Below are 72,089 nucleotides of genomic sequence, written 5' to 3' on the forward strand. Positions count from 1 at the left end.
CCTTCTTCTACGCTTCTCTTTCTGTTACTCTGTGAAGACAATGGGCCACACACATTTGCATGGGCTGTTAATAGTTTCAGCCGATCGAAGACAAAATGTGCGCTAAAGTCTAACGGTAAAGTCTAAAGGTTATGTGAAATAAGCACAGTTGGTATTTGATTAGCAATTTTATCGTAGGTTTGCATTACCACTAATTACCATTAATTGTATTACCACTAATTACCATTAATTGCGTTACCACTACATACCACTAATTACCACTAATTACCATCAAAAACATCACCTAAATTTTTTTGTTTACCAGATATCTCTTGCTGCTTAGACTTTAGAGCACGGAGATGCATTACAAAGGACAAGACGTGGGCTTAAATTCCTTTAACGGTCTCTGGTTGACATGCTCCTTTTCCCCTGTTCCCCCCTCCCTCCCTCTCTCGGCACCGCTCGCTCTACCCGCCGGGCGCGCAGACCGCGCCGGACCGGGTCGTCCCGCTCTGCACCTCTGCCCGCCTGGGGCGCCGCGCAGGGTCGCCAGTCGGTGGCCGGCCCAGTCGGCGGCTCTGCGCCCACCAGCCGGACTCAGAGGCTGCCCGCCGGGAGCGCTCGTCTGTCCGCAGATTCGCCTCCGGGGAGGGCCGCTCGTGACTGAGGAGAGTGGCAGGGCAGAGAGCCGCTTGTATACTCGTACCGCCCTGCGGACAGCGGGGGAGAGCGGGCAGGGAGGACGAGCCGTCAGTGACCTGAGTGGCCTGGTGACATCGCAGGAGGGTTGAATGGTGATTGGATGCGACCTGATGAGGGGTCAGTTGACCTGGTGTGACCGAATGTGACCCGAGGTTACCTGGCAAGCCCGTCGTGGCTGTCTAGCGGTGACAGTGGGTTTTCGGCCGTTTTGGAAATCCGCCGAAGCCGAGTGCCGAAAGTGTTTACGACGAACAAGCGGTGTTGGCTTTTTGCCGCACAATTAGTGAGACCGGCTCTCCGCCCGATGGGGCAGTGCTGATCTGAATGGTGGGCTGCCGCGCTGAGCCGTACTGAGCCGCTCTGAGCCGTGCTGAGCCGCGCTGAGCTGAGCCAGGCGGCTCTCGAGGGTCGGTTTCCGGGCGGTGATTTGCTGCGCTCCGTGTCAGCGGCTCCGGCGGCGGTCCGGGCGGCCGAGCTGCCGACAGCGCAGAGCGTCCCTCTCTCGGACTGCCGCGATGCCGCCGGCGCTGGCTCTAGTGCTCCTCTGCATACTGGGAACAAAAGGTGAGTGTGGGCCGGGCGCCGGGGGCCGGCCGTGGCTGACACGGTGCTGGGTCAGCCGGCGCCGGCCGAGGGTCCTCCAGAGCCGCCGCTCCGCTCGGCAGTACCCCTGCGGCCCCGCTCTCAGCCGCGCCTATCGGAACCGGAATCAGGGCCTACCGAGACGTCCGGCTGCCGTACGTCGAATCCATCACAGCGCTCTGAAACATGGCCGCATCAATCACCCTCCGTCGTTCAATTTCGCCCGGGCATAAGACCGACACTGGAAATTCAATTGGCCTGCGGGCGATGTTGTTTGCTCAGCTCAGGGGAGGTGGTCAGAACAAGTAGATTAAATTCACAGCCCTCTGGGAGAGAATTCCAATGTTGGTATAGGAGTGCAAATCGGATTAGCTGACAAGCTAACTGGCACGTGAGCGAAACATGTGCCCGAGCACGCATTGATACGTCAATTTAGCGGGCCCTTTGAGGGCTGACCTTATGTGTGTGCCAGTTTCTGCGGCAGAAGTCCTTTCAAGATAATCATTGAAATTTCAAATATTGGTCAAGCGTTTTATATTAAAATGCGTGAATCTTGACCTAACATTAGCTGATCTTGAAGAGGCATGCAATCGAGTTATCGTTTTGCCATAATCGAATTGATATTCAATATCAATGGTAATGATATTAAATTCACTTTGAATTTCATCAATGACCCACAACCACCTGATATGGCATTATGCTAAGGACACTCAGTGTCAAAGATCTTTTCCTTGGCTGATTCCAATTAAATGTAACGAAATAATCCTAATATGTACTTCAATGAAACTCGATATATGTAGTTACAGTTTCAGTTTTTGAAGTAGGTACCTAACTACCTAGCCATTTTACATGTAGATCTATTTGTATGAATCCGTCATAACTAAAAAACCTCAACAAACTCAAACAAAACTTCATCAGACGATACAAAATTAGCGTAGAAGAAACTACAGCTATTCTATTTACCACCATTCGCATCCGTTCCTTAAAGTCTCAACTGTGCCAGACAAACAGTATGTATTGAACGAGCGTTGGAGGCATATTTGATGATAATTTTTATTTGTAGGTACTGATTATAATTAGTTATATACATGAGTTATATGCATTATGCATGCATAGGTACTTCAGCATTATAATTGTATTGACTTTGATAACACTTCTGACTTGCCCATAATCTTCAGGGGCTACAACTATTCTCACATGAAGACAAAATATGCCGCGGTGTTTTCACTTTCCCATTTCAGGACGTATGTTCAAACTTCAATGCAAAATACTTTTTTTCTTTTAAGCAATACTTAGATGATCGTGCATAGCCGTCTTGGTAGACTGTCTCTCGGATATCGGTTATAAGCATCAAATTATCTTAGAGGAAGCGTCTTTTACCAATTACAGTTGGACAGATGTCTTGAGGTATTCAATGCTCATACAGCCAACTTTCACCGGATGCATTTCTCGTTTGAAGTTCGAATACTTGGGACTTGTTTTTATCGACAAGACGTTTAACATTCGTATGGAGGCTTGGTCTCCAGAGTTGACAGGAATCGCGGAGCACTTAGGGCCTTCAACGGCCATAAAGCAGCACGGAGAAAATTTAAAACACTGCTAACGGTGTAAGTGGTTAAACTGCATACCCACGGGTGTTTTTGAAAGGTGTCAGATAACACTTATATGAGCGTCAAGATACACCATTGTACTATCCCTAAGGGTGTCCAGTTTCTGTACTGTGGTGTCATACACCCCAGACAAGGGTGCGTTTCGACTCCCCTCAGACACCCTATTTACACTTATAATGGTGTCACCAAGATAACACCCGTAGGGATACTGGGGGGAATAATCGCTTGGGTGTGTGTTAAACTGCATACCCACGGGTGTAATTTAAAGGTGTCACAACACAACGCTTATAACGGTGTCACCAAGTTGACACCCATAGGGATACTGGGGGAATAATCGCCTGGGTGTGTGTTAAACTGCATACCCACGGGTGTAATTAAAAGGTGTCACAGCGCTGCTTACACTTATAACGGTGTCACCAAGTTGACACCCACAGGGAGCCCACAGGCTCCATATACTCCATGACACCCTGTAGGTGTCATGGAGTATATGGGCGGCTCCAGTGGCGCAGTTGGTACACGGAGAAAATTTAAAACAACGCAAATTCAAATTCAAAATTTAAAACAAGTCGCATGGAAACATGGTTTCATTAGGTTGCATGTGGTGGGATTCAATCGGATCTCAGATCCTGATTTTGGTTTGTTATAAGATGCAATGAGATCATAGATTCAGAGATTCAGGATACATTTTCTACGTGGGATACAATGGGATTATAGATCCAAGCTTGTCGTTTGCTTTAAGATCCACTGAGATCATGGATCAATCACTCGGATCCATGCACATGTCTACTACATATCAGCCCCCCTCCTCCCTCTTAAGTCCGTATCAGTTCAGTGTTCACCGAGGTCGCTGTAGGACGCTAGCTCTCTCTAGCCCTATTCACACACTTCGCAGTTCATAATCGCCTGTCGTGCCTACCCCCCCCCCCCTCCCTCGCCACACACACCATTTACAGCTCTGTTCACTTCAGCGCGGCCCGAAGCTTGATCTCTGAGCCCTTCTATCTCTTTGCCCTTTGCTTCAGCTCTTTGAAAACGGAGCGCACTTGAGTGGGTACATGGCAACTGAGCTCCACTTCGAAGACCGTTTGCTCCATGAAAATGTTTATGTTCTTGGCTTTTCAGAGTCAGAGTCAGAGTCATTTATTAGAATTCTCCACATGGTGGGTATTACGAATTCAGTCATTGTACACTGGTAAAAGCATGGTTAAAAATGAGACACATTGCAAGACCTAAAACATTTTGTTTAAAACACAGCGCTGGTGATTCACTTGGGCCTCTCCGGTGCTATCCAGTCTAACTGCGTGTTAATTGGGCGTTCCAGGCGGATGCAGCCCTATAAGTGAAGCTCCGCTGGGTTCTCACTAGGCGGCATCTGGGAAGATCCAGGGAGGCATATTCTGGAGAAACACGAAAGGACGACACTTTGAAATAGAAACACGTACAGACTACAGAAACAAGTATAGGATGACTCCGCGGCGGGCTTGAGGTGTTTGAACATGAACACCACTCCCCCTCCTGCGGTATTTCGCAGATCTTAAAAAAACGGCGGCGCCCTGCCCACTTTTGTCCAAGATTTTTGCACATGTTAAAATTCATACCCAGGTCGCTCAAGGTCAGGTCACCAGGCCACATCAAGTGACCTCATCCCAGAAAATTAAGAGTTTGTTCGCCAATGCTACACTATCTGAGTGATCACTTTCAAATTTTAGGCGATTGATAAGATTAACAGCATGAATAAATACGTATCTCTGAAGCTTGATATCTGTAACCTGTAAGGTCAAGAATGCAAACATTATGCATAAGTCAACGGGAACAAATTGAAATGTGTTCTTTTGGACGAAAGTCATGCTTAACGCCCCCAAACATTGAATAACAGAGAAACATTACACACTGAATGGGAAAATTGCACCCGTGTCTCTATTTATACCCAAGACGTGCTATCAGGTCATGACATGTATCCACTATCCACTATTCAGTTTTTTTACAGTAACTTTTTATAGAGCTAGAGCGATGAAAACACATAAGATGTGTTCAGCTCGACAATACTAATCGACTAATTTGTAACATGACCTTTCTGGTCGGGTCATCACCATAACCCTTGGTCAGATTTTCAAAATCACATTTGACGGTCATATTATTTTTTAATTAGACGCGTCTCAAATCGAGGAACACGATGCCGGAACATTAAATGTCGTGTCGGTTTTGAATCAAATGAATTGCTGCAGAAAACAATTTCTGTAAAACCGTTTATTTCATGGGTTTTCTCCTCTGTAGGGCAATTAGTTGATCTTAGATCAAATCTTAGGACGCATTTCACACCCACAAAAAACGTTGAAAGAGCTACTGGGTGTACTTTTCGGCGGCGCTGTAGCTCTATTCGTTCACAAGTTATTCGCCGATTCGTCAACAAGTGGCGTAAGAGGCAAAATTTGTCCTTCGATGAACTTTGGTGACCTGACCTTTGACCTAATCTAAGGCTCCCTTAATATCAGCTTCGGGTTACGTTGTTTTTAACGCCCTTTGGAATTTAAGCTCATCCTTCAGGCGTCCATTAAGGGTGTACTTCAACACTGTTAAGACACCCTAGTAACACTCGTAACGGTGTAAAATTGATAACAAACACTGACATTGCAGGGAATGATGCTCACATGTGTGATAAACTGAACACCCACTTTCATCATTGGTGTTATTCAACCTTGTTATTACCAACAATTCATTTAAACTACCAGTGATACATTTGTACCTGACACCCTGTACCCAATGGGGGAATCAATAAGTTGTATGCATACCTATATGATACAGCGTTATGAAATTACACACAGAATGTAGGTTGCAGGGAACAAATGCCACCACATTGCATCGCAAATCAGTCTAGCAGCACGGATACGCGGAGCATAATAGAAATAAGCAGAATCCAACCCCCTCCCCCTCTCCAGTGGGGTTACGAATTCGGATAAATACCCAAGCAGGGTGCGTGTTAAATTGCACACCAACACAAGAGAAAAAAATCTGAGGATATATTTTTCGGATATTAAAGAACCATTATCAGGAGTATGCCGCCATCCCCCCCCCCCCAGCGGCCAGTACCATGTCTTTCGGAATCCGCAGCATTGCCATTGCTAGCCAAGAATAGCTCACCTTTGCTAAAACTGGAGCTCTTCGAGTACCAAGACACCACTCACGATCACTTCTAACTCACTTGCACACACTTATACTCCCAACACACCGTAATCCCACCAGCGCCTCCGCCCGCAGTCGCGCACGTTTCAAACTAGTATGGCGGCCGGCCGCATGGAAGCCAACGGTTGAACATGGGCTACTAGGGCTGCATTATGTTCCCAATATTTTCCTGACGCGTTTTCTTTGAAGTATTGTATATGAATTTATTTATTTATTATCGTGGATTTGTTTATTTGATGTACTTGAAGCAAATCCATTAGAATATAAATGCAAACTCTGTACACCATACAGCACAGCAGCGCCATTTACCCAACTGCACCCATAGGGAATTTCAAGGGTGTCTGACACTGCAAAGACAGGCTGACGAAGAAAGACGAACGTCTTTCGAAAGCTCCCGTAACTAATAAACGAAGCTGGTAATTTGAATATTTTTATGCTAGAATGTCTCTGTCCCAGCTAAACAATAACATTTATAACTACATGAAGTACCAAGAGAATACGAACGGTGTTAGTCATCCCCTGGCTCAGACCCCCTTACGGCTCAGACCCCTTCGATAATACTAGCTAACACTTACATTTCATAACACTTCAATACCTACATTGTGATGTGATGTGATATGATACCTATCATTGTGTTCTTTCAAGTGTCACTGACACCTTCAACGGTGTTTAAGTGATGACATGACACTTTCAATACCTACACCCAGAGGGTGTTTTGTTTTCTCTTTGACACCTGCAAAAGGAGTGTTGAATGGATCGACACTTCGATTGGGTACATCCCAAGTGTGCTTTTCAAGTGTCGTGTGACACCTTAAACGGTGTTTAAGGGATGACATGGCACACTCAGTACACCTAACGGGTGTTATGTTTTCTCTGTAACACCAAAAAAAGGTGTTGGATGGGAGTTGAGACACCTCGATTACACCCCAAGTGTGTTATTTCAAGTGTCATGTGACACCTTAAACGGTGTTCAAGCAATGTCATTACACCAATAACGGTGTTCAACGGGGTAATGACACTGCTATGAGTGTTGAATGGGAGTTACGACACCTCGATTACATCCCAGGTGTGCTCTTTCAAGTGTCGTGTGACACCTTAAACGGTGTTTAAGTGATGACATGACACTTTCAATACACCCAGAGGGTGTTTTGTTTTCTCTTTGACACCAAAAGGAGTGTTGAATGGGAGCTACGACACTTCGAGTACATCCCAAGTGTGCTTTTCAAGTGTCGTGTGACACCTTAAACGGTGTTTAAGGGATGACATGGCACCCTCAGTACACCTAACGGGTGTTATGTTTTCTCTGTAACACCAAAAAAGGTGTTAGATGGGAGTTGAGACACCTCGATTACACCCCAAGTGTGTTATTTCAAGTGTCATGTGACACCTTAAACCGTGTTCAAGCAATGCCATTACACCAATAACGGTGTTGAACGGGGTAATGACACTGCTATTAGTGTCATGATACACCATTAATGGTGTTTAACACCCATAATACACTGATAAAACACCCGACCAGTGTTTTATATTTTTTCAGTGAGGCGATAACTCCCCAACTTAGTGGAGCGAAACGATGTTCCGGGTGGCTTCAGTACAATTTCAGTGTTTGAGCAGCGTAACCCACGTCCAAAGTTAGGAGAACAGATTGGAATATGCTGCGTCCTAGAAGCTGAACAACGTTCAGACTCCTAAGAGAACAGTTGTTCTGTCGGGATATGGTTATATTTTATCATGTAGGATGATTCGTGAAGCGCACCTGAGGCAACATTTTGAATGGGGGACGGGACGGCGTAATGTCGCTGTCCCTCGGGGGACGGCGTAATGTAACACATGACATAAGATCGTAATTTGGTCCAGGACAATTGTCATTGCGTTCCGGACTGTTTCATGACACCCATGGCCACCCATCGCTACCAGGCATTGGCACTCGGTTTCCGTGGGAACGTAAGTGGAATTGGTTATTCTGCTTGATATGTTTCAAAGGAAAGTGAACGTTCATGCCTAAGGAGAAGTGTCGGCCAGCGGCGTACCGTGGCACGAAGCCCTATACCATAGCTTGCATCAGCTTCGAGGGACATCAGCATAATGCTCTAAATTGCCGTTGCGGAAAGTGTATACTGTATAACATCTAAATTTTCTATTTCTAATTATATGTTATTATTAAATCTTTCACACTTCTTACGAACACTTGCAGAAGTTCTGCTTTGTAAATGCTTTATTTTATGCTTTATTATTTGAAACATACGAGTTATCAATCGTCATCTTCCGTCTCGCTGTCGTTTTTCCCATCTATCCTCATGCTCAAATTTGATTTCCATCATACTTTTCCCTCTCTCCTTCTTTCTTTCTCTTTCTGTCTTTCTGTCTTTCTCTCTCTCTCTCTCTCTCTCTCTCTCTCTCTCTCTCTCTCTCTCTCTCTCTCTCTCTCTCTCTCCCTCCGCTCTCTGTCCCTGGAACCCTCCCATCACCTCTTGGTCGCCTCTCGGCACTTTGGCCGCCGCAGTCGTTTCCGTGTTATGACCGGCTAAAGCTGTCACTGACCTGATGAAGTGTCCTTCACGAGGCTGCTGCCACCGGTTACGTGTCGCCGTCATGGACCTTACCGACACCGTCACCAACGCCAGAGAAGGCTCTTACCGACAGTATCACCACCTTCACCATAGCCCACCACCACCACCACCACCACCATTTCCATCACCGGTTGTCGCCATCGCCCTTACCACCAATACCCCCGCCTCCAATACCAGTACCACCATCTCCTGGCGATGGCGACGTGGAATTAAAATTCCCGATGCCGTGCGACGCACACATCACTATGCAGTATGCACGGCGCAGGGTCAGGGGCACGCCGGCCGTGCTGCCGTCACCAACGGCGCCTCTCGCGCGGGGTCGACCGCGCTCTCCGGGGCGGAAATTTGGCGGGAACCGGTGGACAGGGGTGGTGGGGAGATTATTGTTGAGATTTTGGTGTGTGGGAAGGGTGAGGACAATATGTTTCTAATTGTGTTGGCGAGGGAGAAAAGCATTTTATGTAGCCGTGTTGGGTGAAATGTAAAGTGTGATTGTGTTGTCGAAAGGGTACCTGATGACACAAAATGCTAAGCTGGAACAGTTTTTTGCAATTCATGCATTTGATGCGTTTTCTGATCACTATTATTTTATTTTTGTTTTGTATTTAATTTTGTTTTTGTTTTATGATTGGTTCCACTTGTATTGCTTATTCATTCCTTGATTAGGAATTGAAATGAGTTTTCCCAGATATTTGAATGGCGAGACATAATTGGGCCAGAAACCATTTACAATCTAAGCCAATAGTGACACTAATCGCAAATTAGCGAACATCTAGGCAACACCAACGAAATTTAATAATCTTCGCACTTGTTTTGGATTGAGGGATGTTGCAAAACTCACCCAAGCCGCCTCATATGAGCGTCATTGTCAAGTGCCAGTAGTCTGAGCTGCAAAATATATTGATTGTCCGCAACAATTGAATTACAATGCATTGATAGGCTCCTGTACTGAGGGCCATTAAATTACCTTTAATATTCCATTCAGCTTTGTGCTGGTGTCGCAGCTTACAAAGCCATTAGGGTTTCACAGTTAAACCTCAAATCCTGCAGATACATATGATATGGCATCAGCACATTTGCAGGAATGGGATGTCCATTGTCCACCCAAGATATGTATAACATACTAATTCCATGGGTAAACATTTTATAACAGACCGCACTCGATGCGACGTAACGATTAATGACTGCATTCTAAGCTTGGTAACATTTCTCATGACCGGCGGGTGCTAATATTCCAGCATTTTTCCTGAAGAGAAGAGGATCAAATACCCCGCAGGAGAAGAAGGGGAGGGGTCCCTAGATGCGATACTTTCGCGAGGTCAGCCCCCTGTTCGGGCTACAAAAGTTACAGCTTCAAGGCTGAATAACGTCATCGTGACAAAATCCAACATTTCCCTTTGAAAGACGCTGGTTTTCAGTTGAACTGCTCTGACTTGGAAACACTTGAAGAGCTAGAAACTATTCGCAAAATTGATGCCCACTCTATGATTAATTTACAGATTTCCATTTCCTAAATGCTGATTAATCGTTAGTTCCCAATGACACTATCCCAGGCCAATGACATTGCAATGCCGGTGCGAAAGACCAAGTCCCTACTCCACTTATGTCTTGCTGCTCCCACAGCACAGGATGCCGCTGGTAGCACAGTCGCCCCCCCCCCCCGCCCCCGAGATGACGCTCCAGAGCGGGTGTTCGGTCCAGCGACCCCACTGTACCAACACCGAGTCATCTGACCGCAAACAAAGCGCGCCGGCCGGCGAACAGGGCCGCTCGGCTGTCGGTCCGCCGGTGATGTATTACACCTCAGTCCGGCCGGGTGCCGCTCCGTGTTGGGACACTAATCACTCACATTTATCACACGTAGGGTGGGCGATGCAGCGACCGACTCCGAGCTGCTGAACTTTGCCGGCCGACACATGATGGCCTCTGGCTGCGATTGATAACGATGGGTCTTAACAGCTGGGGATGATTGAAAAGTTTCTCGCTGATAGGTAGGTATCTATCAGTCTACCGACACTGCTTTTTGGCCTAGCCTTGCGCGTCTTGCTATGAAATTGCTTATGGTTCTGTTGCAAAGTGTATCAATGCAAGCCGACTCCAACAAGGCAACTCCTTGCAGTTTACTACCACTTTTGCGGAAAACGCAGAATCTTTCGGTCGAACTCTTTCAAATGGCATCGTCCTTGAGATAGGACTATTCTATCAGTCAATCCAAACGCTTGATATAAAGCTCATCACTATCAACTCAAAGCAACTCATTTAGCCTTTGCAACACACTATCAACTCGATCGCTCTGAACCGGTGAAGCTGAAAATAATTCAGTTCCCTCAGGGATGTCCTCAATTTAGAGCGGTACACAGCTATATCGGACAGCCTGAGTGTAGAGGCTTGGGACTGAAAAACATAACATTGAAGGTGATTCCAGCAAACAAATCCACCCATTTCAGTTCTGAAGCAAATGTGCTGGGTATTAAGAAGCGCGCTGCGTCATTGGTTCTGGCTCATTTCATTTGCCGTTTCCATCCGTCATAGTTCCTAGGATGAAAGTGATTTTCCCATTCGATAAAGCACTGGCCAGTGCCATCTGTCCAGCTGGCTGATTTTTTAGCTGGACTTGCTCAAATGCGCGGCGCAGGTGGATATAATTAAAAGCACATTTACGAATACCTTGAAATGTGAATTTTATTAAAACCACATATACGAATACTCTGAAAACCCACAAACCGTAAGCCTTAGACATTATTTCATTTATAGTGGACGACCCGAGGCAGTAAAAGATAAGGCAGTAAAACATTATTTATCAGCATCGCCGTTGCGGTGCGAACATCTGCAGTGAAATAGACTCTTCGGCTGTATATTTTTCGGGTGCTGGGCAACTCGGAATGGCCCGGACGTTTATAGAATGCTTGAATATCTTCAGTTTAGAGCCCGTAAAACTTCGGAGCGCACTCGGGCCGGCATTTAATCTGATAGTGCTGCATTTCTACAGACGCACTGGCCTCTAGCAGAGTCGGTAAAACTGCTTTGTTGGGCAGTCTTCTCTCGCTTCAGATACATGCCAGATTGCGTGACCGTGCGCATTTTACGCTTTGGTCAAACAAACTGTAGCGTGGATGGAGTTCAGGCTAGGTGATTTACGACTCTCCCGAGAGTATAGTAACCCCGTGGCTCGAGCTCTTCCCAGCCTGGAGATGGATATTTGAGGCATAAAGGTGTACATTGGTTGTGTCGGACGTGATTGAGACTTAGCGATAGTTCTGAATGTATCAAAACTATCGGTATCTTAGCATCAAAATAAAGTTATGAAAGTTATCGCGCTTCATTTAAAGTGAAAATGTTCTTCAATGCGTTAGTTAATCATTGACGCGGGACCACGAAGTAAATAAGAAGGGGCTCATGTAAAGATAAAACTAATAGAAGCATTTGACCTTGTAAATTCACCAAACGATGCAACGGTTCTCAAACACATATTACGCGGGTCAATTAACGCACCGCTCATAACAATTTTTTAAGGAAAAACAATTCAATTCATCCTCAGGATCACTTTAATCATGCTCTGCCTCTCTCGAATTCACTCAGACCTCGGCACCAGTGCCAGAACTCCGGTCTACAAGTTTGGGAGCTCCGACGTGCGCCCACTACGGACGCTGTTTGTTGTTTGTTCGCCGACGACGCCGCAGGGTGCACGTCCACTTTGCGTGTTTGCTGGTAGTTTAGGACCTTGTATGCGAAATACCCAGCCGCTTAGTGATGGAACGGTATGAGTTCAAGGGCGATGGTGTCCATCGGTGTAGACGTTACTGTTTCATTATTTTAGAGGAGTGTTACTTGCTATGTGGATGGAATAATATGACGGATTGACATGCAGCTCATTCACTGCGCGCCACCAATTGCGAACGGTCTCACGAATCAGCGCTAGTTGAGCTTGTTCTTGTGCCGGCGATTTCAGTGTAATGCTCTGAAAAATCAGCTTTGCTTAATCAGAACCCCTCGTCCTTGAGATGTCGGCACAAATGCTAAAAAATCACTTCAATGATACTTCCTCTTTACACTTCCTTTTGGAGCGTTTACGTACATTCTTCTAAATAGTTCTTCATTTTAGGTGACTATACAAAAATATTGGCTGGTATTTAACGAGTGTAGGTATGTACGGCAAAGTTTTTAAATAAAACCCCTACAGCCGTACCCAAGCTATCGGACTAACCGTCCCTCAGCAACTATATAGCGCTCTCAGTATGAGTATTTTACAAGGCAGTCGTGACGGCAGCCTTTGCCAGTTGCGACGCCCCTTCCATGGCATTGAAAAGAGTGGCATTCCTGCGGTGATCATTCATCGCAGTCTGGCATTATTTGTATGCACATTACAGAACCGGTGGATGTGTGAATGCGTGAGGCGATGAGCCTATCCCCGGCTCACTGCTCGCTTCGTGCGGGCGACGCACGCTCGTGGCGGCGCAAACATCTTGGTGATATATGTGAGACGAAGGCGACGACCGAGCCGGCAGCTGCGGCGAATGCGGCGAGACAAACGACGATGCAGAAGAGCAGCTACAGCTGCGCAGATCGAACCCTGGGAAGCCTGTGTGAATAAAATCTGAGTTCGAATTCATTGGTGCAATTTCCAATTCTTCGAATAGATTTTTCCTGAATATCTTAACAGTAATGAAAACATTATGCTTCATATATTATTTCTCTGTGCAAGCGAATGCATCAGCTCGACGCATGTTCGCACATTAGTGTAAATGAAGACTGGCGCAGCGGGGATGACCGATCGCAATGATTCTGTATCGATCATCGGTGGCAGGTGGCTGGCACCATTTGCGCACCACCTCATACCCTGGAGATTACCCGACCACAGCGGAACAAGGGTAGGAGATCAAAGAATCGCCGCTATCGATGCTCAAAGAGCTTGAAGGTTAGCTCTTACGAGCATCGATAAGCTTAAAGATTGCAGTCTTCTTTGTCTGCATGACCCATTTTAGCCACAAAAGTCGCTCATTGTTTCGAAACGAGGACAATAAGCAACAAAAGGCAGAGAACTGATAATTTACAGGACATGGCCAAATCGTCGTAGAGGCTTAGGGACTTCATAGTTACATTTGCTGTTGGTCGCTGCCATTCAATTGCATATTAAATGAATGCATAGACATTGCTTAGGACAAATTAATCATATCTTAGTTTTTATGAAAAAATAACGTGGTTGCTTTTATAAAAAGCCCTTTTTCACGAACAAAAGTACGGACCTCTAGCCACGGTCGTAGTACATAGTTACTTCTCTGCAAGATATCGATACAGTCATTCCCTACCTTATTCATCGCTGTAAAAGCCGTTAAATACATGTAGAAAAATAATATTTTCTATTAAGGTTGGAAACATAACATATCTTATCGTACATAACATAGTCAGAGAGATAAAATGTTGAAGTTGCAACGTACACAATGCGTCTCGACATTGTTATGGGTGAAGCTGTTCGTGGTCTCTTGTTTGCTGAACCAGGGACAGTCGGTTGGAATAGAATAGAGGGAGGGGACAGGGGGAGCCCGCCCGTCCTCAGCATCTGACGGCGGGAGGGCGTGGGCCGTGGCCTTTTCCAAGATGGACCGCAAACGATTCCGGCTCAGTGTCTGGGTTATACGGAAGAACTGAAGCAGAACCTATTGAATTTATTGGTTGTGCAGATCCAATTCATTGATTAATTGGAGAACGTCACAATATGCATTGTTCATCCGTCAAATTCCAAAGAACGTCAGACTGAAGCTGAATATTAAATATGGATGCATTTCATATCACCAGCTATTTTATAGTACTGTTTCAAAGAAGGAATGATATATGGCTGTTGCTGTAGAGTATATAGAAAGAAGAAAGCACTGGGATGCTGCAATTTTTCAAATCAGCGTGGCAGTAGCTATCTTAACACAGTTACAACTTGTCCAGTTTGCAGTCGAAGAATGATGTTCAACAAATTTATGTTAAGAAATCTTTCAACCCTTGCGATGACCTGATAAGCAGGCTGATGTTTTTTTTGTGTATGGAATACTTTTCTTAGAGCGAAGGGTGGGACAGGAAGACGAACTGGCATACCAGTGTGGTTAGTGAATGTCATTAGTATGTAAAGTGGTTAATTAATTCTCCCTGTCGTGGCAGTTTAGTACACAAGGGTTCTGGCACATTCATACCGAGCCATTTACACATTTTTCTTCCAGCTACTCTTCAATGGCATTACGTTAATGTGGTGATTAAGCAGGAGCAACAAAGAACAGCATTGATGCTATACTCTCGAGGCAGAATCAGAGTACTGCAGTGGCAACAAAATGATGAAGAATAAAAAATAATGTTTCCGAAATCGCTCTAAACGGGATGATGAAGGTACCTACATTTAAAAATACTGGAGCAGCTACGGTAAGCTTTTTTCGACCAAGGGTAATGCAAGCCTTTTCGTGAAAATCGGGTAGGGTCAAGGATGTCGCTATCGAGAATCGATCACTTCAAAAGTTCACTCGAGTCCGTTTCCCTCCGCGGCTGTCTTCCTGCGCTGGTATACTGTGCCGGCCAGCACTCCAGTACTGCGGGCCAGTCTACCTATCCAGGCTGACTTACTGTGTGCTCCGGAGTCCAGGGCCACGGTGCAGAATGCTGGCTCGGGCCGCGATGAATACTGATCACGTGGAATCGCGCACTGGTAACTGCAAGAGGGGGGGGGGGGGGATTTTGTAAGCTGTTTATAACGTTACACCTACGGCAGTGTATGGAATGAGACAAACTCCTCATTGTCAATTTTGTGTTTATCCGAGCTTTTCAACACAAATTGTGAATGATGCTAGAGACCACCATTGTCTTTGGCTCAACACGCATTGCATATATTTCACACTTCAAATTTATTGAAAAATTAGATACAGATATAAGCAACATCAAAAGGAATGATGATCATGGTTGAAGATCCAAGCCCTGACTGTTTTGTTGTCGACAGTACCTAAGTATTTTTTTTAAGCTTTTTTAGTTTTATGCTGATCCTGAAGTTTGTTTAATTCAAACTGAAAATTTTCCTTTCATCTGAAAATCGTTGAGTTTTTGTGCTGGATTAATGCCTATTATGTAAATGGACGCTGCCATGTAGTGTTTTTCCACGAACGTATTGCTTCCATTGCTTTCGCCAATATCTGCGGTCAGTGGCGGGGAAATGCCGGCACATCTGCCCACAGCGGGCCGGTGCGGTGAGTGGAGGCGGCTCAGAGCTCATCAGGCACACAGCGCGGGCCACAGTCGGACGCGCGTCCGACCGACCGCACGGGCCCGCGGGCGTCTGCGGCACGGCGGCGGCCGGTCAGGTCGATAGGCGCGATACACGATAGCGGCCGCGGCGGCACCGTCTCGCCGCTGCCGCCGTCAGCCCGTAAATCTCGCCGCGGCCGTGTGTACCGACTCATGACGTCCGGCTGCGCCGCCGCCGCACGCGGGCGCGGCTGCAGCCCCCTCTCAGTTTGATAACTTTGCCGGAGATTAATCTGCGTGGGACGCTGCTTTCCAAGACGTGTGAGCGCCGGAGGGGAGGTGCCGCCCGCACCGGCCGTCGACACTTTATGGCGGCTGGCTTCCCGGCACGGCGCTGTATTCATAATGGCCGGTCGAGTGGTGGCGGTCGGCCGACCTCTGCTGCAGGCGGCTGGGGCGACTGAGGCCGGCAGGGCGGCCGGCGCCGACCCGGCCGACCGGTGAGCCCCCGCGGGCCGCTCAGACGATCCGGTGACACGGCCAAGTGCTGCCTGAAATTGGCTCGAGATTGAGCATTCCACTCTCCGGAAAGGGAGGAAATCTTGTCGTCCCATTTTTTCCCGTTGCTGCTCTTATCGCATACACAAATGGACATTGAGGTGTCTGTGGGGCCAGGCTTCTAGAGTTCTGCACGGCTGCAATTTTCCACAGCCTAGCCGCCCCGCAGCCGTGGCTCCACAGCCACAGCCGCCCACAGCCGTGGCAAACTGTGGGCAGCCAGCCGTCAGCCGGCCGTGGATACTTTCAATGAAATGCAACCAAATAGTATATAATAAGTTGTTTTTAGTTGAAACATATAGGTAGCCAAAAGCACATTGCAATGGGCTATAGATTCTCAAGCTCATGAAGCATCATAGGTTGAGTGGTTGTGTATCTGGCTTTAGGCCGAAGGCCTGAAGCCTGATGCGCATCGCATGCCTACACAAGCCCTTGCAAGGGGTTAAGAAAGATGGGTAGGTAGGCACCTACATCAACAGAAAACATAAACAACGAACCAGAATAGAAGCACTATAGCAGTGTAGACATCTAATGCCAAATCCTGAAGCATGGTTGTGGGACAGAACGCCTTGGGACAGAACAACAGACCCTGATGCTTTTCATTATCAATGTTAGGTATGGAAAATGAAACTGAAGTTGATGGACTGTCAAACAGTGATTGTCTAGTCAAAACTCTTGCTTCTTTCTTACCTTGCATATTTTCTGGGGTGTGATATGCCAGGCTTGAAGCAGCCTTCTGAGCAAGTCTCAAACTAATTTGATATGCAAGGCATCAAAACACTAGTGAGCATCTAAAAAAAGAAAAACATTCATCTATTTTGATTTTTCCAAATAATGATCTTCGCTCAAATCCCCAATGACGTGCGAGCCACAATTGCCTCTTTCAATCAAAATTTTACTTGAGCTTTTAATGACGTCAATAGCAAAGAAGTGGCAAAAAATTGTTTTTTTCACTATAAACAGCCATTAGGATTATAATTAATAAATAATAATGCTATACAGTAAAAAAACTTGCTCTCAAACAAAGATTTGTTATCAAAAAATTTACATTTTCAGAAGAAGACGTCATTTTATTAGCAAAGTCAACAGCTCGCGTAAGAAATATTGTGTTCAGGGTTTTCACCGCCATGTGAATTACGTGTTCAGGGTTTTCACCATCATGTGAATTAACCGTAAGTAAAGTTCATGCTCACTTATAATCTAATTCCATTGGCTTCGTTGATCAGCATTTTCTGTTAGCGGTCACTCACACACCAGTTAGAACATAAAGCGCCAGTTTTATATTATGTAATTGGACTTGCCGAAAATCCAGAAATACATCTAAGAGTTATTTTAGATAATATTTTATGAAGCCTTTACCTGCCTTTACCTAGACGTGATTTCTTTTTCTATTACCTGAAAGAATTATTGAACGCTCGTCTTCAATAGCTGTAAGGTGCTCTCCTAATGACCAGAATGATGATGAAGGAACAATCGGTACCTATAATTAGTATTCTGTACCAGAGTGCAAACTCCCCTACAGCAAATGGTAAAACCATGGATTACTACTAACTATATAGTTATCCATGGTAAAACCATTACAGGTTTTCAAAGGCTTCACCACTTTCAATGTTGCTGGGCATCCTTTGCATGATTTTTACAGGCTAGACTGCTTATCAGAATGTAAGATTAAGGATTTAAAATTTTATATTTGAGTTCTTAAGATTGAGCTTGAAATCTCACAGCCGTGGCCACAGCCGTAGCCGTGTTCTTGGAGATATTTGCAGCCGCCCCGGCCCATAGCCGTGGGGCTGCAGCCAGCCGCGGCTACAGCCGGCCGGTGCAGACCTCTACAGGCTTCCCTGCTGGTGTGAGCGATAAATGTCGCAGGCTAATTGTGTTTTGAAAGTGAGCTTTTACAGCTGGAAAATATGAAGACTGAGAATTTATATCAGGATGAGGGTCGTGGACCCTGTTTTGTAATCTAAACTTTATGAATTAAAGTGGCAATCCTGTAAGCCAAAATGTATGCTACACTGCACAATTTCTACAGTTATCAACCGATTTTCTCTCTGTGTTGTCTATAAACCATAAACCTGCGTAGATCGTGAACTTATTTATCTGATCTCCTTGTTAACTTAACCCGCGCCCCGCTGGGCTATTCAGCCATACGCGCCCTGCTGGGGGGGGGGGGGGGCAGATTCTGCCCCCCCTGTCTAACTTCCGAACCGATGGTCGTAGAAAGACGGGGAAAACGGCAATCGAAAGCTCTCAACAAGGCGGATCTTAAGAGCCCAATTTTTTTTGCTTAAGTAGGTCAGAGGTCAGGTCAAGGTCAGGTCAAGGGTACAAAATGCAAGTTTCTACAGTATCGGCCTTGCACCGTAGTTGCCGAAGAATGGACTGAGACTGATTGCCCAAAACGTGTTCTTAGACTACCAAGACAATATTCGTTGCACACAATGTCATTCAAAGGTCAAGGTCAAGGTCAGGTCAGGTCACCAAAAACAAAATATAGAAAAGGGCATGTGCGACACATGTTTTATGGGTCATTTTACTCATGGAATTCAATAGGCACACTCAATAAGTGATATGGACCACCTCTGGATGAATTTCAGGTCGAGGTCAGGTCAAGGTCAGGTCAAGTGAGGTCAAATTTTGAAGTTGGTTGTTAAGGCCTAAAAAGGTGTCTATCCGATGCAGTTTTTCACGGCAAATCGAATGGTGCTATTTTTATTTCCGTACGAGGTCTAGAACTTCCAAAAAAATCATTTTTCAAAATTTTTGTGTGTCGTGACGTCATAAAGTTTTGAATAACTCCCACATTTTTGAACCGATTCTTCTCAAAATTGGTATGTAGGTGCACATAGACCACTTCTTTGACATATATTCCGGTTTTTTCGATAAACTCAAAATTTTGGATTTTATAAATATTTTCCCAAAAAAGTCAGTTTTTTGGAAAATTTTTGGCCAAAATCCAAAATTTTCAAAAAACCGAGATAGCCATTTGATAGACAAAGTAGAATCACGTATAACCTTTTTTGTTACGTCTTGATTCCTTTAAAAATGAAGAAGTTAGCGGCGTTTGAAATTTTGCCGTTTTTTAGGCGAAAATGGCGAACATGACGTCACTAAAACGTCAATTTCTCAAAAAATTTTCCGACGGATTTCGCTCAAATTTGCAGGGAACGTGTCAAATTGATGTATGATAAGGTACTGAAAGTTTGACGTCGCTGGCGTAACGCGTTTAGAAGTTATTGGCGAAAAACGGGAGGGGGGGGGGCAGATTCTGCCCCCCCCAGCGGGGCGCGGGTTAAGCAGGCTTTTCTGCGTTTTTGAGACACTCAAGTCGTCAATCAACTTTGAGTGGGTATGCTAGTATGATAATCATATGGGGTCTCAGATTCGATATACAAGCCACATAAATCATGCATCAAGCCTAGTTTCACCAGCAGCCTCATAAACAGTATTTTCTCGGAGTTTCATATTCTCTGAACAAAACTCATGCGTGCAGAGAGTAGACACAGCTATGTTCTACGTTTGGTGATATCCGTATTTGGAGCGGGCGGCCGGGTTGACCAGCTACCGAGAGAGGGAGAGGGAGGGAGGGAGGGCGGCGGGTGACCATTGATCCCCGCTCTGCCCTCGAGCGGCTCCTCGGCGCCCCGAACTCTGCCCCACCGCTGACCGGACGATCCGCGACCGGATGCAAACGATCGTCTCCCCCGCTGGATGAATTTTATTTACCGAAGGGGGTCACCCACCAATTGGAAATCAAAACAAAATAAAAAGGAATAAGACGTTCTGATCCCACACTTATCATGAATGGGGTTAACAGTACTCCGTATTCCGTCTTCAATACGGAATATTCATATGAGAAGATATATTAGCCGTTTTCACGACGGGCTATCCGGCGAATGCACCTGATTTGACCAAATCTGCACCTAATTTCTTTCACAGCAAATATCTTCATTTTATGAATTTATTTCAGTGTTTTAACCCGCGCCCTGATGGGGGGGCATTTTGCCCCCCCCCTGTGGTTTTTCTTAAATAGCGGGAAAACGGCGGCGCGCAGCGCCGCCAAATTTTGGGTACCTTACCGGGCATCAATTTGACACCTTCACACAAAATTTCAAGTCACAGGTCACCTCAGGTCAGGAGTTATTGAGGTCAAACTGAGGTCATGTTCGAGCAAAAATGAGCAAAAAACATGACATCTTGAAACGCTCACCAATTCTACAGTTAACAAGCAATTTTAAAGTTCTTTATGTGGTTGTGTAGAGAAAAAACGGCGCTACAAAACTGCTATCTCGGATTTTCGAAATTTTGGGATTTTGACCCCCAAAAATAAAAAAAATTGATTTTTTTAGAAAAACTCAAAAAATTTCCAAAAATATTTTCGAATTTCAAAAAAAACGGAATATATGTGATAGTCCCTACGCTCTTCGATATACATACCAAATTTTAGATCGATACCTCTTTTTTTGGCCAAGTTATAGCGAAAAAACTGTTAAAAATTGATGACGTCAAATTTTTGAACTCAATTTTTAGCAATTCTAGACCTCGTAGCGCAAAACGGAGACTACCATTGAACTCCCCGTGACGAGCTGCATCGAATCGATACCCATTTTATGCAAAAATATCAACTTTGAAATTTGACCTAATTTGACCTGACCTTGACCTAACCTTGACCTGACCTTGACCAAAACGTGACCTAAGCTGGCCCTAAAGTCTGTCTGACCCACATAATCGCATTTGTCATGTAAAATGGACCATAAAACATGCATCACACGACACTTTCATATTGTGACCCCCCAGTGACCTGACCTCTGTGACCTGACCTGGTATCAGTGACCTCAAATAGCAAAATATGTGTTTGAAGAACATTTCTCCATCGATGATTTTCAATGAAATGCATTTTACTCGATATTACAACGCATTTATTGAAATGCCTGTAAACGGTAAAAATTCGACCTTTGACCTGACCTGTGACGTCATCGGTTTGACCGAGGTCAATGAAATTGGGTCACAAGGTAGTTCCCCGCTGGGGCTATCCAACACCGTTTACCGCTTGTCGCTATGTTGCGTGGTTCTCGAGATCTGAGGGGGGGGGGCCAAAATGGCCCCCCCCATCAGACCACGTTGCTCGGCAGACCCCATCTGGGCGCGGGTTAATAGATGATACTCTCTGATAATATGTTAACCCGCGCCCTGCTGGGGGAGGGTGTTTGAACACCCCCCCTTGTGGTTTTTCGCGAATATCTCAAAAACGGCGGCGCGTTTTTGGTACACTTATCATACATCAATTCTACACATGTTGTGAAAATTTCAGACCAAGGTCATTCAAGGTCAGGTCACCAGGTCACTTGAAGTGACCTCACCTCATAAAAAGTTTCAATGTCTGTCATAGCTACACCGACTGACCGATCCCTTTGAAACTTTCAGCGATTGCTAAGAGCAATAGCATGTACAAAATGTTTATCTCAGAATTTTGATATCGATGACCTAAGGTCCGGTCAATTTTGCGACGTCCCCATTATAAGTCAATGGGAGAAAATTGAAATGCGCCTCTTTTGGACGAAAGACATTATGAATACTCCCAAACACTGAACTGCAAGTGGTTTAGACACAATGAACATGAAAATGGTATCCGTGACCCCTGTTTATGCCCTGAGGTCATCTTAGGTCACGAATGGTATCTAACAGTTTTTTCGCAAATAACTTTTGATAGAGGCATGCTAGAGCGATGAAAACGCCTTAGATGTGTTCAGCTCGACGATACGGATCGACTGATATGCAACATGACCCTTTCCGGTCAGGTCATGACCTTTACCTGAGGTCAAATTTTCAAGTTGACATTTCAAGGTCAAGTTATAGTTCATTCGATGCGTCTTGACGAGAGGAACACGATGCCGGTAAAAGTAAGCTCGTACAAGGCTTGGATCAAAGGTTATTGCAGAAAAACTATTTCCGAAAAAATCGGCTATTTTTGCAGTTTTTGCCCCCTGCAGGCAAAACCGTTGACGTTAGGTCAAATCTGAGAGAATTACTCAGAAAGGGCGTTAATAGGGCTATCGAATACGCTTTTCCGCGGCGCTGTAGCTCTATTGGTTCCCGAGGTATGCGTTGGCTTCTTGGAAATTGTCGACATTCGACCTGGAAATCAGCGAAATTTTGCCTTCAATGACCTCTGGTGACCTGACCTTTGACCTGACCAAAAAATTGACCGAATTGATTTCCTCATTATTTTTGACGCTCTTTCGAACGCCGCCTTCCGCGTATCGCTACGTGGCCCAGGAGCCGAGTTAGAAGGGGGGGGTGTTCAAACCCCCCCCCCCCAGCAGGGCGTGGAAATCCAGGACCCCCCAGCCGGGAGCGGGTTAAAGCAGGCATATAAGCAATTAGTGCAACCCTAGCTGATAGCTGCTAAGAGACACACTGAACCTGATTTGACCAGATCTGCACCTAATCTGTACCAGATGTGCACCAAATGTGTACCAGATGGCCGTCGTGAAAACGGCTAATGTGTATGTATAATAAGTACCTGAATGTGTATAATAAGAAGACAAGAAAACATCAAGGAGATTCTAAATTTGAGTATAGTGAAGTGTCAGCTTCAGCTGCTGAAACGTTGACTCATGTCACATCGCATTTGTATAACCAAATTTGCAGCTGCCCTGGCTATGTGCGTCGTGTACGTGCTTACACTAACTAACCAAAGAGCAGTTTTGCTATCATTTGCGGTGATGCGTTTCTTTGGCAATGGACGAGCGAACCTCCCAGAGGGTGTGACAAACACTTTGTCAGAGGCCATTTAGCTGACTAATATCCGATTCCTGATCGTTGCAATGCCAAAAGGCACTAGATTTGAACGCCGTCGAGCTCTTATTTCTGTCAATACTTCATCTATTCTTGCCTATGGTGCATGATGAGCGTCAAACGACCCACTCATACTCCTGTAATTCTGTCTCGCTCGGCATGTTTGCTCGCAACCTCGTTTCCTGTCATCTCATCTTTTTGTTTCAGCCAAGATAAGCTCTCCGTTGCCTTTTCATTTGTTTCTTCTGACCGGCTCAAACAACAGAACAACGGCCAGCTTTGGGCGGGCGCCAGATCGATAAGCTTTTTCGCCCACCTCTAGGCTCTTACCTTACTTGACCAGCTGGGCCACCGAAATATGAGCATCAATCTCCGAACAGGAGCTCGGCTGGGTGATGGCTCTCATCAGGCAGTGGTTCGCTGGCCATTTCCGGACTACTTTGTCCGAACATTGTGGAAATTGTTCTGTATGAGCGGGAATGATCCGCCAGTCTGTGACTTTATAGACCGAGGATAGCAATCGCACGGTTTGATTGCGGCACTCACCCGGCTCAAGTAGTCATGAGGACAGCACCGGGCACAGTTCTCCGGCCAAGGATGCTCCAAGTTTGTGCGTCATTGCTAGAGTCGAAGTCACAGGTCGGCACTTACTCTCTCTCTCTCTTTCTCTCTCTCTCTCTCTCTCTCTCTCTCTCTCTCTCTCTCTCTCTCTCTCTCTCTCTCTCTTTCTCTCTCTCTCTCTCTCTCTCTCTCTCTCTCTCTCTCTCTCTCTCTCTCTCTCTCTCTCTCTCTCTCTCTGTTCTCTCTGCTCTCTCTGATCTGTCTCTGTCTGTTTGACTAGTTTCGCCACCCGCCTGGCAAACGTCTCACGAGTCTTGAACTGCTGTTGATATTTTTTTTATCCAGCTTTATGGCATTATTGGTGGACCTGAAACATATCCGGCCCGCTTTATTTGAACTTAGAAGCAATAACAGTAGTACCGACACTGACATAGAAACGAGGCTGAACTATCGAAGCTCCGTCATCACTACTCACAACTAACAACCGACTGAAGACGACCACTCGGCCTCTGCCTGCCGACATATGACCCACTGCGGGGCATGCATGGCCCTGATGCGTGTCTGCTGGAGCCAGCTGTGCCACTCAGCGACCTCTGCCGGCGGCAGTGAACAATACACCTTGCTCGAAGGGAAGTTGGGTTCCGTGACGCGCCCCATTCTGTTTGCCGGCACGGTGCCCGCGGCGGCTCTGCTGCTGCGTTCTGAGCCGTGACCCGATGTCTATCGCGGCTTTCCGCACCAATCGGCCAATCCGTGATGGTGGCGTCCATCGTCATTGCGAGCCCATCATGGCACCATTAGGGCGACCTCCCGGTGGGGCAGCCAACTCAATTATAGACGCCGGTTCCGGGAACAGCGATATTGCTACAAACTGTTCCATTTCTGAAGCTCCGCAGTCGTTAGAAAGGTGTTACATAAATTGCATTGAATGAAATAATGTTATATTGCGTAATGAAGCACCTCTTCGAAGCTTTATTTCCACTACATATATACGCATGAGGCATTTCCCTGTCACTTCAGAAACGCTCCTCAGCGCGTTCTATTTTCTTCTTTCATTGTTATCTTTCTAGAACACCGATTGAACAAATTGAGTGAATCCATTCTCTAATATGTAAATTCATTTAAAGCTACATTTTTTCATTATGTGCTGAAATAATTATTTAACTTCCACATCATGTTTATATTTTCTACTAACAATACCCCTTCAGTGGCCAAAGGCTTCCGATTTTCGAAATTCAAACGGCATTGTGCTTTGGTACAATTTTTCACAGCTATTTTAAACAGATTTTCACGGAACTTTGTGCGCCTTTCATAGCTCAAGAGGCAAGCTGAAGAAAGTTGTCTTTGGCTCCGATTTCCTGAGCATTGGGCTTTCAAAACTCTGATCGAACCGTTTTCAACACATTTTGGCGATCTATCGAATGTCCTTGCCACTTTCCGCAACGCTGTGTACCTTAGAGACCTCTGTGGAAGGGCATTCAGTTCCAACAGCCGCCAATCAAATCAGTGGGCCATTCACGGTCGATGATAGAGATGGTCTCTCTGAATTGGCATCGAAGCTAAGATATCATGTTTTTGCAACATGAACTAAAGGCAAACACCAAACGCATTATCAAGCCTATCACACTGTGTACATTTCAAAGAAACTTTACGAAAAAGTTAGCAGTTTCCTTGACGTTAATGATTTTACCACGGCTTCGCGTTCATTTCAGTTAATTTAATTCCAATATTCGAGATCTTGCTGATAACGTAAGCTGAATAGTTTGATTTTGAAGCAGCCTTAGACAGGCTTCATATGGTGTTCTGTTACCAAACTATTTGCATAATGTCCGCCGTAATTATCCCTCATCAAACTAGCACCAATTTCCTCGAAGCGGGTATGAAAACTTCAATCGGCTACTCGCTCTGTGCCATGAACGCTAACACTGACGGTGCCCGCAGTTACGTAACCACGTCGTCATTTAGCGGCACGCTATACGACGGGGCCCCTGTTGCCTTCCGGCGTTGCGACCGGGCACGACCGACCACTGCGACCTACGTGACCCCGGACAGAGCAGCGTTCATTACAGGCGCGCCCAATATAACGGGATTACAGGCTAGTTAGGGCGATTAACTTTGCTTGCCGGCGTGCGACAAATGGAGGGCGAAAAGCCGCAGTGATGGCCGTGTTATCCGGCCCCGGGACTCGCTGTGGTGAGCTCACCCCTCTCCACTGACCCTGCCCTCTGTGCTCGAGTGTATCCGCTGGTCATAAGCCAGCACGGTGAAATGTGTCATTATGCTTCATTAATGCTAAATTTCCAGTATCAGTCTTGATTTGGTAAAACGTTTTTTTTTTGTATCATAAGAAAATATGTATAATGAATTTGATAGCATATTGTCGTCAAAATCAACTGGCTACGAATTTGCAGACTGAATCATTCCCCCAATGCTCAACTCTGCCTTCTGCACGGCTGAGCAGTGCACTGGACCGGCAAGATGTGCGATTTGTTAGATTTACATTGAACAGCTAGCGAATAGTGTTTTACATATGCGTCGAGGGTTTCATTTTTCTCGATGAAACTGGTCCCGGGAAAATGGAAAGCTGTCACTTTGCTCATAAATGATATCCTATAGATGGAGATTGCCCGTTCGAATCATTCTCCAACAGCACAGCCAGCACAGCTATTCGCTAAACGTCATTGGCAATGGGGAATAAGCTAAAATTTGCTGTGACAAGGCCAATGACATTGTAAAGTAACTCATGATTTGCACGGCTAGTCCGTAGCTTTTGACCCAGTTTGCATTCTATTACATGAAAATTTTATCTCAGCAAAGACCATAGATCATCATAGATCCTACGCATGAGTTCATTGAAACGAAATGTGAGAGAATTTCATGAAAGTTTGATTCACTTAGGTCTTAGATGGATGAAATGAAATACTATGAAATCTGAGCCATTTTCGTTCTTGAACTTCTCCCGTCCCTTCGGAGAAAACATTTCGAACCGCTTCAAGTTCTGATATATTATTTCAAATTTTCAATTCATGAGCTTTTTCATCTTCCATATGCAAGGCAATTCGTTCCAATATACTGTAATGTATAAACCTTATATTTTCACAGCTATTAGGCTCATAGTTGAGCAGAGGCGGATCCAGCTCAGAGGTTTGGGGGGGGCAAACCATAAATATTTATCGATTCTTTCCATGCATCGTCCATAGGCGTAATGTTAAAATCATGCCGTTTGGGGGGGGGGGGCAAATGCCCATTTTGCCCCCCCCCCTGGATCCGCCACTGTAGTTGAGCTCCCTCGACCTAGGCACTGTTGCCACAAATTGTTGCCCTTGACCTGAACTAACTGATACCGAGAACCATAAACTCAGTGCTTCCTACCAATAACAGTTTTGGTCTTTTGACGAGGCAATCCGTCGGACGTCTTGCATGTCATGACGATTCGGGTTTCCATCACTAAACTTTGCCGAGTTTTATTTAGAATAATACCAGAACTGAATCACCTAAACATTGTGAGGTTACGATGGCCATTTCCCAGCCCACCGTACTCTTCAGGCTCCTGAACTCAAGACGACGGAGCGTTTTAGTTCCCGTTTAAGTCCCCGGGTTATTGTCATCATTTCAACTACTAAACTCCAGTCTGCTGGCGGTCCAGTCCTTGAACTGAAACCGGTCTACTGCTCCGAACCCTGAGCTCAAATATATGCCTGTTTCGCTCCTGAATCCCCCAACTAACCGCGACCTGCTCCTGGCCTATTTCAGGCTCTGACCATGCTACAGTCCCTGCAGCTGACGACCCCAACACCTGAATCCCCGTACTCTGACCGTTTCAGCCCACAAAGTCCTAGTCCAGCTAGCAGTCGTCTAGCCCATGACTTCCAGTCCCCTCCCAGCTCAATTAGCTGACCGCTCCAGCCGCCCGACTCCAGTCTGCTGACCGCTCCAGCCCCCCCCCCCCCGACTTCAGCCTGCTGACCGCTCCAGCCCCCCCGACTCCAGTCTGCTGACCGCTCCAGCCCCCCCCCCCCCCGACTCCAGCCTGCTGACCGCTCCAGCCGCCCGACTCCAGCCTGCTGACCGCTCCAGCCCCCTACTCCAGCCTGCTGACCGCTCCAGCCGCCCGACTCCAGCCTGCTGACCGTCTCTCTGCTCGTTCCAGGCTCTCCGTACATTCCGACGGCCGCTGAACCGCCGGGCCGGCCGCCCAATGAGACCTCGTCGCAGAGCCAGCTGCCCGAGTTTGTGACGTCACCCGAGGCCCGGGAGGTGACGAGTCGCACCAACCAGCCGGCGCACCTGCACTGCCAGGTGGCCAACCTGGGAGACAGATCGGTAAGCGTCGTACCCTACCCCAGCACCAGGACGGAACTGGGTGTAACACTTGGCACCTGCACTGCCAGGTGGCCAACCTGGGATAGATTGGTAAGCGTACTACCCCAGCACCAGGACATTTTCACCAGGGTGTGACATTTTCTAAGACACGGTTTACTTATTTATTCAGTTTGGCTGAACCTTTCTGTTATAACCAATCGTCTGCCTACACTCTCGCGTTGCTTATGCGACGTAGGTATCCCCATTTAGTCATTTCACTTTCCACACGTTTGAATAGATTCGAAATTTGATGTTTCGAATCGAAACGTCGGAAATAATTAGAGTAATCGAAAAGACATTAAAAAGCGCTAAACTCGCCGTATCGCCATGCTCAGGTAGGTATACGGTCCCTGAAGGTATGCACAGGTACACTTAATGCCATTTTCGCCATCTTCTTTATTTATTTGTTTTGCCACACATGTATGCAGACAGAATATTCGAATCCCTCTTCGTCACTGTCATATCTCTCCCTCAGTCGGAGCCCGCGGGTTTGAATGGCGAGTTCCGCGCGACATTATTGGCGATGGCGCTTCTGAGCCAGAACAGAGAGTGGCTTGAATGCAAATATCGGCAGAGCGATCTGTTTGTTTGCGCTGTTGGAGCGCTCCGTGACGGTGGGGTGGGGCGGGGAGCAGGAGAGGGTGACAGCTCCCGCGGCCGCGGCCGTCGCCCGGCGGCAGCAGAGATTAATGATGTCAATAATCAATCGGCCGTGCCATTTGCTCTGCTGCCACCGGGCCGTGTTCTCCCCCTCCCTCTCTCCACATGTGCCTCTGGCGGATGTTGTTTGGCGTTTCCCGTCCTCTCCTCGAGTATCTCAACTCTTCCACTCCTCGTCTCGGTCGGTGATTGCTCGCTGTTTTCCCACATCGGACATTGAGCAGCGCTTCTGAAAGGACGGAAAATAATCGCAACGAAAAGGAAATTAAATGGTAGAGAAAAGAACTGCAGAAATATAAAATAAACGTTAGGTTTGAATGCCTCTTTTATTTCCCATAACATATTTATTTTCTTCGGTCGGCAAAAGTTGCTAAAAATAGCCAAGCATCTGTCCTACAATGTTCAACAATAAAAATGAAGCCAGTACCAATGCCATGAACATCCTCTGCTACAAAATGATCATAATAGGTACTGTAAGGTGGGACTATTTGAGACAGTGGGGCTATTTGAGACAGTATTTAAAATTGCTATAAAATAAAAACCACTTAACATCTATGCTTAATTATTTGCTCAGGCGACTTACTACTCGATTCCACACTCCCTGAGCAAAAATATCACACAAAAATCAAACGATCTTCATTTTATAGCGATTTTAACGGTCTCAAATAGCCCCACTGTCTCAAATAGTCCCACTTTACGGTACTCCTTTTGATCACGAATGACTGATTACCGAACGGCCAAGGTAACGGCCTCGGAGTGTCTCAAATGTCTCCTCATCCGACTGTTTGTTGAACCTCTCCCCGGCCTCTATGTACTACATTCCCCCCAACCCTCCTCAAACGCCCCCTAGTCTCGTCTCGCTGCCAATTCCCTGGCCCGCCCAAGTCCCCGGGACCGGCTGCCACCGTCTGGGGGACACTGCGGCGCTCTCCGGCCGGACACTGCGACTGTCCGATCGGGCTTGTTTCCGGATGGGTAACAGGCGAGCGGGGAGGCCCGCTGGCACGGCCACTGGCCCCGCGGGCGCAATTTGGCCGCGCACCCAACGAGGGCACTGATCGCTGCACCGATATGAGCTGCTGGGATCATCAGGGGCCGGCTCCTCGGCCCATCATAGCCGAGAGGCCACTCGAAGCCTGATGGGAATGGTGACGATCAGAGGATCACTCAATCACCCGCCAATCTATTGTGACAAATGTCAGCCTCGGCCGGGCCTTTGGAAATGTGTTTACCCTCGGTTTGGCGGCATGGTGTTCATGGCTGTCATCGTAAATTGTGACCGTATTGCTTTCGATGTTAAGATATGAACTTTATACAGGTGTATGTACGCCAGCTTAGATAATATGTTTCCCTTATAATGTGAATTGGACATATTCAGATGCAATATTGTTAAAATCATTGTAGTATTGTATTACTTATTTTATTTTGATGTTTTTCTTGTCAATAACACTGGTAAAGTACCTATGCGAATTTGTACGTAATGCTTTAACGGTTCCAAAGCTTCTTTTATGGGAACTAATGAGACACCACGAGTAAATTAGAATAATCACAATATTCCTTCAGCTGCTTCATTTGCAGCTTACAAATACGTAATAATGCAAGCCGATAGGTACGGGTCTCGCGGGTTTTAACGGTAGGTTTTGCACCTAGAAAATTTAGTGTACTTCAGGCTATATGTATCTTCGTCGTCTTAACCCTATTAGTGGCAGGGGGGGTTGTTTTTATCCACCCCTCAGGTTTTTCGGGAATATCTCCGAAACCGCTGAAGCTACGATGCTGAAATTTTCTGACTTTTCCTAAAACTAAATTGGGCACATTCCCTGAAAATTTCAAGTTCATAACTTTACCAGGGGCGGCTCCAGAGCACTGGAAATTGGGGGGTCCTATTCGTGAAGCGAGTCATTTGGCGAAGATCACGATGCTGCACCAGTTTTACGAACAGTGAATGAAAGGTATCATGTGATAACATATACAAAGTTATTGTGCATCCTCTTCTGACACGTTTTTGCTATAATAGGCGGATCCAGGCGTCCAAAAAGGGGGGTTATTTTTTACATCCCAACATAGGTGCCCTGACACCGCCTATGCATGACCAATACAATTTTAGTCGTTCTCTCATAAGAAAATTGTAACATAACAAGACCATTGCCACCCTTTTTAGAAACAGTACCAACAAAAACCTTATTTACTATACTTTTTGTGTACCCCTAATCTCAATGATCTGTATCCGCCTATGATTTTTGAAAATGCATATTTTTAGGATCCATGTGAATTCCTGGTTCATTCTCTATCGATCGGTAAAAGTTGCGTTAAGATTGGTTCAGAAACCTGGCCGTGATAAACAGTCTAAAATGTATCTGCAATTTGCCCGTTTTTACCCCCCTCTACCCCCTATTGACATTTTTTAATTTTATTTTTTTTTAGAAATGTAGATCTCGTTGAGCCAAATCGAATGCCGTTTGAATTTTGAAAATCGGCCGGTTAGATCTCGAGATATCAAGGGGGGGGGGTCGTAAACAGCCCCCCCCCCTGCCACTAATATGGGGTAGCCAGGAGCCTGCCACTAATAGGGTTAAGCTTTTAAGTGTTGAAGATGCGATCGACTTGTTGGGTAACAAGCCGGCCATGATCGTGTAAAATGGCTTCATCGTAGATCGATTAGTTTCTGAGATATATCCGGAAATGTAAAAGTGCAAAACCTACCGCTTAATCTCGCGAGACCTGTACAAATAATGCTAATAAATAATGTGCTTGTGTAAGCCCTTTCACAAGACACCCTAAAGTGCACACCGCAGTACTCACAGTCACGGCCGCTTACGACACAGTTTGGGGCTAATTAAGAAAGGTTAACCCAGACACTAGACCGTGGTTTCAGCAATCTGGCTCCAACCTCGGGGTGAAGGCCGAGGTTCAACCTTGTAAGGAGAGGCGGCTGGGGAGCGGACTGAACTTATGCCACTTATTTATGATAACGCGAAAGCTTAAAAGCCAAGCTAAAAATATATGTGCTGCGTTTTACTGTTCATGTGAAAATGAGGTCACTTAACCCGCGCCCCACTGGGGTCTGCGTATAACACGTCCTACTGGAGGGGGGGGGGGCTCTCCATAGCCCCCTCCTAACTCCGAAACTAATGGGCCGATCGTCGTCAAAATTCAAACGGCGTCTGATAGCCCCGGAAAAAAACTGTCCGGAAAACCGAATTTCATTGACCTCGAGGCCACCGATGACGTCACAGGTCAGGTCAAAGTAAAAGTTATTACGGAGCGAGCGAAGCGAGCGGAGTCTTACGTAGAATAACGGAAATTTCTGAGTATGAGCGGCCGGCCGGCCGGCCGGCCGGCCGGCCGTGGTCACGCTTCTGCGACGCTTATATCTCAGCAACCACTTGACCGATTTACATGCGGTAATTTTTGTAGGGTAGCTTCATTCCTTCTACCAAGTATTGGACTATTCCCGATGCATGTGGGTGACCCCTTATGCACGTGCCACGTGCAAAACGAAGAGGTGTCACTTTTGTAATTGTTGCAATATCTCGGTAACAACTTGGCCGATTGCGCTGAAAGTTGGCATGAAGGTAGGCACCCACTAGGCACTGCATATCCATGTGCCAGAGTTGGGGTGCTGCTGCACGTGCGCACGTGCAGGGGTCGATTCCAGATCTCGAGAACGGCTGGACCGATGGCGCTCAAATTTGGTACATGGCTAGGGACCGGTTAGTAGGGTGCCGTGCAAAAGTCAGTTGGGACCCATTTTGCACGTGCGCACGTGCAGGGTGCCGCTTCCAGATCTCGAGAACGGCTGGGCCGATTGTGCTCAAATTTGGCACATCGCTAGAGACCGGTTAGTAGGGTGCCGTGCACAAGTCAGCTGGAGGTACCCCCTCGAAATTTCGCACGTGCAAGGCTCACCCTCTCGCTCGCTCCGTTAGTCGCCCCAAAAGGCGTTATACTGGTTAGCATTTTGGCTTGTTCACATTTTGGGCTCTGGCCGCCGTCTAACAAGTCAGATCAGGCTAATTTTTGGTTTACACACTCATGAACAGATGCTCTAGATACCCTGAGGGTACCATACTTGCATTTTGATTTTCAGGTCAGGGTCAGGTCATCACAGTCACGGAAATATTATATCATGCTTCGGTCACGTGACACATGTTTTATGATCCATTTAGGCCATAGATTTCGAATTTGATGTCGTTTGTGTCATTCGAGGTCATTTTGAGTCGAATTTAGCTTAGGTCAGGTCACTTTCAGGTCAAAAAGGTCAAATTTTGAAGTTAAATTTTCTTTAAAAAAAGGTGTCTATTGGATGCAGTTTGAGCTCAGGAACACGATGGTGCTATTTATATTGGTGTACAATGTCAAATACGTACTGAAAAATTGATTTGAAAAATTAATAATTGTGAATTTTTGCAATATTGCGTATAACTTGGCCATTTTTGAAGATATTGAGCTAAACTTTGCTAGAGCTAGTTATAAGCATGCGTTCTATCACATTTATTCCGTTTTTTTTTTCGAAAAGTCAAAAACTGTTTGAAAAAATATAAAAATATAAATTTTGAATTTTATTTTATAATTATAAAAGTTTCGAAATTTTCGAAATTTTGAAAATCTGAGATAAGAAGTTGATAGCGCAGTCCATTTTGAGTCCTTTCATGCAAAGAAATTGGATCTAGCTTAACAACTGAGCTCTTGGGGGCGATTGCCGTGGTTCAATGTTTTGCGTCGAAATCGGCCGAACATGACGTCACCCTGACGTCATTTCCGGCCGACCTATGGTAGCTACGAAGTTCATATTTTGACACAAGGTGTCAAATCGATGCAGCCGAAGGTACTGAAAGTTTGGCGTTTATACGTCAAGCGGTTTAGAAGTTATTGCAGAAAAACGGGAGGGGCTATGAATAGCCCCCCCTCAGTGGGGCGCGGGTTAAGCTGAATGTCTGACGACGGCATAATTTTTTCTCAATAAATATGCCGTCTGATGCTTTCTGAAAACTGGCCATCTCGTTCCTCTCAAACGCGAAGTTAAAACTTGACTAAATGAAGAAGGAAGACAACGAAGTCTTGTGTTTGGTGTAGTTTTGACTACTAGCCCAGTTGATAAACATTTTGAAAAAAAAATTGTCGGTTATTTCAGTCGCATCCCGTAAGTATTCTGAGAACTGCCGGAAATGGTATTACAAAATTGCGGCGACTTCATAAAAGACGCTCGTAATTTCACCCCAACGGCACGTCTTATCCGACGAGTAAACATCGCAATATATCAGGTAGGTTTTCATTATGTGATAAAGACTATAACAAAGGGAAGTATTTATCAGAACACTGGACCTCATCAGCTCCTACACAAAGAAGAGATGGCTAGAGAGCAATGGAGATGAGGTCAGCTATGGCTCCATGAAGGGATACTTGGATGAAATGGGATAGGGGGGCACGGGGGGGGGGGGTTGAATCGGGAGATTGTATTTTTTTCAATACATGCTCTTCAGACTGAAACCCTCGACTAACAGGGTAACGCAGCTTAAAGCACGATAATTATCCATTTTAGATCATAGACGCCTATGAAGCCTGAAAGGAGATGATAAACGAAACGGTAAATGTTCATCCAGGCTCAAGGCTGCGCCAAATATTATTTCGTCGCCGTCAGATGAAAGGCTGTAGTCATTGTTCGACCCAGCCCCGAGGAGACGGCCGTTTATGAATAACCAGCTAAAGCAGCTGACAACTAAAATAGTTTTCCCGTTTCCACGTGTCTTCTTGCGTCGTGGGTCCAGCGAGCTGTGAAATATCCCAGCGGCCATCCGGATATCTACTTTGCGCTGGAGCCGTCTGGGCCCGCGATATGGGGAGGTGTCAGGTGACCTGTGTGACCCCATCACGCCCTGCGGCACAGACGGTGTAGAGCGCCCGAGGTCCCAGCAGCCAAGAGCCCCGTCTAGGGCACTCTGAGACCCCATCAGCAGAGTCCACTGTCTAGGGCGCTCTGAGATCCAATCAACTCTGGCTAGGGCGGGCTGTGACCGACCCCATTCCGCGTGTCTCTGGGACCGTCTTACGCTCTGGCCGCTCTCCATGTGCCATCACTGACGAACAGATCGACCGTTCTCGCGCCCCTTCTGGAGACTGCAGAGCCGCGATGTAAATTTGGTCGGGCCGTGTTGCGGCGAACAAACCCACTTAGACCGCGGCAGGGAGTTCATTAATTCTCCACAACTGGCCATCGCGGTATCGGCCGCCGGCGCCGGTTCCGCACAAATGCCATGCATTTAGGCAAATGGTCAGCTGGGGGATTCCAAATCGCCAGTGTGTCGTAGACTATCCGGATCAGCATGCTTCTTAGTGTCAAAGCTAAGGGGTTTGTATTTCGTTTAAAGGCAATATGTTTTAGGCTGGTCACATTAGATATATCTGATACAGTTTGTATTGGTTGATTTCAGCCTGGCAAAAGACGCACATATAGTTCCGCTGTTGTTATTGACTTCGCCCGTATCGAGCCGGAAATTGAACTGCATTGGTTTTGTCACTATCTGTGCCATAACACACCGGCTGACCATTTAATTGGGTGGGACCCACAATGTATTGGTCTGACCTCTACTGCAGGACTCAGCGAACCGAGCACAGCGCGACCTTTGAACCGGCGCGACCCACCCGAGGCGGTGTGAGGGTGCCCTCTGACCCCTCCCCCTCCACCCTCAGGTGTCGTGGCTGCGGGCGCGGGACCTGCACATCCTCACCACCGGCCTCTTCACCTTCACCACGGACAAGCGGTTCGTGGCGTTCAACACGGGCACGACGTGGACGCTGAAGCTGCTGGCGCCGCGGGTGAACGACTCGGGCGCCTACCTCTGCCAAGTCAGCACCGAGCCGCGCATCAGCCAGTCGTTCACGCTCACCGTCAAAGGTCAGCACGCCGCCGGATCTGCCTGATGGTCGGGGCTCTTTGATCGACAGCAGCTGAACGTCGTGAATCAAGCTCATGCGAGAGAGCACGGTTATTGAGCTAATTTAGTTAGGTTCAGTGTGGGGGCTCAGATGAGTTAGTTGGAACTTCCTGCGCAAGATGGTATGATTGGTTTATAAAAGCACCTCGGAACCATAATTCGTTAGCAAATGTCAACCAGCTGCACTTTCACCTTAGGCATGCTCATAATTATTCCAATTTAAAATTGTATATTACAGAAAATGAAAATTAAACGCAGCATGACCTGATTTATACCCCTTCGTATAAAAGCGATCCGGTAAATCACACGGAGTCGACTCTACCTGGTCGCCGCCACAAGTCGCCGGCTTTAACACCCCATTTGCCGTCCAATCAGGGTCGCTGGCGGCGGGCGGGGGCGGGGGGCGGGGGCGGGGGCGGCGCTGACCGGCCGGCCGCGCTATCGGCGGCCCGCCTCTCTCTGCGCGGCGGCAGTTAGCCGGCCGCCGATGGCGCCGTTAGCGGTTCCGGCGAATTTCCCCGCCGGAAGCCGACGGTCGTCGCCGCACCTCCGCCAGATCGGCCGTCGATCGTGACGATCGACCCGTGTGCGTTACTAAATCTTTGCATTCAAATCTGACGACGGAGTTAATAAGATGAGTGTTTTATGGGCCCGTTTCATTGGTATTACCATCACTATTGGTTCTTATCTGAAGCGCCAGTGGACGTGTAGGAGAATAGATTTGGCGACTTAATAGCGCAGTCAGGGTCACTAAAATAGAATCAACCCCGCTGAGTTGGGTGCCTATCTTGGGAGTGAAAAATTAAGCCGGAAATGGTGACATTACCAGTCATTATGCACACCGCCTCGACGCAGCATGCCTACTTAAGGCTATCTTAAGGCTTAAAGTGTCTGAAATCAAGTTTTTGACTACGTGATCATTTGGTCAAGGCCAAATTTAAACTCAAATCCATCTTTGCTACGTCCATTATAGCAAAACATTTATTACAAGGTACGAAGTTGAAAGTCGATTGTCTAAAAGTGCTGGCACAGGGACGTTTAATAAAATATCAAATAAAGTATAGAGCCATTATATCGTTAACTCAAACAAATGCGCATGTTTCCTTTCTCTTCGAATACCATTTGATGGCTTCAGATATTGATCACTTGATCACTAATTCTATTATCCTTTTGCTTAAGTTACACATTTAACATGTCAGTGATAAATGTTATGAACGCCAGCCAGGCAACTGAGAGCAAATTCAAAATCCATTTATCTACTTACTCGGGTATAAAATGATAGATGGTCAATGACCATGCAGTGCAGATCATTCAAACTCGTCACAAGACACTGCCTCTTTTGTGGACGCCTGTGGATGAATTCAGAACTCTTTGCTGTGTCCTGTTAACTATCCACCTGTGACTTACACAGAAACCCAAACTCTTCTTGCTCTACCCAACGGACTTCAATTTTCAACGTAAGAAATGACTCACCATAGGACTCAAAACGCGACCGCTGCTATGACTCACCGCCGGTCCTCTCGCTCATTGTTCCAGAGTCTCGGGCCTACATCGCCAGCAACCGGGAGCTGTTTGTGAAGGCGGGCAGCTCCATCAGCCTGTCGTGCACGCTGACACATAACATCAGCCAGCTGTACTGGCTGCACAACGGCTCAGTCATACACTACACCGGTGAGGGCTGGGGCGCGATCATACACTACACCGGTGAGGGCTGGGGCGGGCGGTACTGGCTGCACATCGGCTCAGTCATACACTACACCAGTGGCATAGGCGGCGGAACGGGGGGGGGCATCGTGCCCCCTTGATTTTGGCATTTTAACATTAGCTCTATGGGCGTTGCAGGGAAAGAATGGGACCACACGTCGGTAGTACCCCCCCCCCCCTAAATTGAAGGTGTTCCGCCGCTACTGACCGGCGCGGTGAGGGCTGGGGCGGGCGTGGCCGGCCGGTGGGCGGATCGGCCTGTGTATCGGCAGAATATCCCCCGTGTCATTCAGTGCGATGGAACACACGACTCCTAGTTTGACTAAGCCGGAGCCGAGAGATCGGCTCACCGGGATCCTGCAGCCAAATCCATGGCCGGAAGCCAGCGTATGGTGCAGGGGCTTAGCCTTAGCGGGCAGCACCGTGGAAGCTGCAGGCGGAAGAGACTGGCAGTGGCAGTGCGCAGCTCATGGTTCTTGAACAATGAACATCTTGCTGAAATAGAACATGGTCGATTGTCCCTGTCTGTACAACATAGCAATGGACAACAATACATCTTCCATTAAAGTAATAAATGCGTAGGTGTTAATACTTTTCAGTATGTTTCCTTTTATAGCGTATCATTTATGTATGTACATATTTACGTACCGCCACAAATTGTATGTAGCAGGATTAAGCGTTTCTTTCCGTGGAACGGCTTACACTCTGGAAGCGGACAATGTCACAATAGCACCATCAACACCGCGTATATATGGGAAGGCACCGGAACCGACCAATCAAGCATAATGATGTGACCTCTCGACCGACGCGGAAATTGCTCTCATGAGAATAGCCGGCCGCGCTACCCGGCTCCGCCAGACCCTGGGCATTACCAGCTGCAGCTTCTGCGTATACTACGAACGGCACCGTGCATCGATATTTCCTTTCTGCTTATCCCTATATATGTATGCAACAATGTAATAAGACCTTACTACGAGTAAGTTCATAGTAGTTACTACGCATGCATTGGAGCTTGAAAGCGTACATTTTTCACATGTGTGCGTCATCCACGCGTGGTGTAAAAAGTGTTATTTAGTTTGTGACATGTTCTTGCGTCACTGTGTTATTGGTCAATCGTTGTGTGTACTGCAGTGTCACGCAGCCTGCGGCCAGTTCCCGCGCTCGGCCCGCTCGCTCGATATGTGTTGCCAGCCGGGGGGCGGGGAGGGGGCGATGGGGGGGGGGGGCTGGGGCAGTAAACAGAGCTGATAACATCGGCAGTCGAGGCAGCTACTTGCGTCACAGCGGAGAAAAGTTCTGTTCCGAAATTCAGTCGATAGAGCTAAATTAAATTAGTTTCCCTTGGAGGATAGTTTTTACCGTGCGCGGGAGTCCTGCATACCTTGACGATACGCCTCAATCTATAAGGCAAGAAACAAAAGTAAAATGATTCACCGAAAACTGCACACAACATATTTGAGCTACGCTAGCAGGGACCTTCTGCTATAGGGTCATGACTGTATCCGGCAAAAATGCATCTAAACCCAATACATTCTGCACTGATAGTGCATTTTCAAATATGTGCTGATTTAGCGAAACAAAAACTTCTGACGGGGAAACCCTGAGAGCAGCACTTTACTTCTTAGGTGTTTGAAAGCCAGATGAGACGTTTCCTGCAGGTCTATGGGCCGCAGACACGGGCACTTGACGCGCAACTTGGAATGACTGTGACACGTGAAGTTCTCTTGAGCTCTTCGACACTAATAAGTAATAGATGACATCTACGAACATCATGCCGGCTTGCCCAGGATTTCACCCCATTTTCTAACTTCGTCCTGTCAGCTCTATAAGTTTTAACTCCGGATCCTCTGGCCGGTGTTTGTACCGTGTGCCCCGCCCCCTCTGACCGGTGTTTGCACCGTGTGTCTAGCCTCCTCTGATCAGTATTTGTACCGTGTGCCCCGCCTCCTCTGGCCGATGTTTGTACCGTGTGTCCAGCCTCTTCTGACCGTTGTTTGTACCGTATCTTCAGCCTCCTCTGACCACTGTTTGTACCGCGTCCTCAGCCTGGTCCCAGGAGGACCAGCCAGTGGGTCTGGGTCGGGTGGTGGCCACCACAGCTGGCCGCACCAGCAGTCTGCTCGTCTCTCGGGCCGGGCTCACCGACTCTGGCCAGTACACGTGTCAGCCCACAGACGCCGAGGCCGACCACGTGATGGTGCACGTGCTGACAGGTCAGTGCCGTGTCAGAGGTCACCTGTGGGTCACGTTCTAATAGCGGTGCATCCTGTGGCACGTTGCGATTACGATACACGTACATACCCATTTGTACATACCCGATACATATGTACATACATGTATGTATGTACGTGTATCGTAGGGGTATGTAGGTGCAGGTGTATGTACGTGTCAATATAGCTTATATGGGGCACGCCACTTACGAGGAGCTGAGTACAGGCCTGGGACGTTTTTGAGCGTTTTAAGAATGGTATGGCTCTTGAAGAATCAATGAACCATGAAGCTATGATGGTTACATTTTAACCGACTTAAATTAAAATTGAGGCTTCAAAATTTAAGTTCCAATTCGAACGCAATACTCACCATTTGCCCTTATTCATTGTTGCCAAACCATACAGTTTCCTTTCCGAAAAGCTACACACTTGAGTCTGTTTATGATTACGACAATTATATAAGCCATTTAAAACAGTGCCATTCGATATCGTTCAGTACATTTATATCAGAATCATTATTAAAGGCCTGAAGCTCAGTTTGGAGAAATGCGTTACGATCCTTTCAAACTCCAAACGAGAGCGGTACGTCTCACTCAGCGGAAATAAAACGTGCTCCGAAAGTAATTTGACGCAGAGAAATCGGAGCGGTGTCAATTAGGTGAGGCGGCCGGAGCGCAGTACGCATTATTTCTCCGAGCGGCCGAAATAAATGACGCTCTCGCCCGGTGGTCTCTGGAGGAGACGGCAATCTGAACGGACGATCGGTCGGAGGTCCGCGACCGCGCGCACGCCGCTCCACTGTCGCTCTCCTATCGCTCGGACCACGCTTAACTGTCGCTCACACGCCGCTCCGCTGTCGCTCAACTGTCGCTCAGCTGTCGCTCACACGCCCCTCAGCTGTCGCTCGCACGGCGCTCAACTGTTGCTTTCGCCTTGCTTCTAAAGCGCCCCTGCTGCGCTGTATGTCGTTCCGCAGTCTACACCGCTCCTATAGGCCATATGCATGTGTGCAAGTGCATCGCTCCCATTCACCTTCTGTCTGTGTCCCTATATTTGCCCTATATGCACAGTTCCGTGAGGTGCTAGCCGTGCATAAAGCCAGCCGTCTTATAACGTCAAGATGCAATGCTCTCTCTGGCACTCTAAGTTTATATTCTTTTTATATTTTCTACGGCTTCCTTCAAACAGATGGGGTTCCCCATCGTCCCTTGGGGCTCCCTGAAACTAGACGCGATTACCTACGCTTCCCAGAAGCTCAATAGATTGTTTATGAGTTCCCATGTATCGGTAAGTCCTTGTTGATAGTGCGATTTTGGGCGGCTCCTCGACGCCGCGCTCCCCGCACGGTCCGTGCTTCCGCACACGCACACCGTCTCCTCCATCCTTTCCGGGCACCAGGTTTTACCGCACGGAAGAAAACGAGCACCACTCTGTCAGACCGGGGCCATTTCGGTGAGACTCTCTGCGAGAACGACAGAAGCGGCGGCGGCGAGCTCTAATTTCGAGCATAGCCGGGCCATTAGTGTGATTCATGACGGCTAAACGGGCGGCTCGCTCCCACTCGTGTATCTGAGCGGCCGCATTCAGGACATCAGCACGCCGTGACCAGCGCCGCTCATCTGCCCGGCGGCACGGGGACGGGCTCCTTCCGGCCGCCCCCGGCCGCCCCCGCGGGCCTGCGCACGTCCCCGCCACCCGACAGAGCCGCGCGGTTATCACGGAAACTGCTCGACGGTGTTGAGCCCAACACATTGTTAATCTCCACCAAACTCGACTTTGCCACCGATTTCGTTCGTGATAAAGCACCGGCGTCACCGACCCAAGTTTGCCTGCATCTGGCGACTATAAGTTGGTCTGTGGACCGGGCTGGAGCTGCTGCTGAGGACAAAACTCGCCGTCGTTCCGGCCTGGGAGCCTCACCAGCCGGCTTACCAGGCCCTGACGCCAGTACCAACTTGTATTGATCACGTACTTTGACTGGCAGTGAACATGAAAAGCGGAGCTGGCAACCCGTTAGGAGGATGGCCGGGCGGGGATTGGACCCAGCGGCCGGCTGATGTCAGATGACCGCCGTCCCGACCGTCGCTCTCCGGCCATATCGCGGCTCGACGGTGGATGCAATGGAGTGGCTATTTTCTGTTTAATGGAGCTTAAGCTTAGGGGTATAAATATGTATTACGTGTCTTTTATTGAGTGACCGGCCCGAGGATGCATGGAAGAAACCCAGCTGAGGTGCACCGGTTAGAGTTTGGAACAGCGGACGTTTTAATATCGTTTCTGAGATGAAGATAAAGTGTCCGAGTTTCAGGCCTACAGACTACAGGGATCGCGCGCCGTCCATTTAATAATGCCGCCGCTGCTCGCGAAGCCCAGACTAAAAACAAATTTCAGAGATATACTGTTCACTGTGTAAGTAGCTGTTAATATTCTCTGAAAATCCTTCATCCAAATATGCTACAATTTATTTGAAGCATCCTAGCCAACCTAATTTCAATGCGGATACATCTCTGATTTGGGCGGCAATAAATTTGTAGCCAATAAAACCGGATGACTTCTGACAAATGCCTTTATTATTCGTGCCCTTTCCCAGAACGGTGGATATCTCTCGTCTGCAGCCAACGGCTTGGTCCACTTTTGCTGACAGCCATGCTAAGAAATATTGAACGGCCTTTGGGTAAAGATCCAGTGAAAAAATCGTTTTGACCTGAAGGAGATGGTTACATGGAGCTGGTTTGTTTTTGTCTTATTTACGAGTATACCATCAGTATCACCTAAACCAGGGGTCGGCAAATGGTGGGGCATGCCCCCTTTGGGGGTAATGGAGCCCTTTCGGTGGGGGTAATGAGGGATTCTGAGAAAGCCTATCTTTTTAGAGTTTGTAGCTCCAGTGATGGAGCCATCGTGACTGTTGCATCCCAGGGTTCAAAGATTAGCCCAGGCCAAAGGCACAGAACCGAAGAATCAACCACACATTGATTAGATACCAATTTTCACGTACCTGCTCGCCTCACCATCTCACCCCTCCGTACAGTCGTACAAAAGCAGCTGCAACTTTTAACCGTCGCCCGTCTGTTAGCGTTTCAACAGCCGCGCTAACGTAAGGGGGAGGAGTCGATCGGACCCCCGCGGCCTCTCGGACTCTGATATGGAGCTGTGCATAAAAAAGACGAGCGTGCTACCCGTGACAATAGGAAGCCGCTGCTGCCCATTTTTAAGGTCCTTGGTCATTCCGTCTCACTTTCAAGAGGGCAATGACAAGTGTCGAGAAAATCTGGACCCGCTATAACTTCTTGAAGTGAGATTTTATGGCTCAAGATGATCTCCAGAAAAAGCTCATAAGCCAACGGTCATTATGGGTCCAGACTCAGAGGCCAGTTTTACCAACAGAAAAATAGCCGCCTGCCGGAATTTTTGCCTTAAAAATCGTTTCACATATGGAGCGTAAAAGGTAAAGCCCTATCCGCTTACGAACCCATCGCGTTTACGCTCCGTATGTGAAGCGGTCTTGAGGCAAAAATTCCGGCAGGCGGTTATTTTTCTGTTGGTAAAACTGGTCTCAGGTCATGATATTTTCCGGGCTAATAAAAAAAAAATGATGGGCTCGAGGGTACAATTTGGTGGTGATCCAATGCCTTTTACGTGAGCTTTTAACGAAAAACCACCCGCCGCCCCTATACGTAAGTACAAGGGTTAAATGGGATATAGCTATAGGCGGCGGAACGGGGAGGGCACCGGGGCACCGTGCACCCTTTGGTTTTTGCATTCTAACATTAGCCCTATGGGCGTTGCATGGAAAGAATGGGACCAAAAGTCGGCAGTGCCCCCCCCCCCTCCCCCTTAATTGAAGGTGTTCCGCCGCTACTGGGATATAGGTATTAAATGTTTTGTGGAGGAAGTGTCATGTTTTAAATTTGATGCATTGGAAATGCACAAATACCCAAAGAGTTCCAGGACGGTATGGAATTTGAGTAAACTTGGTTGTGTCAGCAATGGGGTCTGGTAGGTGGGGGTAATGGCTCCGCCTGGCGCCCAAAAAGGGGGCACGACCCCGGATGACCTGCCGACCACTGACCTAAACTAACGCTTTCCTTGAAATATGCCTCGATGTTTGTCCTCGCAGTATGGCCCTGAAGCCTGAGTTGACATCTGACCCGAAAACCGAGAGATCTTACTTGGTTCTTACATTAGTCCACATCATAGGCGGCGGAACGAGGGGGCACCGGGGCACCGTGCCCGCTTGATTTTGACATTTTAACCCGCGCACCGACGGGGGAGGCGGATATCCGCCCCCCCTGAGGTTTTTCGCGAATAGCGGGAAAACCGCGGCGCTACCGCCGCGAAATTTGGTATGACTATAACCTCATTAATTTTACACATGGTGTGCAAGTTTGAACTTCCTACCTTTTAAGGTCAGGTCACCAGGTCACTTTGAATGACCCAACCTCAAGTCACTTTTTTGCAACTTTGTCACCGTGCCACAGCTACAGTAGATGTCGGAGGCCTTTGAAAGTCGTAGGATATTATTAGGTCATTAGTAGCTACAATTTGTATATCTCGGAATTTTGATATCGGTGACCTAAGGTCAGGTCAATTTCGCGACCTCCCCATTATAAGTCAATGGGGGAAAAATCAACTCCCTGTTTTTACCACTAAAACGGGTCGGAATGGCCCCATATACTTAACATGACTTCATATACGATCAACCTTCACTACTTTGAGGTCTGTTTTGCTGTTGGGCAGCTGTGAGGTCATGTGACGTCATCAAAGGTCACCAAAGGTTTTTGGCCAATAACTCCGTACAGGAACAAGATACAGCCGCGTGGATGGTCTCATTGTGTTCAGCTCGTCAAGACGCATCGAATGATATACATGATGACCTCGAGGTCACGTGACCTGAGGTCAACCTTTGACCTTGACCTTTCGAGGTCAACATATATATCATTCGATGCGGATTGACGAGAGGATCACGATGATGCCCTTAGTTTGTTCATATCTTGACTAATTCGAAAGTTATTCGAGAAAAACTCTCTCCATATCTAGCGCCGCCATTTTGACTTTTTCGACCCCTGTGACGTCATCTTTGACCTGACCTGAAAATGACCTTTGTAAAAATTGTAGATCTTGGCCGTGCGTATCCGATGCCGTTTACCGCTTGTCGCTATCTTGCTTCGTTCTCGAAGCAAGATAGCGACATCTCAGGGGGGGCGGTCATCCGCCCCCCCCCCCCCGTCGGTGCGAAGTTGGCGCAGACCCCCGTCGGTGCGCGGGTTAACATTAGCCCTATGGGCGTTGCATGGAAAGAATGGGACCAAAAGTCGGCGGTGCCCCCACCCCCCTTAATTGAAGATGTTCCGCCGCTACTGGTCCACACGACCTCTGACCTGAGCCAGCCTGACCTCCGACCTGAAGCACCTTGACCTCTGACCTCAAGCACCCTGACCTCTGACCTTTGTGCCCTGACCTCAGACCTGAGCTCACCCTGACCTCTGCCTGCGTGTCCTGCGGCAGGAGAACACCCGGCGGCCATGCAGCACGGCTCTGCGAGTCCGGCGCGCTCAGCGGTCCTACTGACGTCAGCCCTGCTGATGACGACTGCCGTCTGCGTCAGATGATAACCATTCACATCAGCCTACCCCTGGCCGGTCGGAGGTGTGCGGAACTCAGTGACACCCGGCGGAACTGAGCGGCGGCCGCCGGGCTCAGCCCTGGACTACTTGACGCTCCCCAGGAGGGAGGGAGGGGGTGTCGCAGCAAGTGCTTCTCGGCTGAGAACTTCGGAGTGTGCCCGGTGACCGAGTGAACTTGGCGACATACCTCGCCGGCAATGGGAGCCAAAACAGGCGTCGAGCTGGCCGCGGCGGCCGCGCCGCTGCAGGATACCTTGTGACATGCCGAGTGGGCGTGCCGCTTCCATCGAGTGGCGGAAGTTGAGCGGTGCCGGGTCCTTGGACAGACAGACGGCGGCCCGCCCGCGCGCCCCCGGACCCCGGCCGCACAGTGTCACACTGTTTGTGTCACAGTGTCACGGTGTTTGTGTCACAGTGTCACAGTGTCACACCCAGTGATGTCACAGGGCCCGCCGGCTCTGTTCTGGTGACGTCAGATGACGTGACGTCAGAGCTTTGATGTGACTGTCACCGTGTTGTGATGTGAGCCAAGTGTTATCACGTCAACAGCAGCGTCTGAGTGTCCTGGGGTCTTAGTAAGGAGCCATAACCTGTTGATGAGGTAGCGGGTTCGCAGGCCGCTGTTTGTTGTAGAGTCTGCTCGGCTACCCGATGAGACAGCCATTATGGAAGGCCGTGTGTGCTCTCGATCACAGTTTTTCAGGTGATCTGTTGTTGATGATCAGCAATGTTGATGGGGTACTCATGCTTGGATGTTTTTGAACACAAATGGTTCAATGACGTCTGTAAGTGGTGCCAAAGTCGAAGACGTTTCTGTACTGAAGTTTGTCATTTATGAAGTTATTATCCTATTTTAACTAATACCAACCTGTTATATCAACTGGGCATCATATTTACATACTTAACTACAACATCTTCGGAGTATTCGTTAATTGTTATCTTTACAATCGTCGCAAAATCGTTAATCGTTAATCGCTAGTCGTTAAATCATTAGTAAGTAAGAGTTAGACACATTTTTGCATATTCGTTTTTCGCACTTACTAACTATTTAACGAATGACAAAAATTAACGATGAACGATTTTAAGAGATTGTAAGGTAACGATTAACGAAAGGTCTTTGCTGCCCTCATACTTTCATCTTAGGAATATGCTAGGCATTTTATATTTGCCGCCTCTGGTCGTTAATCAATTATGAGAAGATCTTGCCTGACATTTTTTAAAGCTTTTTTCACTTATTTATGTCACCGATGTGAAATGTTCGTTGATGCTAGTCAGCAATGCCCCCGCATTTTTTACCGTTTCGCTTTCATTGCGGGCTAGATTTAGGCGAACGTTTCAGTGACGTCATGTCATAAGCAGAGGAGAGGTGCGAAAAGAGCAATGCTTGGATGCGACAACCGTCGTGGACATTTACCTTTGGAGAACATGCTACACACCATTATAGGATCATTGACCCAACCATTATAGGGATCAGTGCCCTCTGTGAGCTGCATGACCGGTATTGGGGGCAGTGTTTTCCTTAGGCTATCATGTATGAGCAGCTCTATGAGTGTGAGTAACTGAGCATGTCGCTAAAAATGTGCTGCTTCGAGTGAACTGTCGAAGTGCAACATCATGACTGTCGTGTTTGCATTGAAAATAAACCTTTTGCAAATAATGTTATGGAAACAAATCAGGCAATTCAATATCGACACTTTCTCTCTCTCTCTCTCTCTCTCTCTCTCTCTCTCTCTCTCTCTCTCTCTCTCTCTCTCTCTCTCTCTCTCTCTCTCTCTCTCTCTCTCTCTCTCGCTCTCTCTCTTCCAAACATTGGTTATTTTACGACTTTTTCCATGAGATGAGGTAATGTAAAACGTGGGATGATTAATTGTGCTTTAAAATGTTCAATGGGGTGCATTTTTTAAGACCGAAAATATGTTCTATGGTACTGCACCTATGTATTTTTCTTGAACTATTTGCTGATCAGCTTTATCTAAAAATTCAGAGAAGATCAGAATTTCATACACCGAATCCTGAAGATCCATAACTTGTAACCCAGCTTTTAGAATTCAATGCAAGCTTAAATTATGGATTCCTCGAAATCTGGAACTCTGGCGAAAGTCCGACCATACGCGTTACCAACGTAGAATAAATCCAAATCTCACACACAGCCGCTCGAATGATAAGCAATATTTCATCGTATCCTCCGAATATTGTAAATGATAGTCGTACAACTGCAGAGCCATGAGCACGTCTGCGCCAACAGCTGCGTCGCTTCTATTCGTGGCCTCAAAAGGCTGCTCTCAGAATGGTGCCATCTATCTAATGACGTATGAAGATGATGTCGGGGCTGCGCTCCATTTTTAATCCTGACAGCGCGACTGGCGAGGCGGGTGTTGGACGACGGCCGGCCGGCTCCGGCCGCGTTAGTGCCGCCGCCGGGGGCCGTGTCACCAAACGGGGGGCCGTGTCACCAAACGAGGCCAGCTAACGAGCCGGCAGAGCGCCGGCCGCCAGCAGATTCCACTCTGAGTGTCAGTTTTATCCCAGCAAAGTTGAAATTTGATATAAACTCATTGCCATCTTTTATTGACTTGGCACTTTCTCAATAAAACAGGTCACCGTTCCGTGCTTCTATCCTCAGGATGCTGAAATCCTTCTCCTCCACGCCGCAACCCCCCTCCGGGCTGGGCAGGCAACTTTATCTCATGCGGGCTGCTCCCTTGGAGCGGCACCGCTGCTCCTGAGGGAGCGCACCCCGTAGCCGGGTGCAGTGAGTGCATTGGGGCTGGGTGGCCTGTCCTCTGGACGGGCTCAACCCCGGCGACTCACTAGGGTGCCTGCCCAGACCAATGTCTCCCCCTAATTCCTATCATCCTTCCGGCTCTGCAATGGTCTTGTCAGACCGAAAGGGCCTCAGGGGCGGATCCAAGGGGGGGTCACATGGGTCATGGCCCCCCCCTTGAGGCCCGGGGGCCCAAAGACCTTCCAGGGGCACCACCGGCCTATCAGGGGTATCACAGTCCTGACAGGGGCACCACAGGACCGCCAGGGGCACCACAGGCCTAGCAGGGACACCACGGGCCTGGTGCCCCTGGGCCCTGACAGGACTGTAACGCCCCTGACAAGCCTGAAGTGTCCCCGGCAGGCACGTGGTGCCCCTGACAGGCCTGAGGCGCCCCTGCAAGGCCGGTGGTGCCCCTGGCAGGCCTGTGGTGTCCATGGCAGGCCTGTGGTGCCCTTGCTAGGCCTCTGGTGCCCCTGACAGGCTTGTAATGCCCCTGGAAGGACTGTGGTGCCCCTGGGCCCTGACAAGCCTGAGGTGCCCCTGACAGGCCAGAGGTGCCCTTGCTAGGCCTGTGGTGCCCCTGGCAGGCCTCTGGTGCCCCTGACAGGCTTGCGGTGCCCTTGGAAGGACTGTGGTGTCCCTGGGCCCTGACAAGCCTGAGGTGCCCCTGACAGGCCCGTGGTGCCCTTGTTAGGCCTGTGGTGCCCCTGGCAGGCCTCTGGTGCCCTTGCTAGGCCGCTGGTGCCCCTGGCAGGCCTCTGGTGCCCTTGCTAGGCCGCTGGTGCCCCTGGCAGGCCTCTGGTGCCCCTGCGCCCGGAGAGGACTGGTGCCCCTGAAAAGTCTGAAGTGCCCCTCGGCAGGCCCGTCGTGCCCCTGACAGGCCCAAGGTGCCCCTGCGAGGCCGGTGGTGCCCCTGGCAGGCCTCTGGTGCCCCTGGCAGGTCTGTGGTGCCCCTGGCAGGTCTGTGGCGCCCCTGGCAGACCTGTGTTGACTGGTGCCCCTGCTAGGTCGCTGGTGCCCCTCACAGACCTGTGGTGCCGCTGGGCCTTGACAAGCCTGAGATGCCTGGCTATGACAGGCTCGTGGTGCCCCTGATAGACCAGTGGTGCCCTTGCTAGGCCTGTAGTGCCCCTGGCAGGCCTCTGGTGCCCCTGCTACCCCTGCGCCCTGAGAGGACTATGGTGCCCCTGAAAAGCAGAGGTCGATAAAATGCTTGGAGTTGCTCCAACGAACATCTTAGTCCCATCACTGTCTCCAACTTAGCCCTCGCCTGGCGGGGGGGGGGGGGCAGCCTCCCTAAGTTTTTTTCGCGAATAGCGTAAAAGTTGGCGTCGCGTAGCGCCGCAAAATTTGGCACGTCTGGGAATGAGCCTTTTGCTACCTATCCTGAAAATTCACTGCCATCCGCCGCGTCGGCACACCGGTATCTCCTCACCTTCTCCCCATACGGCCTTGATTCCCCAACTCACACCATCACACTACTGCGTACGGTGACCGGTCGCACGGTGGATCTGAATGCCTACGTTTTCGCGCCAAAGTCTGAAACAACTAACGATTATCATCAGCTTAGAGATGTTGAAATTTAGCATTTTAAAGCTTTTAATTTAAAAGTTTATATGTGTGCTTTAACGCACTTGTCCTTATTGATTGACAAAAGAGCGGACTTTTTATCGTATTACCTAATACGAAGTAACGCAATCGAAGTGTGATTTCGGTCCACTGTGCGTTTTCAGGCGCGCTCGATAAACCACCCAGGCCTGGAGAAAGTTGGAAGGGTGATTTTCTGGTCCTCCTCACCACAAAATGACCCTAAGCGAAAAAATGCCCGCAGGGCGCTGCCAACGCGTGCCAGCGGCCCTGCTAGTAAGGGCGAAAATCAATGTATCTGTATGCGGAGCACACCCTTAGCGCTACGATGGCTCCTTGGAGACACCTGGAGAAACCTCTGCCGGCAGAAGGGTCAGGTCCCTCGCAGACGGCGCGGCACGGCGGGAGCTCAGCGGGCGGTGGCCTAGCCGGAAAGAGGATAAAAATAGCCGACTGGCCCGACCCAGCGAGGGGTGACCGAAGGGTGACCAGGAGTGAATGAGGGAACATACACGCGGTACCGAGCAGCCGATAACAGCACCGGACGATTAGTAAGTCATAAGTCAATGCTGTACTTTAGGCGTAAGGAAGCATCCATGTAGACGGGCGGACTGTCTCCAGCTCTTCCAAGTATTGCTAATATCTTGCTCCAACGAGCGTTGGCACGTTGGAAGTTTTATCGACCACTGCTGAAAAGCCTGAAGTGCCTCTCGACAGGCCCGTGGTGCCCCTGGGCCCTGACAGGCCCAAGTTACCCCTGCGAGGTCGGTGGTGCTCCTGGCAGGCCTCTGGTGCCCCTGGCAGGTCTGTGGTGCCCCTGGCAGGCCTGTGTTGACTGGTGCCCCTGCTAGGCCGCTGGTGCCCCTCACAGGCCTGCGGTGCCCCTGGAAGGACTGTGGTGCCCCTGCCCCTAGGGGTGCTCATGGGCCCAACAGGCCCGTTGTGCCCCTGACAGGCCTGTGGTGTATACTTGCTAGACCTGTGGTGCCCCTGCTTCCTGGCAGGCCTGTGGTGCCCCTGGCGGGCCTGTGGCGCCCCTACAAGGCCGTAGGTGCCCCTGACAGGTTTGTGGTGTCCCTGGAAGGACTTTGGTGCCCCTGACAAGCCTGAAGTGTCAAGGACAGACCCTTTAGACGCCAGGGTCAAGTTCGTCGGACTGACAACGATTTGCTTACCTGATAACGTTCCTGGTAAGTACTCATTACTCAGCGTCCACAACATATATACACATAGCACATTCATATATACTTGCTTACAATTGGTAAATGTGGTTGTGGCTAAGAGGTAAGATACTGACTAAAAATAAAAAATAAAAATAAAAAACTGAAAATGGGGGCACCACCAAAATGAAGTGGACGAAATCCGTTGAGTTTTTAATTTTGGGTATAGGTAGGGGCACCACTTCGATTCATGACCCTCCCCTTGGAGTTTTCCTGGATCCGCCCCTGAAGGGCCTAGTCCAACAAAACAAACAAACAAAATAAAACAGGTAGCAGTGTCTCCTTTCTACCTTGTAAGTGTTCGCTCAATATCATTTCAATCTCGTCTCAGTCGGCTATAGTGCAGTCTCAAAACCGTCCCAGCATAGCTGACGCTGTAACCCATTCTCAATTCTGTCTCAATGTGTGCCGCCTCAGTTTTGTTTCGGCCTCGACCGCAATTCATCTCGTCCGGACGACAATCCATGCCCGTCAGCCATGTCCCGCCGCTGCTGAGCCGTCTCGCTACATCCAGCCTCAGGCTGCCGCTCAGTAACGAGGCTCCGCCAGCCGTGTGCGGCGTGCGCGTCCTCAGAGTGGTGTTCATTGAGCCGGTGATCTCAGCGGCTCGGTCGGACAGGGGGATTATCTGACAGTGCCTTACGGTGCACCTGAGCTGACCACCGAGGGAGGTTGGGTCATTGACCTTGACCTCTGACCCTGACCGCGGCGGCCGTGGAGGGCTCGTTGTCACGGAGGCGGCCGACTCGCTGACGGAGCCTCCAGATTCGATAGCCCCCGGCGGCACGGCAGTCGGCGGTGACCGCCTCAACGAGACGGATCGTGGGCGGACAGCGGGATCGACCGACCGTCCGGCGGCGGCACAGCGGCTGGCCGGGACACTACAGATGACCGGGGACGCTATAGCTGACCCCGGACACTACAGCTGGCCCGGACACTTGCATCTCACCCTGACTCTACAGCTGACCCGGACACTACAGTTGATCCTGGGTGCTACAGCTAACCGGGACATTGTAGCTAACCCCCGACACTACAGCTGACCCCGGACGCTACAGCTGAGACCCGACACTACAGCTGACCCGGGCACTATAGCTAATCCTTTGTCCCACAGCTGACCGGGACACTATAGCTTATCCTGAGCATTATACTGATCCTGGCCATTATAGCTCATTCCGGACGCTACAGCTGAGCTCGGACACCACTATTGGCCACGGACACCTATACAGCTGACCCAGGCACTAGAGCTGATCCAGGCACTACAATTAACCCCGGTCACTACATACAGCTGACACAGGCATTACAGTTGACACAGGCACTACAGCTGACCTGGGACACATCTGACCCTGGGGAGTGGACACTCAAGTTGACCCCGGACACTACAGCCGACCCACTGATCTGCAGGTACTATATAACTGACCCCAGGCACTGCAGCCATGGCTGACCCCGGAGGCCTGCACACTCCACAGCTGACCTCGGTCGCTACAGCTGACCCCAGACACTATAGCCGACACCACTCTGACCCGGCACTACAGCTGACCGACGTGCGGACACTACATACAGCTGACCGGGACACTATAACTAACTGAACCCGGACACTACAGCTGACCCTGGACGGTACTTTTAGTTGACCTCAGGGCACTTCAGCTGAGTTGGCCATCACCCTCCCTCACTTTAATTCAATTAAAGAAGCCAAAGTGTCACCTTTTGTGCGTTAAACTAAACGGGCCAAGATAAGTTTCAAGTGAATTGTGACAGCCTCAGACAAGTAGAACTTTAAGCTTGAATGACCTTTTCTGGAGTCAGTAGATGATTCCATTTGAAAACTTCGTCTCACCAATGTCCGTAAAGGTGTGTACGATGTCATATTTAATTCGGCAGCAATTGAACTTAGGCTGACATCGCGCGCTCGTACGCACGTCTAGCGCACATACATACTTCGTCACAGTACTCTGAGCTGGGGCATTCCACGATAGATCGTACCAGGCCCGTCACCCTCATCTCTCAGATTTTAATGAAAATCGGTCCTAGGGGTAATCATAGGCCCCAAAGACGCCTGGCAAAATATCAGACTTCTCAGATCAAAACTTTTTGAGTTATAATGCATAACATTTTTTTAACTTCGGTATGTAACGGTGAGTTTGATGGCCTATAACTCAAGAACGGGTTAGACAACCAACAAAAAGTAAACAACACTAAGCTTGCGTTGAATTAAAAATTAATATTACTATTTAAAAATTCCAAAGAAATAATTTCATTGTTGAGCAAAAACCTGAATCTTTTTTCATTTGCCTCTAATGACTTTTGGGACCAAAATTTTTCACATTTTTATTTTTTCAAAATAATCTTCATGTCATTGCAAATCGACATGCAAAAAATTAGAAAGGTGTTCTTTCTATAAGTTCCTCATTTTCCCGCAAACAAAATGGGTTTCGGAGGGGTTGATACGACCCCAGCACGCCGTTTCGCTTCTAATAGAGCTAGAGCCTCGCGGAAAAAACGAGCGTGTGTGCCGTTACAAGTCGCAGCGATTGGTACCCGATTTTAAGGTCTCAGGTTAACCGGTAGCGTCTGAGGTCAGGTCACGTGACTGAAGTTACGGGTTCGGTTTTTAGTAAATAACTTCGCAAAAAATGGCCGCAGAGCCGCGATTTTGGCATCACTGTGTTCGCCTAGCTCAGGTGCATCGAATGGTATACTTTTTGCTAAGGTGAGGTCAACTTAAGTAGTTGAGCTCGGGTCAAGGTCAGTTCAGAGCCCCTCAGGTCACGAAGCTGGGCAAAGGGCAAAATCGAATGATATGGCATATCATTCGATTCGGAAGGTCTTCCCGAGTCCATTGAGGGCTTTCCCGACTCTCTAGCTTCATTTGATCGGGAGTTATTGACGAAAAACTCGTACGACCCTAGTGACGTCATAAATGACGTCACGCAAGGTTAAGAATGCAAAATAAAGCATTGGACTTTGCAAGGAGTGCATGAAATCACGATACCATGTACGTGGGATAGTTTTAGATCATCCTCGGCGCCAAAATAACAGTTTTTTATATTTCCCCATTGATTTATAACAGTGATGTCACGTGACCGACCTGACCTCATGTAACCTTGAAAAATTCCCAGACGTACAAGTTGTAAGACCTCTGGAGGACACCATGTATGCGTCCTGTAACTTTCATCTCGGACAGCTATGGTCATTGGCGTCCAAAACAATGTCAGAACCAAACAGCCTTTTTCACCCTCGCGCTTATAGGAAAGAGGGTTGAATGAACCCTCTTTTCACTTTTTTCAGATGACTTAGACTTGAATTGAAATTTCAGTAACTCGTGATGTCACTAGGCAGCTTTACCACGCCATTTATAAGCTCCCCTCCCGAAATCACTATTCGAAACCGTTATCGTGACGTAAAATAAATACATTTATAGAAAGAACACCTTTCTAATTTTTTCCATACTTCTTAACAATGAGCCAAATATTTTTTTAAAGAAATAAAAATTCAAAAAAATTTGGTCCCAAAGTCCAAAAAATACAAATGAAAGAAAACTCGATATGTCATATATCAAAAATAGCGTATTTTTCGAAATTTCAAAAATGCATATTAATCTCTGTTTCATTGCAAGTTCAATGTTATATAACATTTGGCATTTGAATAATCCGTCTTAGAGTTACAGCCCGCCAAACTTAGCGCTGTAAAGCAAGATCCAAAAAATGTTATACACCATAACTCAAAAAATACTTATCTGATAAGCCTGAAATTGTTACAGGTGGATTCAGAGCCCCTGATTACCCCTGAGACCAATTCTCGTCAAATTCCGAGAGATGAGGGTGTCAAATTGGAAAAAAGTGGTACGATCTATCGTGGAATGCCCCAGCTGTCACGTAACTGGCGTAGTGTCACGATAGAAAACACTGTAAAGTCAATAAATGTTCTGTCGAATGATTACTTGGTATCCAGTAGTTATATAGATAAATGTGTCGAAGTTAGTGTAACTTAACTGTGCACTATTGCATTGCATAGACATTGTGTAGGTACTACAAAGTACAAAGGTACTTAAATTGTGCAGATCCACGCCTATGCTCTCTTCAAACAAGTGCTGGTTTCATCAGTGTCATCAAAATCAGCACGCTTCTCAAACTCATATCAGCCTCACCTCCGACCTTCAGTCTGTGCTCGCTCACTCGTTCGGTGATCGTTCTCCCCGTCTCGTTCTGCCAATCTTTCTCCGAGTCTCTGCCGGCGGCGCGGTGGTGCGGACTAACGAACATCGGAGGAGCCGCGTTCAAACTGCAATCATCCTGTAACAGGTGCAGCTGCCGACCTCCCCCGGGCAGCCCGCCGATGAGGGGGCGACTGGTAGGTAGTGATCCGTAATGTATCCGCCCCGAGTTCAACCGGCAGCGATTGATCAGCAGCGCTCGGGCGAAAACGTACAGCGGCGATTGGTGTCACCGTCAGACGGACGCACGACATGATGAAAGGCAAGGCTGCTGGCAGAGTTTTGCTTCAGTTGAAAGGGAAGCAATATCAACTATAAACTGCTAATCAAGTAAGACATAATTTTTAGTGTGTCGGATAGTTAAGTGCTTCCTGTTCCCGTTTATGCACGTACCTAAGGTAAGGACTTAAGACTGTATGGATTAGCTACTCAATGTCTATCATGTAATGAAGGTGAAGTTCTTGCTCTGAAATCGGCACATCTCCCTTTTATGGAGTGGCCTCAATCGACCTGGATGCTGGGCAATGGACATGACAACTGTTCAATCATGAACCTATGTATGTGCATACTCATGTACTCCGATGTATAGAGGTGTACGACTCAATCAATGAAAATGCTGTTTAATATCTACTTTATGTCTCACATGCAAGAATAACAGGTAAAGCATCCTGTTACTTTGCTTGCTGAAGTCCTTGAATTATCCTTGCATTGATCCTTGGCCCAAGACTGGTCCGGGTTTTATAATTTTAGCTGGAACATCAAGTGGATGGATTTATTATATAAATCTGGAGGTGTCCCGCATCCATAAAGTTTATGACGACCCATAATGTTTTAGATAAGCGAGATCAAGCTCTGAGAAGCTCATCTTTGCTGGCACGTCTATCCCCTCGGGGCAGCATACAAAAAGAACTCTGCCAGTCGTTGCCGCTCAACCTGGAAAGCCGTCACATCCTCTGTTTATACCTAACTAAACCCATCGACTGCGATTGTTCGTCCACTCCTGTCTGCGCCGGTGTCAGCTGAAGTGGCCCACCCTCACTGCGCCGGCCATTGTCCGTCGGTCGCGACACGGCACGGCGGCCCGGAGCGGCCGGCCGGCGCGCCACAGATCGCCGCCGGCGCGTTATTTCCGTCCCCGAGGCCCCATATCGACAGTCGTACCTCTTTCACAGGCAATCATGTTCAGACGGCCGGCCCATAAAGCGGCCACGATGGTACGGCCTGTCCTGCGACCGCCGCCGGCACCTCCGTGACGCCGCTCGGCCGTCAGCGCGGGCACCCCCACACTCACACACGCGCGGGTACAGACACTGCGCTCAGAATGACCGCCCCGCTGACCTGTGGAGGGGCCAGGAGGGGCAGCCACGGCCGCCGGTACCGTCGCCGGAGTTCATAAATGTCCCGTGATACTGCCGCCGGCCGTCTGACCGATGATCCTCCGCCGCCCCGGTTGTGTATGAAGATGGAGCCGCGCCGCTCCACTGACGGCGCCGCGATGTGGTTACGACCCTAGACGGCTGTTTACCTCCATTAACGAGGCTTCAAGACAATATTTGCTCATTATAAATTGTAATTTGGCACATTAATCTTCAGCATCACTTACAATGCATGGCAAACTGAAAAAGGCTTTGTCTCGGGAATTTTAGAGCCACCTCATGTGTTTTTTATCCTTTTTTATTATCCTTTTACAAAGATATTGACGCTACCTGGTTCAACGTCTTTTCTAGATTTTCAAGATCCTGTACTCGATATCTTCGACACTGCGGTCCATGGAACCCTAAATGTAAATATGCTTAATTTATACCTTCGACCTGAGATTGATCAGTGACATGATCACATGACTAGTGCTGCGACGGTCGCAGGTGATTTTGACGTGTGTCAGTGCTTCTGTCACCGTGTGGCGAATTCACTGATGTTTATACCGCACGTAGTTTCATGTGACCCGTGCGGAGAAGACTGGCGGGTCGAGAGGTCAGTCCTGTGTCCCCTGGTGTGACGGGTGTGTGATGGGTGTGTGATAGGTGTGATCCAATACAATGTGCGCTAAGAAAAAGATCAGTCACATGAGTCTAAAATTCCAAATGTCTGGATTGTTGCCGCTTCTACTAACACGGTGCCTAGTTCGGGGATAATCTAGGGGGCGTTAAACGCCCCCACCCTCCTCAGTCAATCGCGTTTGGCTGGAGGCTCAGTCAAGCGCGGGTCAGTCTGGGTAGTAAACCACACAGCACTTGTCCCTGTGTTACCCACAATGCTCGTCACCTTGGTGTAGCTGGGGTCGGCTCTCACAGCGTTAATGGGCGCCGGCCGGCCGCGGGGACGTTTAGAAGTGGTGCGGCGTGCCGCTGCACCGTGTACTCGGTATGCAGGCCGGGCGCTAAATGTCCACACATCAGACTAATGAGGTGCTAAGGGTTATACGGAGCGGCCTTATTGCGACCACCGCGTCAGGACGCTTAAAACGTCACTTAGCGCCGACTGATGTGCCGCTGGGCTGATACGGGCTGCGACTGGAGGAAAATATCTGCCCCGCTACCTCTGCACTCTCTGTCCCCAGGGATCCAGATTGCGAGGAGGATTAAAGGCTCGGCTGATAAACAAGTAGTTATTTTTCACGGCGTATGGCTTTAAACACAAGTCGCAAGGTGTGAAATATTGAAAAAAATGTGTTTGGATAATGCCTATATGTCATGCAATTCGAGTTCACTAAATGAAATGCAAGAGGGTTGGACCACTCAGCGGCTTTGGCGTCTTTGACCGTCATTTGATTACGTTCGACATATGTTATGCAATCGTTTAAGCCTGAATCTGCCATGTACTTAATCAACTATAAAAGAACGCTACCGTAAGGTGGGGCTATTTGAGACAGTGGGGCTATTTGAGACAGTATTTAAAATTGCTATAAAATAGAAACCACTTAAAATTTATGCTTAATTTTTTGCTCAGGCGATTTACTGCTCGATTCCACACCTCCCTGAGCAAAAATATCACACAAAAATCAAACGATCTTCATTTTATAGCGATTTTAAATACTGTCTCAAATAGCCCCACTGTCTCAAATAGCCCCACTTTACGGTACGCACGCTACACACGTTAGATCTCATTCTGGCTGACAAACACCCGGAAAGTCATTTTAAGCTTCTTATAAGCCCTTTTCAGATTTTTCTTGCGATAGTTACCAATTATTTGTCTTATATTGGAAATGTATTATTGAAAACTTTTGTTAACTTAACTTTTGTTAAGAGCACAATGCTACCTTCATTGTATCGGTCGAATGTCCTCATTGCAACCTAAGGAAGCGTAGTGATGCTTTTTTAATGCCACAGCCACGTGTGTAGCATTCTGATAGTGAATTGACTATCACAATGCTTGTTGATGTTACTGCTGTATCTCTCCAACCAAATTCCTGAGGTCGGTGTGACTGTGACCCTGCTTCATATGACCGACGCGACCAGCCAGAGTTACCATGTGCTTAGCAGGGCCACAGCCACGTCTCTGGCCGCCACCTACCAGGTAATCAGCCGCCAGCTAACTTGTGGACTAACTTGGAGTCATCACTCGACACCGTAGTAGCCACCTGTCATGAGAAAGTTTCAGGTATTTCATAGTCTAATCAGACTGTACTTGAGGAAGCTTGCTTTATTTGCTTCGACTTATTTGACATTTCGGAAGTGATATGTATTTATAAATACATATATGTTTAATGTGCACATTGAAATATTAAACGTTGTCTGTTTTGTTGTATCGAACATGCTATCAGTCCAGACTTCATATGCAACAGGTGTAAGGCATATGCTTCAAGATGATGATTCAAAACCAAGGCCAACGGTTGGAGGTCACCGCACTGGCTCGTCGCCAACAGGCTCCAATCCCATTCTACACTGGAAGTACAAAATCGGGACAGTGCAGTGTGCACTCAGCGCACGTCGGTGGCACGGACAGCGGGGCCACCACAGGGGCTCAGAACATGCATTGCTCATGACCTGGGCGATTCATGTGACCTGTCGGGTCATAGGTCACGCCGCGGGTGCCTCTTGCCACCCATCGGCGCCTCCGGCACACACCCCAGCCACCTGACTGCCGAGACCCGCCCTGCTAGGAGTGCAGGCCGCCCCACAGGGACCAGCAACTCAGAGCAAAGCAATTTTTGGAAGTGGTCTCACCACAGGCCGGCGGCACTGCGAGCTTGTCTGGAATTCTGAGCGGCACAAAATGGCAACTTGTCGAGCGCGGCCGAATGGGCCTGTGGAAAGTGTCACGCTCACATGTGCTGGAGAGGTAAGAGGTGGTCTGGTAGACAAATGGCCGCGGTGTTGGTGCTGATGGCAGGGGGGCCCTGATGTTTACCGAGTGGAGCTCGTGAAAATCACTCCGGTGACCCGCTGGCCCGAAAGCGAATGAGGTCGCGGAATGATGTCATTCCTTCTAGAAGATGAGATGATTGGTTCGGTGATCTGAATTCGGATGAATAAAATTCAAATCGTCAAAACGAAATAACAGTGGGATGCTTGTTGTGATGCTTGTCGATATTGTTTATAGCGCTTCTGAGATATCTCACTGCACATTTTGTCATTCTTGGTAACATTTAGATTACTTTCTTGGCTTTGACCTCTGTGCAATTGAACCTAGGTGTGTAAAAAACTAGGATGTTTTCCAGAACCAATGCCAGCGACCACTGCGCTATCATGCAGACTGTTCTAAGATCAGGTGACACAAGCTGCATGGCGACCACCTAGGTGCAGGACGGGGATTGCTAATTTTCATTAGTGGGGTGGAATGGGTGGCCACCCAACACTGACGGCCACCGCTTAATTAAACAGAAGTACCGTTGGGTAAATAAGACACCGCTCTATGTAGATAAAGCGTTATGTCGTTACATACCAGACCGTTCAAGGGAAGTGTTTTCCGGAGAGGAGACCGGGGCAAAGCGGCTGCTTACTGAACAGGTGCGCTACGTCGTCGCGCTCACTCACAATCACATCAGTTGATACTAATCCAATAGGTTGATCAAGCGAAGGATCTAGTCAGTAGGCATAATTGAATATAAACACCACAGTCTTATCCCTACAACCTGTTGCAAGAGATATTACCTGTAATTAAGCTGCTGTTAAAATGTTCGCATTCTGGTCTGGAAGCACTTATCGATTAGAATATCGCTATTAAATGTCATTAAAGTTCTTTTGAAGGAAAGCGTGTTTAATAAAATACCAAAGTATGTCCCTTCTCCTAGGCATGTGAATAATGCTATGTTATTAATATATTTTGTTTCATCCAGTATGATTTAGATGCCTATTCCAATTAGATAAGTGCTGCTAATGACAGATATACCTGTAAAGTATTGGTACGACATAGACTTATCTATGTACGTACCATCCAGTGTACGTACACATCCAGTGTCAGTGCATCTGAGACGCGGACCTACGCATTACGCAGTGATTAAGAGGGATAAGTTTCACATAGAGTTAACTTTATAATGGAAGATCCAGATTATAAAGTCAGTGAGCGATCGCGGTGCTCTCGGAATTAGGTATGTACGTAACACAAAGCGGATTCATGTCGGAGTTCTTACGCTATGTGTAGCAGAGCAGCCGTCAGACATACAGTACTCAGGTAGTATTGAGTGCTGGAATCTTAGATTAGGAATCATAGATTGTCTAATGCATTTGTGCAGCATGTCGACGAGGCCGGTCACCTTCCAGACTGGAACGGAACTTCAATTTTGTGTAAAGGGTTAAAAAAGAAACATAGACAGGCGTTAGAGGCAGCATTCATTTGTACCCTTCTAACTTTGAACGGCAATGTTGGTAAAGTGAAACTGAGTAGATACACGGCTCAACTGCTTGTAAGGGATCTGGCAAACAGGGGTACGACATAGAATGCGACATGTTTCTGCGAACGAATTTACTATCTGTTTTGTGACCTTATTCAACTGTGTAATGTGTATTTAGGCCAATGCTTTGAATTGTTATCATTTGGGATGTAAGGCTTGAAAAAGACATTTTGTCGAAACACATGTGTAGCCAATTCAAAAGAATATAATTCAAAATAGTTCCCATTGTTTATCCCATTTCAATACTACTTGTCCTAAGCTCTTATCAATTATCAATCATACAGTACTCAGAACCTTGTAAGTATGTATGAAACATTAACCCTCGCCGGACCTATTGGTTTTCTACATACGCGCCGGCCGAGGGGGGGGGGGCGGGTACGACCCCCCCTCGCCGTTTCGCCCCTGGTGGAGCTAGCGCGTCGCGGAAAAAACGAGCGTGTGCGCCGTTACGAGACGCAGAGATTGGTACCCGATTTTAAGGTCCTAGGTCAACCGGTGACCTCTGAGGTCAGGTCAAGTGCCCCAGGGTACGGTTCAGTTTTTGGTGAATAACTTCGCAAAAAACGGCCGCAGAGCCGCGATTTTGGCAGCATCGTGTTCGCCTCGCTCAGGCGCGTCGAATGATATACTTTTTGTCTGGGTCAGGTCAACTTGGGGTGTTGACCTCAGGTCAAGGTCAGGTCAGCACCCCCAGGTCACGAAGTTGGTCGAAAGAGGTCATGTCGCATATCATTCGATTCGGCAGGTCTTCCTGAGTCCATTGGTGGCTTTCTAGACTCGCTAGCTCAATTTGATCAGGAGTTATTGACGAAAAACTAATATGACCTTGATGACGTCATAAATGACGTCACGCAAGGTCAACATTGCAAAAGTGACGCATCTAACCTTGCAAGGAGTGCATCAAATCACGATTCTGTGTGCTTGAGATAGTTGGAGATCGTTCCCGGCGCCAGAATAGCAGTTTGAATTTTTCCCCATTGACTTATAATGGTGAGGTCACGAAAATGACCTGACCTCATATGACCTTTAGGAAAAATCCGAGATATACAAGTTGTGACACTCATAATGGATACTAGATCCTGCAAGTTTCATTTCCCTGTGACATCTCCTCTGGCAGTGAGGTCGTTGCGAAGTTGCGACATCTGAAGACCGTGCAGAGGTTCACTTATGACGTCATAGGTCAGTGACCTGACCTGACCCAAAAATGCGGTTGATGTCAAAAGATGCGGCTTGGATCAAAGGTCAGGTATGCCAAGTTTCAGCTCTCTATCGCCAGCGTGTTCGGAGCTATCGCGAAAAAACCCTATGGGGGGGGGGCGGCACCCGCCCCCCCCCCCCCCTCGGCCGGCGAGGGTTAAGCAAGTGTGACAAGTGCTGCCGATTCTCTGAAGCACAAATCTATTGGTTAAAGTCAGCATCAAGTATGTACTATTTTGATAGCACTTTGGAGGCACATCTGTTACCATATGCTCAGCCTGCATTTCAGTGTAGCGTATCGGTATGCTCTCGTTGCCCTCTACGCACCAAATATGCACGCTCACACCTCTCGTCACGTCAGTGGACAGGACCGTGACTGGCCGGTGTCTAGGGGTGTGCCGGAAGGAACCCGTGTTTTCTCACCTCAACGACCTGACAGACCACACACGGCCAGGACCGGTGCCGTCGGCGCTGCGGTGGCGGAACCAGCCACCGCGATGCCCGAGGTCATGGAGCAATTATTTAGTCACACTGCGCGGCCGTATTATAGAGCGGGTGGCCGCACTGGCCTCCCGTCCCCTCCCCAGCAGCCCCGAGCAGCTGCTCCGGGGAGCGGGGCACCGACGTCACGTCACGATTATCGACACCCATTTTCCGGCTGTCAGTTGCAGTTACTTCAGCCATCACCACCGCCGATATACATACATTGTACATAGCAGTTGATTTGGTTTTATGAACAAGCTAATATGATATAGCTATGCTGAACTGTTTTGGCAGCTATCATTTAGGAGTTACTTATTTCCAGCCTTCGGTTAAGCCGTTTATCCTCTACGCTCCTTTGATGGTCTAACCCTTTCTCTGTTGATCGTACCTTTCTGGAGAGCTAAGTTTTTGCGCCCTGAAGATTGACGTATTTCAATTATCTCTTCTACTTCTTTGTCAGGCCTCGCAGTCACAGCTGCGCCCATTTTCAATTTGACTTTGCTATCGTTGGCTGTTAATCTCGAGACTGGCTTACTGGAAACATCACAGAAGCTCTTCATAAGCACGTTTGCACATATCTAGCATGGTGTAATAAATAACTTATTTAATAAATAGTTAACTTATAAGCAACTTATAAATAACTGATAAGTAAACTTATAAATAAATAGTAATTTATTACACTATGTATCTAACTATGATGGATGATTGACCCCGAAAGTTGTCAGTTTCAATGCAGATGTATGAAATTCGAAGCAAAGTTATTATACGACTCCAGCTGGAGACCATGTAAAAATAAAAATAAGTGTGGAACCGGTTAAGGCAACAATTAAAGAAAATTGATAACTTACAAATTGAAGGCATTGACTGATCTGGTGAGCATAAACGCGCGGCTATACAAAACAAAGCTGGCAACTGTTAAATAAGATAGAAAATAACTGAGGTTGTCTAGGACCATAGCAAACATTCATGAAACCGGCAATATGAAGCGTCAAATACTGAACAGTTAAGGTTTGATACCGAAGTTTCAACTTCCTCGAGCATTCTCATCAGGTTCAAAACTCAAGGAGCATTATCATTTTCTACGATAGCGTCGGATACCTAAGTCACTTTCACAAAAAATAACACAATAGAGACATCGTAAGATATGTAAAATGAAATCAAGGAAGACTTGCCGATCACTAGAATCGATGCATGTTTGTTTAAGTTTTTTTTTCGTTTCGGGCAATCGAGGCCTGTTTCACTAAAAACTTGTATTTACAAGTGTTTGTAGTTTACAATTCATAAGTATTTTTACCAACTACGTAAAAACCGATTTCACTAAGCTTCATCGCCAGTGGCACCTCCGATAAGAAAATGTTTGCAAATAAACTTGTAAACAGTATTATTGTTTTTAATCAAGAACTATAGCATGTTAAAGATATTGCTTCTTTGTATCAAATATTGTCTAGTATTCATGTCAAAAGCTGCCTAATTAAAGGTAGTGTGCCACCTTTGAAAGATTTCCCATTTTATTTTTCCTAGGATAAGAAGCTTCTGTTTTTACCTAATATCGCAAAAAAAAAATCAAAAATGGGCCTGGAATAGTGCCTTTTTCGCCTAAAAGTTTTTCGGTTTTTAGATATGTATAACAACTGTAGTGGGCTCACCTGCAAACAGGCGTCGGGCAACAATCGCGAATGCGGCGCACTTGTGACAATAAGCAAAGGTCATTATAGTGTTACGACCATACGACGTACGGGAATGAGTTATCAGCTGTCTAATCGTAGACAACACAATGTCGAGCCTTAAACTGTGAGCCCGTATTGTATTGTTTCTTTTATTTGGCTGTCGAACATTATTTATGGTTTGAAATATGATTTTATGTAAAATAATTGATATGAAAAAGCCGTCTTATAAGTTATGACCCCATTTCACCACACGCAAGTGGCAGAAATGACAATGATCAGCTGACGCATTTTTCTTGGCCGAAGTCAGAGCGCGCGGCCCGACGCACCACGCGTATTTGGAAATTCCGACCTCGACGAGCATCAGAAGCCACCTAACAGGCGTGTTCGAAACCGCAGGAGATGATGATGAACGGGTTTATCGAAACTTGATTGGATGAGCATATCGGTAATAGCGATTTCAGTGTGTGCATTTATTGTTCATAGTGGCATGGATGATATAACACTGGATTGGTGTCTCGTGGAAATTAACATTGGGATCCGCGACATTGGGATCAGGCCTGCCATCTAGCGAGAGAATTATCGTAAGTTAGGAGCAAGCCGAGTGAACGCCATCTCTCAGCATTATGACACACGTGGGTGTGGTGTGTTAGTTGGCTCGAAGTGCATATTTCCACGAGTTAGAGGTAATCTTACTGGACCTGAGACGACAAAAAAGGTCTTAAATGCTTGAAAGCCAAAAAACGTCAAGCAGCCTTTAGGTAATAACGAAAATAAAATGCGTAAGACGGTGTGTATTGAAACGCCCAGTCCCATCGGCTTGTACGAGCTTTTATATGGCCATTTACTCACAATGGTACAGCAGTTTGACAATATGTCGTACACATTTGGTAGGCTTATTCCTTCTTCTCCGAATTTCGCCCGATTTTCTTCATCTTACTTAATGTTACGGCACGTGTCACGTGCCAACTTAAGGGTGTCGAAATTTTTCCACATAAAGTAACTCCGCAATGACTGAGCCCATCGCAGTAAAACTTCGTCAATAGTTAGGCACCCAGTGGCCAATGCATTTCCATGTGTCACTATAGGGGTGCTACTGCACGTGCGCACGTGCGGGGTGCCGCTTCCATATCTCAAGAACGGCTGAGCGCATAACACTCAAATTTGGTACACAAATGTCACATCGATGCTCGCACTGCATTGATCAGTGCTTACATTGGAGTCGTTAGGAAAACGATGAAATGAGATGCGTGGTGTTTATGCCTTTCTGTTCCAGCAGCTGATTGATCCGCAACAGGAGATCCTTGTTTGCGAAGTCTTCGTCTCCCTTTTCCACTCCAATTGTTTAAAATAACATTAACAATGTACGAAGAAGATCACATATCAAAGTTGTTTTAAGCGGCCATCTTGGGCCATGGCTGCGGAGTTGTAGTCAGAGCCAGCGGTTCGTTCCGACTCGGAGTCGGGTTGATTTTTAAAAGCTGTAGTCGGAGTATGAGTCGAACATCACCGAAAAGTCATCGACTCTACAGACTTACCAGAGCTGCAGAATCGGAGTCAGAGTCGGAGTCTGTGTGAATCGACAGTTCTGCCCCGAAGGAGTCGGAGTCGATATTTGGATACCGGAGTCGGAGTTGGAGCCAAAGTCACTGAAATTTCATCGACAACGCAGCACTGGTTGGGTCCTTTTCATAGAGCGTCTTGAATGACATATTGAGCGGCAATGACGTTAGCAATTCCGTTTAACCTTTGCATTAGACTTATAGATAGTACTTACGTACGTTCGTTTTGTTCTTTGATCGGACAATTTGTTTGATTTAGGCCAAGTAATGACTCATGTGAAAAATAGCGAAAACGACACGTGCTGGCGAAGTCTCCAATAACTCCCTGTTTCACGATTTAATGATGAAATAACATGGAACTGCTTGTCTTATTACTGACCCTGCACATAAATCTATTAATTTCTTTGCCTTTGCTGACATATAAAGAGATAACCTTTTGAAAAATTGCAAAACAAGCCTGCTACTACACCACACTCCCGTGTGTCACAATGCTAATCAGCGGCGTTCACTCGGCTCGCTCCTAACTTACGACAATTCTCCCGCTAGATGGCAGGCCTGAGCTCAATGTCGCCAAAAACTGCGAAGACACCAATCCATTATTATCTCATCCATGATAGTGGTGTGAAATGTGGTTGGGGTACGACCGACAACCCGTCGGGGCGAATTTCGCACTGGGGTACTCAAAATTTGAAGAATTTAAGACGTTTCCATGAGTTTTGAAGGTAAGCGTAAGTTCTAAAAATCCGGTTCTCCTTATCTGGGCCATTAACTCCATACGGTCCAAGAAAGCTGGCACACTACCTTTAAATTATAAATAATGATGCTGTTGGAAAAAGATATAAATGATAGTTCACATTGTCCTATTATTGAAAGAAAATAACACGCAAAACATTTGACAGCAGAAGACTGTTGAATGCAATTATGGCGCGCGAATGACAAAACATGACGATATTTTAATACCGATTATTTTGCTTCTTAGGGTGTGTGCCAGGGGGATGTCGTCCCGGTTCTCCCCATGTATTATTCGCCAATCAGCTTAACACTACCAGTGACGTCACTGGTGGACTGCCAATCGGGGCCGGCCGGCCGGCCGGGCCCGTGGAAGGCCAAACGCAGACGTTTTCAGAAAAGCGTAAGCCGTATAGATACAGTCGTGGATGGAGTTTTGCTGTAATTCGGCTATCCAAGAGTGCGTCAGGGTACCAGGACCCTGATAAAGGTCATAGTGAACCGGCATCTGATAAAACCCGCTCACGGCTTAGCAGCCGACTTCGACCCTTCGCCCTCGTAAAGCACAAAGGCTTGCCGGTCATCAATCCACCTGCATCTCCTCATCTGCTTACTGCCTGTATCGACCAGTTACTGCAGCCGTTTTGGAGCGGCTCACACCATTGAGTGCGCGTGGCCGACTGCCGCCCCGATGCCATCCCCGGCACCGACACCGGCGCGGCGAAGCTGACCCATGGGGGGGGGGGGCTGCTAATTAGTTGAGCCGGAATTGGGATAGAAGCCGGTATGGGATTGGGATAGCAACTCAGCGAGACTAAGGGATTGTGTTGTGCCTTCGGTAGGCCCCCAAAATCACCGGTGTAGTGCCCTCAGGGCCGCCGGTTATGAAGCCTTTGGAGGCACTGGTGTGGGCACTCACAGGTTGAGGTACCGGTGTGAGGCCCTCAGAGGCATTGGTGCGGGGCCCCCGAGGTGCCGCTGTAGGCCCTCTGAGGTGCTAGTGTGTGGCCCTCAGAGGCGCCGGTGAGGGTCCTCACAGTTGCCATTGTGGGCCCTCAGAGACACTGCAGTGTGGGGTTATTACAATCGGGTGTGGGACCCTTAGAGCTGCTTGCTCGAACCCTTTATAAGCCGACAGGGGCTCTCAAAGACCGACAAGGGGCCCTCAAGAGGTCTGCGGTGTCTTCAGTAGCCCTGTGGAGTCCTCAGAGACCAGCAAGGTACTCTCAGACGCCGGTGGGGGCCCTCAGAGTCGTCGGTGTGGGGCCCTCAAAAGTCACCGGTGAGTGGCCACTGGCCGTCCGATGCGAAGGTCCCGTCTGGGGCCGTCAGAGGCTCCGGCTTTGAGCCCTCAGAGCCGCCGATATATGGCCTTAAGAAGCACTGGTTTGGGCCTTTAGGACTTCATTCAGGGGTGCCGGTTGAACTCAGAGGTGGCAGTGTGGGGCCCTCAGCTGGGCACCGGTTTGGGGCTTTCACAGCCGCCGGTGAGGGCCCTCGCAGGCGCCGTTGTGGGGGCCTTCAACCATTGGTTTATGGGGTCATCACAGGCGTGTGTGGAACCCTTAGAGGCTTAGAGCTGCTGGTCCCTCCCTGATAGGCCGGTAAGGGCCCTCAGAGGTCGCCAATGGGCCCTGATCGAGGCCGGCAAGGGGCCCTCAAATGCCGACAAGGGACAATAAAAAGCCGGTGTGTGACTCTTATGGAGAGAAGTGTGGCTATTCGGAGCACATAAGGTGTTCTTTCGAGCCCTGTGGGGCCCTTCTGAGTCGAAAATGCCAGCGTGGACCCTTAGCCGCCAATTGGCGTCGCAGGGCCCCTCGGGCCCGAGAGGCCCCCTGATCCGATGGGGGCACGTGCCCCCTGCTCCCCCCCCCCTCCGGGTGCAGATAGAGAGAATGCAATCGGCGGTGCGGGACACAACTGCAATCGTTCCTTCTCCCGTCGCGAGGTCGCCCATCCGACCCATATCCCCAGATTGTCAACCCTGGGGCTCGGGTCGGCAATGTATCGGCAAGGAAATCAGCTTGAGGTGGGTAAAAAAGTTATTAAGAGTCATCAGTTGTCGTTACGTTCAATAATAACAACGATAAAGTGCCAAATGTACCCGACATACGGCTTGGAGCCGGGCGCCGCGCGGTCTCCACCAGTGACGTCACGCTAATGCTTAGCGACCGGTCCATTGGAAATTGCGGGATGATTCTACCTCTCTTATACGGCCTTGGTGTGTGCTAAGTAAAAATTGAGCATGAAACGACTCAACAAAGCATAGTTGTTTTAAATATATGACTGTTTTGCATTATTGCACAAAAAGTTTAAAAATTCCGAACGTCAGGACCACTGGAATTTCAGGTTTGTAATTACGATGTTTTCTTTCAAGTTTCTGGTCTTCGTGAAACAGAAAGTTTGCGATTCCCATGTTTTCTAGCAAACTTTTTCTTGTAAAAAAGTTTGCAAATTTTAAACTCAAAATTCATGTTCAAAGGTTTCGTGAAATCCAAATCTCAAATGTTGGTAATTATTTCTTGTAAACTCAAGCTTTTTCTTTGTAAATACAAGTTTTATTTGTTAGTGAAACAGGCCAAGACGACATGAGAATTTCAACATTTGTCTACCTGACTTTCCCTTATGCCTGATGACCCAGTTCCCTACTCAAAGTGGCCAAAGGTTAGCCTTCAAAGTAGCTACTATTTTCGCAAAGCAAGTTCACACTTAGGTATATCGCACTGATAAGAGATGCTCACTACAATTTATTTTTCGAGCTGCCCTGCAATTTGCAACTAATATAGAGTCTAGAAAAGAAACTATAAGTCGGAGAGTTACGATAAAACCTGAAAGTGTCCATTGGGAGCAATAAGCTTTTGGCATGCAGATGCGCACACAGGCGCTCGCAGAAGACGTAACTTTCAGCCGCAGCTAGTTGGTCAGGCTGAACCAGTCGCCACTCTGAGTGTAGCTTTTGGGAGCGGAGCTCGAGTGTGATCGACCCCATTTTAGCGATCATCTGACCTTCAGGCCCGGACACGGCGCGGCGGCGGACGGGTGAATGCGACCCGGCCGCCGCCGCCGGCGCCGTCCGCGAACTGACGCAGCAGCTGCGCCACCGCCGCCGCCGCCGCGCCGCTAATGGAACAGAACCAAAAACGGACGCCTGCCAAGGCGCGACGAGCGCAGCGAGCTGCGCCAGATTGATTTACCTGTAAGGCAGCGCTGCAGGGAATGTGACGGCTCCTTCTGAGAGAGCGCGGCTGTGATAGCCGGACCCGGCAGCAGCGGCAACTGGTTACCTGCTGACTCAGACACTGCATAGTCTGCTTATCTTTGGAGGCGATTAAAGCAATTTGTGACGAAGCCGACATATACTCAATGAAGGTAATAATCAAGTATCGATGGACTTTGCCAGATAACATTCGCATTCGCCGTGTCTTTCTCCTATTTTGAAAGAACTGTTTACTGAAGCCATTCTGCAAAACCATTTCAATGTCGGGCAAATACTCGTAAATATTGATGTCAAAAAATGTCAGCTTGGCTCCTGCTGACCCCTGTTTTCATTTGAACTGGAGACTGATAGGTCTGAGTCCCGATTCGACAAGGTATGTGCTCGGGAGCAGATTTAGCTATCAAAACGGAACGGCACTGTTGGTTTGCTACTTTTCATGGATTGGTACGAATGCATGAAAATGGCGACAAAAACAGAGCTAAAAAGAAAAAAAAACGTGGCGCGGTGGGTTAACCCGCGCCCTGGTGGGGTCTGTTTATAACGCGACCTGGTGGGGGGGGGGCTATTTTTTGCCCCCCTCGTATCTCCGAAACTACTGGACGGATCCGTAAAATTCAAACGGCGTTCGAAAGGCCTGTCAAATTTGTCCAAGGGAACCAAATTTCATTGACCTCGGGGTCACCGATGACGTCACAGGTCAGGTCAAAGATGAAATGTTTCACCGTTCACGGGTCTTCTAGGGAATGCGCTATAACACCGAGGAAAACGCATTTTGTCGAGAATCAGCGATAGGACGTTAGTTGCCTAGTAGATATGTTGCTATTAGAGGTCACTGACAATACCAGGTCAGGTCACAGGTCAGGTCACCAAGGGTCACCACAGGTCAGGTCACATGAGCCCAACTTTACTAAGGTTGTGTGATGCATGTTTTATGGCCAATTTTTCATTTCCAACTCAATGGTGTTGGTTATAAGACTATCAGGTACGGCTTAGGTCACTTTCTGGTGAAGTTCAGGTCAAGGTCAGGTCAAGGTTAGGCCAAAAAAGGTCAAATTTTAAAGTTAATAGTTTTGCATAAAATGGGTATTGATTCGATGCCGCTTGTCACGGGGAGTCTAATGGTGGTCTTTGTTTTGCGCTACGGGGTCTAGAATTGCTAAAAATTGAGTTTGAAAATTTGACGTCATCAATTTTGAACAGTTTTTTCGCTATAACTTCGCCAAAAAAAGAGGTATCAATCTCAAATTTGGTATGTCGATGGAAGGCGGTAAGAACTATCACATATATTCCGATTTTTACGAAATTAAAAAAAATTGGATTTTTTATTATTATATCCCAAAAATTTATTTTTTGATTTTTGGGGGTCAAAATCCAAAAGTTTCAAAAATCCGAGATAGCAGTTTTGTAGCCCTGTTGATTCTACAGCTTTTATGTCTTAATCGTTTTTCTGTATTTGCAAAGCTTTAGGCCTGACAGCTCTTTCCGCGAAACCCTTTTTTGGGTCGAAAACGGCAGAACATGACGCCACTCTGACGTCATTTCCGGCCAACCTATCATAGCCTTTGGAAAAAGTTTTGGTCACAATGTGTAAAATTGATTTCCGGGAGGGTACTGAAAGTTTGGTGACGATCGGCGCAGCGGTTCAGGAGATATAGCGAAAAGTCTGGAGGGGGCAAAAGATACCCCCCCCCCCCCACCAGGTCGCGGGTTAAAGAATAAACGTTAAAGTCGAAACTGAGGCAATGTTTTAAATCTACCGGTAAGTGCACTTTCATGCAAGCTCTACTGATTCGGTTATGTCGTGGTATCGTGAGGCGCGTGATAGTGGGAAAGCGTAAAAAATCACGTCACCCACATGGATACCACATTGATTACGAAATCATGTATTTTTCTCCAAGTGCGACTTTAGCGCTATCCCTTGTTCATTTCGTTAGCGGTCCGTGGCCCCGTCGTTGCCTGCCGCTTAACACTGAGGTCAGTTGGGATCGGACGGCGAGCGAGAGCGGCTGGGGAATGGGGATCGCCGCGTCAGCTGAGGAGCAGGGAAGCGGGATGGACTCCCAATCCACCCCGCTACGTCGGCTGGGGAGGGGCTCCCAAACCCCACAGACCGCCGCGTCGGCTGGTGGTCCTACCCCCGGATCAGATGGGCTGATGAGTGCCACTGATATGAGAAAGCCTACGCATGGCTCCTGTTGACGCAACTGGAGATTGATCGGGTCTAGAGGCCAAGCGGCACCGCGGGAATCGAATTTGGGTCCACCCGTAACCCGAACAAATACCCTACCAACTGGGCCACCAGGACCGCCTATTCAATTTTGAGGCTGGTGTTATTTGCAAGACCTTTGGAGTACCACAAATCTGCAACCAGCA

The 72,089-nt window shown here is 47.9% G+C and overlaps 1 protein-coding gene across 1 annotated transcript; it reads left to right on the forward strand.

Annotated features, from left to right (window-relative positions):
- The first annotated feature begins 463 nt into the window (after positions 1 to 463).
- LOC122364637 (obscurin-like protein 1) lies at positions 464 to 46,904 on the forward strand. The gene is made up of 6 exons (XM_043335221.1): positions 464 to 1,245; positions 27,900 to 28,072; positions 35,462 to 35,666; positions 37,243 to 37,377; positions 39,456 to 39,623; positions 45,129 to 46,904. Exons 1-6 carry the CDS (start codon positions 1,197 to 1,199, stop codon positions 45,230 to 45,232), a joined length of 834 nt encoding a protein of 277 aa, XP_043191156.1. The 5' UTR covers positions 464 to 1,196; the 3' UTR covers positions 45,233 to 46,904.
- Positions 46,905 to 72,089: the final 25,185 nt, after the last annotated feature.

Source organism: Amphibalanus amphitrite, unplaced genomic scaffold, assembly GCF_019059575.1.
Source record: "Amphibalanus amphitrite isolate SeventyFive unplaced genomic scaffold, NRLGWU_Aamphi_draft 000688F_arrow, whole genome shotgun sequence".
Classification (NCBI taxonomy): domain Eukaryota; kingdom Metazoa; phylum Arthropoda; class Thecostraca; order Balanomorpha; family Balanidae; genus Amphibalanus; species Amphibalanus amphitrite.

Excerpts from the sequence above, each read along its gene's own strand:
- LOC122364637 (XM_043335221.1), top strand. The coding sequence starts at position 1,197 with ATGCCGCCGGCGCTGGCTCTAGTGCTCCTCTGCATACTGGGAACAAAA. Across the intron at positions 37,378-39,455 it reads CTCAGTCATACACTACACCG|CCTGGTCCCAGGAGGACCAG; the intron begins GTGAGGGCTGGG and ends CCGCGTCCTCAG. Across the intron at positions 39,624-45,128 it reads GATGGTGCACGTGCTGACAG|GAGAACACCCGGCGGCCATG; the intron begins GTCAGTGCCGTG and ends GTCCTGCGGCAG.